Raw genomic sequence first — 52717 nt, 5'->3', positions numbered from 1 at the left:
AAATTTTTAATTTTTTTTAATATTTATTTATTTCTGAGACAGAGAGAGACAGAGCATGAGTGGGGGAGGGGCAGAGAGAGAGGAGACACAGAATCTGAAGCAGGCTCCAGGCTCTGAGCTGTCAGCACAGAGCCCAACGCAGGGCCCAAACTCACAAACCTTGAGATCACGACCTGAACCGAAGTCGGTCACTCAACCGACTGAGCCACTCAGGTGCCCCATATTAAAAAAAAATTTAAATAAAAAAAAAAATCTTATTTAAAACTGGGCAGAGGATCTACATAGACATTTTTCCAAAGAAGACACAGAGATGGCCAAGAGGTACATGAAAAGATGCTCAACATCACTCATCATCAGGAAAATGCAAATCAAAACCATAATTAAATATCAGTTCACACCTGTTAGAATAACTATTATCAAAAATAAAATAAACAAGTGTCGGTGAGGATGTGAGAAAAAGGGAAACCTCATGCACTTTTGGAAGGAATGTAAATTGGTGCAGCCACTACGGAAACGGTATGGAGGGTCCTTAAAAAAATTTTTTTTTTAATTTTTTTTTCAACGTTTATTTATTTTTGGGACAGAGAGAGACAGAGCACGAATGGGGGAGGGGCAGAGAGAGAGGGAGACACAGAATCGGAAACAGGCTCCAGGCTCTGAGCTGTCAGCCCAGAGCCCGACGCGGGGCTCGAACTCCCTGACCGAGAGATCGTGACCTGGCTGAAGTCGGACGCTTAACCGACTGCGCCACCCAGGCGCCCCAAAAAAGTTTTAAATATAACTACCATATGACCCAGTAATTCCACTTCTGGGTATTTATCCAAAGAAAATGAAAACACTAGTTCAAAAAGATATATGCATTACCATGTTCGTTGCAGCATTATTTTCAATAGCCAAGATATGGAAACAATCTCAGTGCTCATTGATGAATAAATGGATAAAGAAAATGTGGTATACCCTATCAAAATACTAACAGCATTTTACACAGAACTAGAGCAAATAATCCTAAAATTTGTGTGGAACCACAAAGAACCTGAATAGCCAAAGCAATCTTGAAAAAGAAGAATAAAACCAAAAGTATCACAATCCCAGATATCAAGATATACTACAAAGCTGTAGTAATTAGAACAGTATGGTACTGGCACAAAGATAAACACATAGATCAACAGAAATGAATAGAAAGCCCAGAAATACACCCACATTTATATGGTCAATTAACCTTCAACAAAGAAGAATATGCAATGGGAAAAAGTCTCTTCAACAAATAGTGTTGCAAAAACTAGATGGCTACATGTAAAAGAATGAAACTGGACCACTTTTTTTGCACCATACACAAAAATAAACTCAAAATGAATTGAAGACCTAAATGTGAGACCTGAAACCTTAAAAAGAGAGGAGGGAGGGAGGGAGGGAGGGAGGGAGACAGAGAGAGAGAGAGAAGAGAGCACAGGCAGTAATTTCTCTGACATTGGCCATAGCAACATTTTTCTAGATAGATCTCCTGAGGCAAGGGAAACAAAAGCAAAAATAAACTATTGGGACTACATAAAAACAAAAAGCTTCTGCACAGCAAAGGAAACAACCAACAAAACTAAAAGCCTAGTGAACAGAAGACACTTGCAAATGACATATCCAATAAAGGGTTAGTATCCAAAATATAACTTATATAAAACTCAACACCCAAAAAATAATCCAATTTAAAAATAAAAAGATATGGGGGTACCTGGATGGCTCAGTTGGTTAAGCGTCCAACTCTTGATTTCGGTTCAGGTCATGATCTCACAGTTTCATGAGTTCAAGCCCTGCATGGGCTCTGTTCTGACAGCATGGAGCCTGCTTGAGATTCTGCCTCTTTCTCTGCCTCTCCCCCACTCACATTCTCTCTCAAAATAAAAAAAAAAAAAATTCAGCCATGAACAGACATTTCTCCAAAGAAGACATACAGATGGACAACAGATACATAAAAAGATGATCAACGTCACTCATCATCAGGAAAATGCAAATCAAAACCACAGTGAGATATTACCCCACACCTATCAGAATGGCTAAAATCAAGAAGACAAGAAACAACAAGTGTTGGCGAGGATGTGGAAAAACTGGAACCCTCATGCACTGTTGGTGGGAATGCAAACTGGTCCAGCCACTGTGGAATATAGAGGTTCCTCAAAATATTAAAAATGAATCACCATACAACCTAGTAATTCCACTACTGGGTATTTACCCAAAGAAAACAAAAACACTAATTAGAAAAGGCATTTGCACCCCTATGTTGATTGCAGCATTATTTACAACAGCCAAATTACAGAAGCAGCCCAAATGTCCATTGATAGAAGAAGATATGGTGCGTATGTATGTGTGTGTGTGTGTGTGTGTGTGCGTGCGTAATGGAATATTACTCAGCCATAAAAAATAATTAATCTTGCCATTTGCAACAACTTGGATGGATGTAGACAGTATAAACCTAAGTGAAGTAAGTCAGAGAAAGACAAATACCATACGATTTCACATATGTGGAATTTAAGAAACCAAACGGAAAAGAGACAAACCAAAGACAGACCACAGAGAGAACAATAGTATATATCTCTCTTGAATATAGAGAACAAACTGATGGTTACCAGAGGGGAAGAGGGTAGGTGAAATGGGTGAAGGGGATTAAGAGAACACTTACTGTGATGAGCACTGATATATGGAATTGTTGGATCACTACATTGTACATCTGAAACTAATATACCACTGTATGTTAACCATATTGGGATTAAAATAAAAAGAGATGAGATTAAAAGAAGAAAGGAATACATGGTATACACACACAATGTAATATCATTCAGCCATTTGAAACAACATGGGTGGATCGTGAAGGCGTTATAGTAAGTGAAATAAGTCAGGGAAAGACAAATACGGTATGATCTCACTTATATGTGGAATTAAAAACAACAATAAAAACCAAGCTCTTTGATACAGAGAACAGACTGGTGGCTGCAGGGGTGAAGAACGGGAAAAATGGGTAAAGGGGGTTCAAAGGTAAAAAGTTCCAGTTATAAAAGAATTATAATTTATTATAAAAAAAATCCCAGTTATAAAATAATTGTCATGGTGATATACACCAAGAGGACTATAGTTAATAATACCATATTTGTATATTTGAAAGTTGCTAAGAGAGTAGATCTTAAAAATTCTTATCACAAGAAGAAAAAATTGTGACTATGTGGGGTGAGAGATGTTAACTAGATTTATTTTTGTGATCATTTCACAATATACGCAAATATTGAATCATAATGTTGTGCACCTGAAACTAATGTTACATGTTCATTATGCCCTCAATTTTAAAAATAAATAAATAGAAAGTAAATGAGAATACAGATACCCTGGCTCCCTGGATTTTTCCATTAATTAATAAAATCTCCTATGAGAACCAAAAAAAAAAAAAAAAATCTGTATGTTGATACACTATCATCTAACCCTTGACCCCACTCCTGCTTTGTCAATTGGCTTGATAATGCCCCTTTACAATAAAAGCACCACTTCAGGGGCACCTGGGTGGTCCAGTTGGTCAAGCGCCCGATTTCAGCTCAGGTCATGATCTTGCAGCTCATGAGTTTGAGCCCCACATGGGTCTCTGTGCTGACAGCTCGGAGCCTGGAGCCTGCTTCAGATTCTGTGTCTCCCTCTCTCTCTGCCCCGCCCCACCTCAAAAATAAATAAACGCTAAAAAATTTTTTTTAAAGCGCAAGTTCAGAATCCAGTCAGTTGTCTTCACTCTCCCTCACTGTGAAACGGTTCTCAGTCCTTCCTTGATTTTCATGACCTTGACACCTCTGCAGGCTACAAGCCAGTTATTTTGTAATTTGGTTTTGTCTGAAAAAACCTCACAGCTAGTTTCAGGCAACGGCCCTTTGGCAGGAGTAATCACAGAAGCAATGCTGTGCTCATGGAACATTCCAGCAGGCAGCACCCCACTTGTCTGTCCACCACAGATGATGTCCATTCCCTCTGACCACTTCACCCCAGTGGCATCTTCAGGGCTTCCCCACTGTGAAGCTTTCTTTCGTCCTTTGTAATTATTAAATATTTTGTAAGGAGGTACTTTGAGACTATGGAACACTGCATTCCCCATCAAATTTCCAAGTAATCTGTTTGTTTATATTAGTACGGATGCCTATTTTATTCAATTCATTGTAAGGCTTTACTGTCATTATTTTGGTGTCAGAATGCCTCAGATTTGGCTAGTGGGAGTCTCTTCAAACTGGCTTCTGTGTCTTTTTTACATTCCCTCATTATTCTTGAAGCATATTCTTGCTTTCTGGTTCAACTAGATGTTTCATTTCATCTATTTTTCCTGCCTCAGACCTGAAGCCAACCTCTCCCCACCCCCAGCCCCCAAGGCATTCTGATTTCTTCTGTGGAGAATGGTGTTTAAAAGCCAAGATCTGGGCTGTAGGTGTGCTTACTGCCCTGGGGTGCCACTATCAGGCCTCCCAGGACAGAACTGGGGGTTACTGCATGTGTGTGCAGTAATAACACACAAGGGTACACGTGAGCAAAGAGACCTTCCGGGCCCCCTCTACACACAGGCTTGACAGCCCATGCCAAGCCACTGTCACCATCCCCGTTCCCACACATTGCCACCCTCTGCTGATGTGGGCTTCACGCCCCTCCACCCCTCTTACCCAGCTTGGGCTTTCCAGGTACTGACCTCCCATCACCCTGCTTGCACTGACAATGACCGGTCTCACGTCCTGCCCGCCCCCCTTCATGCGTTCCTTTCTTGCCCTGCTCCAGGCATGCAGTCCCTGCTTCCCCCACCCATGTGGAGCTGGGCTGAGTCCTGCCACAGTTTAGGACTAAGAGGGAAGGAAAGGGGAAGAGGAAGGCTGTTTGAAGTTCTAGATACATGCATACATATATACTGCCATATTGCTGTTACCAAATTTATTTACTTACCAAAATTACAGAAAGAATCTCTCAGCTTGTCAGACTCTGACCCCACATCCTGAAGTCGATTCTCCACCACTGAGCTTCCCAGTGGGTCTCCCACACAGCCATTCCTCCAAAGCCACTGCACGCCACTCCTCGCTTGAGGCAGACCCTCCTTACCTCCTCCTGTTTCCCTCCTCCTCTGGGAAGCCTTGTCTGCCATTCCCATTCCAGTCTTCCCTCTCCTTGCTCCTGCAAGAGAGACAGACCACAGCATTAGGGCTCAGAGTGGAGAGCTCCAGGAGGGCACAAACCCCATTTCATTCACTTTTCATCCCCACCAGCCATTAGGGACATGCACATAATAGGACCCAGTGGGTATAGACGGAGAATAAATAAGCGATGGCTGCAACATTTCAGGAAAGAGGCAGGAGACATCATGAGTCACCATCCCATCTCTGCAGGCAGCTTAGCAAGCGGGACTGCAGCCAGCAGCCAGTTACATTCAAAGTTTGCTAGATGTGGTGCTGAGAGGTTCCTTTATTCAAGAATTATTAAGTATGTGTCTAGACAGAAACTGTCTGTTTGCTGTCTTCTGGCCCCTTACCTATCCCAGTGCAATCTCCACCTGGGGGCCAGTGGGGACAGGAACAGGCCATGGGGGTGTCTCCATCTCTCTGACCTCAAGTTACTGTGTGGGGTTTACACCTGCAGTTTTTTCTGCTCAATAAATGTAAGCAGTGAGGGAAAGAGATACGTTTCAAGAAGGCTTTCATGAGGCTGGTGGTGGCGGGATGTGTTGCTCCTTCAACTCAAGTTTCATAGGTAGTAAAAACAGTGAAGTAATTGTTTATCCTAGAACTTCACTGTCGGGGGTTATCAGCAACCAACCAGATGACCTACTTTTTTGATTCTTGAACTTCAAGCTTTGAAACTTCTGCATCATCTAGGAGCACCTTACTTCAACACTGACAGCAACAACTCCATGTACAATGTTTTAATGGGGCAAAGGGACTCACTTTTTTTCAATTGGTAATGCTGTTAGATGGCACACCACTTGTATTTTGAGAACTAGATAAATGTACATTCTAGAAAATTTATAAAATGAAAAAATACAAAGAAGCTAGGCTCACCACCCAGGTGTGGCTAGGGCTTTATCGCACATCATTCACTGATGACCCTTTTACTTCCTAGTTGAGCCATACTGGACCTGTACATTCAGGGTTAATTAAAGCGATTAAGTACAATATTTGTATACCCATGTTCATGGTAGCATGATGCACAGTAGCGAAATCATGGAAGTAGCCTAACTAACTTAATATCACTGAGCCTAGCCTTTAATATCACCTAGACTAATTTAGTATCACTGAGCTGTGCAATTAAAAATTGTTAAGATGGTAGTTTTTACGTGTACTCTACCACAATAAAAATAATTGGGAGGAGAGAGGAGCTAAGATGGCAGAGTAGTAAGAGGATGCTAGGCTTGCCTCTTCCCTGAACACAGCCGGATAAATACCAAATCATTCTGAACAGCCAAAAATTGATCTGGGGACTGACAGAACACATTGCACAACTAGAGGGAGAGAAGAAGCCACACCATAGAAAGCAGGAGGTACGGAGATGTGATTTGGGGGAGAAAAGGATCACAGGTGCTACAGAAGGCCTTGGCCATGGAGAGGTGGGGGAGGGAAGGGAAGGGGCAGAGGCAGGGGGAAGGGGAGGAGGAGGAAGAGGGAGAGGGAGAGGAAAAACACTTCTCCAAAGCCATTGACCAGGAAACTGAAAGGGACTGTTTTTTTGTGAATTTTTACAACCAATGGGGCTCAAAGACTGGACTTTTAGAGGTCCATGTGATGCTCGGCGTGGAGCCCTGAGGGCATTACAGTGCTCCTGTGGAGAAAGAGGGCAGAAGCTCGGGAGCACAAGGTATGATCTAAGGATCCCTTGGGATGCACAAGAGAGATGGTTCCCCCTTCTTGGAGCACATCTGGGCAAGGTGGCATTGCCTCTCCAGGGACAAAAGAGCTGGCAGGCACCATTACCATCCCCTGCTCCTCAGCATAGGTGTAGAGACACCTGCTGAGAGTAGCTAACCTGAACACTGGCTCTTTGTTGCACTTTACTCCAAAACCAGTACTCCTGCACTTTGGTGCAACTGCCCTTCTGAGACAAACCTGCATCAGTCCTAACACAGTAAAACCCTCCCCCAGTGGACCATCGTGGATCTCTGCCATACCAGGTCCCTAAAGCTTCGAGTTTTAAAACTCAGCCAGCCTTCCTGGGATAGAACACAGGTGTGCTGAGCTTCCAGGTGGGCAGACAGCCCAGACACAGTCAGGGTGAAGGCAGGGATCTGAGGGATGCCCAGGACACAGGAGAAGAGATAGTCTGCTCTTCTGGGAGGGCTTCCCAGACAGCAGCAGGTGCAAACTTCCCTCTCCAGGATGAGGGAGAGGGATTGCACCATTTCTCTCCCCTGCCCCTCAGTGTAAACTAATTTCAGTAAGCAGCACAATGCCAACAGTGGCAGCCTAAATTGCTTACACCAAGTCCTGCCCCATGTTCTGCAGGTGCTGCTTTTTGGCTCACACTTGTCTAAGAACCAGAGCAGCAGGCCCTTCCCCAGAAGACCAGCACAGAACCACCGAACACACAAAGTCTACTGACCACAGAGTGCTGCAAAGTTTCAGCTCTAGTGGAAATAGCATCAGGTCTCTTTTAACATGCAGACCAAAGCACACCAAGTTAAAACTTGCCACACTCCAGAAAAGGTCCAAAAACTCCCCACTGCAGGCAAGGAGAAACTCTACATGGACTCACCTGAGGGAAGGAACAGCCAAAACATAGCAGCAGAGTGCATGCAGCACACATCAGAGACACACCCTGAAGCACAAGGCCATGGACAGTATATGACCTCTTATTTATAAAGCCACTACTCTCAGGAGCAGGAATTATAACAGGCTTTCCTAACACAAAGAAGAAGGCCAAGATGGAGGAACTCATCCCAAAAGAAAGAGCAAGAAAAGGTCATAACCAGGGATCTACTCGAAACAAATATAAGTAATATGCTTGATCCAGAATTTAAAAAAATAAGCATGAGGATACTAGCTGGTCTCAGGAAAAGCATAGAAGACACCAGGAAGTCCCTTACCACAGAGATAAAAGACCTAAAAACTAGTCAGGCCAAAATCAAAAAATGCTATAACCAAGATGCAAAACCAACTGTATATACTCACAAGAAGGATGGAAGAAGCAAAGGAATGAATAAGTGCTATAGACAGTAAAATTATGGGAAATAATAAAACTGAAAACAAGAGGGAAAGAAAAATATTGGATCACAAATGTAGACTTAGGGAACTCAGTGGCTCCATAAAGTGTAGTAACATTCATACCATAGGAGTCCCAGAAGAGAAAGGAAAAGAGGCAGGTTTATTTGATGAAATTATAGTTGAAATATTCCCTAATCTAGGGAAGAAAATAGATGTCCAAATCCAGAAGGTACAGAGAACTCCCATCAAAATCAGGCTAACACCAAGATACATCATAGTTAAATTTTCAAAATATAGAGAGAAAGAAAAACCATCAGCAAGACAAAAAAAGTCCCTATCATACAAGGGAAGACAAGTAAGATTAGCAGCAGATCTCTCCAAAGATATTTGACAGGCCAGAAGGGAGTGACATGATATATTCAGCATGCTGAATGGGAAGAATATGCAGCCAAGAATACTCTATCAAGCAAGACTGTCATTCAGAATAGAAGGAGAGATAAAGAGTTTCCCAAACAAAAACTAAAGGAGTCTGTGACCACTAAACCAGCCCTGCAGGAAATATTAAAGGGGACTCTTTGAATGGGAAAGAAAGACCAAAAGCAACAGAGACTAGAAAGAAACAGAGAAAATCTCCAGAAACAATGATAAAACAAGTAATACAATGGCACTACATTCATATCTATCAATAATCACTCTGAACGTAAATGGACAAAATGCTCCAATCAAAAGACATAGGGTATCATAATGGATTAAAAAAAAATCCCTGTATATGCTACCTACAAGAGACTCATTTTAGACCTAAAGACACCTGCAGATTGAAAGTGAGGGGATGGAAAAACATTTATCATGCTAATGGATGTCAAAAGAAAGCTGGAATAGCAATACTTGTATCAGACAAACCAGATTTTAAACCAAAGACTGTAACAAGACATGAAGAAGGGCACCGTATCATAATAAAGGGATCTATCCAACAAGAAGACTTATGCCCCCAACTTGAGAACACCCAAATATGTAAAAACAATTAATAATAAACATAAAGAAACTCATTAATAATACAATAATAGTAGGGGACTTTAACACCCCACTTACATCAATGGACAGACCATCTAAGCAGAAAAGAAAACAATGTATTTGAATGACACACAGGACCAGATGGGCCTCACAGGTATATTCAGAACATTCCATCCTAAAACAGCAGAGTACACATTCCTTTCAAGTGTGCACATGGAACATTCTCCAGAATAGATCACACACTGGGTCACAAATCAGCCCTCAAAAAAGTACAAAAAGACTGAGATCATACCATGCATACTGAAAGAACAAATATTGTTAAAATGTCTATCCCACCCAAAGCAACCCACACATTTAATGTAATCTCTATAAAAATACCACCAGCATTTTTCACAGAGCTACAACAAACAATCCTAAAATTTGTATGGAACCATACAAAAGCTCAAATAGCCAAAGCAATCTTAAAAAAGAAAGGCAAAGCTGGAGGCATCAGAATTCTTGACTTCAAGTTATCAAGACAGTATGGTATTGGCACAAAAACAGATACATAGATCAATGGAACAGAATAGAAAGCCCAGAAATGGACCCACAACCATACAGTCAACTAATCTTTTACAAAGCAGGAAAGAATATCCAATTGGAAAAAAAAAAAAGTCTCTTCAACAAATGGTGTTGGGAAAACTGGACAGCAACATGCAGAAGAATGAAACTGTACCACTTTCTTACACCATACACAAGAGTAAATTCAAAATGGATGAAAGACCTAAATGTGAGACAGGAAACTATCAAAATCCTAGAGGAGAACATAGGCAATAATCTCTTTGACATTGGCCATAGCAACCTCTTACTAGGTATGTCTCCTGAGGCAAGGGAAACAAAAGCAAAAATGAACTATTGGGACTTCATAGAGATAAAAAGCTTCTGCACAAGAGCTTTTTATCTCCATGAAGTAAACATTAACAAAACTAAAAGGCAGCCTACAGACTGGGAGAAGATATTTGCAAACGACCTATCTGATAAAGGGTTAGTATCCAAAATCTATAAAGAGCTTATCAAACTCAATGCCCAAAAAACAACCCAGTTAAAAAATGGGCAAAGACATGAATAGATATTTTTCCAAAGAAGACATCCAGATGGCTAACAGACATATGAAAAGACGTTCAACATCGCTCACAATTAGGGAAATACAAATCAAAACCACCATGAGATACCACCTCACACCTGTCAGAATGGCTAACATTAACAACTCAGGCAACAACAGATGTTGGCAAGGATGCAGAGAAAGGGGAACCCTCTTGCACTGCTGGTGGGAATGCAAACTGGTGCAGCCGCCCTGGAGAACAGTATGGAGGTTCCTCAAAAGGTTAAAAATAGAACTACCCTACAACCCAGCAACTGCACTACTAGGTACTGACCTAAAGGATACAAAAATACAGATTCGAAGGGGTACATGCACCCCAATGAACACAATATACATATGTGTGTGTATGTATACACACACACACACACACACACACACACACATATACACACGCAATGGAATATTACTCAGCCATCAAAAAGAATGAAATCGTGCCCTTTGCAATAACGTGGAGCTAGAGAGTATTATGCTAAGCAAAATAAGTCAGTCAGAGAAAGACAAATACCACATGATTTCACTTATATGTGGAATTTAAGAAACAAAACAGATGAACATGGGGGGAAGAAAAGAGAAAGAGGCAAATCATAAAACAGACTTTAACAATAGAGAACAAACTGGGGGCTGATGGAGGGAGGTTGGTGGGGGATGGGCTGGATGGGGGGGATTAAAAAGGACACTTACTGGGATGAGCACTGGGTGCTGTATGTAAGTGATGAATCACTGAATTCTGCTCCTGAAATCAATAATTAACTGATGTTAACTGGAATTTAAATTAAAACTTCAATAAGAAAAGTTAACTGACTTAACTGACGTGTCTGTCGAGGCTCTGTTTAGAATGCCTGTGTGCAACCATTCTTTTGAGCACACCTGTCCTGTTTCCCTATGGCCTGATGACACTTGAGGACCAAGAGTATGTGGAGCAATAAATCCTTTGGGGGGCGCCTGGGTGGTCAGTTGGTTAAGCGTCCGACTTCGGCTCAGGTCATGATCTCGCGGTCTGTGAGTTTGAGCCCCGCATCAGGCTCTGTGCTGACAACTCAGAGCCTGGAGCCTGTTTCAGATTCTGTGTCTCCCTCTCTCTCTGACCCTCCCCCGTTCGTGTTCTGTCTCTCTCTGTCTCAAAAATAAATAAACGTTAAAAAAAAATTTAATAAATCCTTTAGGAGTCTGTTTTTGAATGGACCTTATAGGCCACATGACAGTTTTTTGAACATATCCCAATTACACTAATTTCTTGGCAATGTATCAGGCTGGTCCTTACTTGCAAGAAACAAAAATGACTAGCTGATGTAAGCATGGTTTGGAGTGTTTCCAGTGGGAAAGGGGGCAAGCAATAACTTGAATATGTTGCTTTCTAACTGGATACGAACTTCAGTACCCAAAGGAGGAGCACAGAATGAACACCACCCCTTCCAGCAAAGACAGAACCTTTGCACCACTTATATTCTAAAGGCTGTAAAAGCAGGGACTCTTGCTCTGCGCCTCAGCACAAGCTCAGCGGGGTCCACAATTGCATATAAGCACCTACCTTGGAAGAGTGGTCACGGTATCACAGGAAAGGTGCCCCAGCTGCCCCGAGGTTCTCTCCTGCCACACAGGGCAATGCCCATATGGAGGTTCTCTCCGAAGGGGGCTGCGTGTGTGAACTTCCTCTGAACCTGAAATGAGGTGAGGCCCCGACGCGAAAGCAGGCAGGCCTGGGCTGTGTACCGGCCCTCGTTTGCGTCCTCAGACACGACTGAGTCCCGAGCTCTGCACCCCTCTGCACACTTTTTCAAGTATGTCCTGAGCTGGGGACAAAACAGGATCCATCCTTTTCGAACACGGGAACATTTGCTGATGTCGGGATTCCAGGCAGGGATTCTGCAGTCACATCTGCAACAGCTTCAACAGGCTGCTGTGATTTGTTAGACTTCCAGATTGCCCCGGCTTTGGAAGGATCTCTTTCTCTCTTTCCTTCTCTTTCTGTGACCTTCTCTCCTATAGTTTCCTACCCTCCCCGGGGGGACAACATCCTCAGAGGGCATGAAAGCCAACACAGGTTGACTCACTTGCCTGGTTTCCTTCATCCGGAGAAATCATACCGATTTAAAGCAACAGGCCATGTTATTCTTACACCAGGAACAGTGTTCAGGTGTGACTTAACCCCTCCCTCAGGCTCCTTCCAGCAGGGGAATCAATCAGTGAGCTCATGCAGCAGCACCTTGGCAGCCTCAGCTTCTCCCCATTTCTCCTTTAGTTCATTTGTTACAAGGCGAAAACATCGTTTTTTAAAGGCCTGTCATCATTATGACATAGCTTATGCTAGGAAACAAGGCAATAGTTCCAATTTAAATCTGGCTCTACCACGCACTGTCCCATACGACCTAAGAAAAGTCACTTAATCCTCTGGGCCACTTTGCTCATTTGTACAAAGAAAAGCCTGATGTGCCTCTTGCACAGGATTGACAACACTCAGATGGGCACAGACTGCAGGTGCTATACCAATGCAGAATATATACTCTCAGGAACCATAGTCTATTGAAATACCAAAAAAAAAAAAAAAAAAAAAAGAAAAAAATCACACCCATTCCTCACCGGAATTCCAGAAAGTTGCCTTTAAAGTAGTCTCCCTAATCACCATACAGTGTAAGTAATAAAAATGCTCTCCCTACCACCCAGAAAGACAAGCTTAGGAAGGTAGGTTTCTTAGCCAGTCAACAGGGAATAGGTATTCAATTCTAGCTCAGGTTATGATGCAGGCAGTGGTGAGGTGTGTCCACCTGGGCATGCTCCCTCTGCCACCATTATTTAAGTTGTCGGGAACGACGGGACGACCGCAGGGAGAGATACTTGGATGGCCGTATGTGCCGGTCCACAACTCCTCTAGTCGCCACTGTCAGTAACTGCATCACACATTTGGCATGGCACCGCAGCATACGATAAAGATGTTTTCAGTCTGTACACTTTAATTACACTTTACTACATGTTGGAAAGTACAGCCCTTGCTCCACTCTCCCTGTCGGGCATACAAATGGCGGTAATGGAAACAAGAAAAAAGAAGTTAGTCAAATTGAATTAATGGCTACTTCTAGGAAGCAACTTCTATCAACTTAAAAACATAAGCATTCCACGTGAAAAGTTTTGCTATTCAAACTATCAAGCTAATAACCAATGCTATTCTTTGTACAGCCATTAAAAACTTTTTCACAATTCCATTCATAAATTAAATGTACAAATTTAGTTCATCCTAAAGTAATATTTATCACAGACCAAAGCCTTTGATAGGAGTCTGGAAGATCTATAGAATTGATGAGCTTGTGGGTGTGTGAGACATGCTGTGTTTGGGTTAGATCTCAAACACTGCTGTGATTTAAACACTAAGACAAGCTTAGTTGTAAATATACAACTAAGATGTAGTTGTATATTTAAATTAAAACGATTTGGATTTTAAGCTAGCTGAATACTTAGATTCCAACTGAATTTGCAACAGATAAAAGAAAGCTATTTGATCTATTTACTTTCTTTTCATTTCAGGCTATTAGCACTTGGCAAAGAGTCAAATGTTAGAAGATAAATCTCCAGGAGCCTCCAGTGACGAGGGATGGGGTCACTAGAACTCTTTTGGTGCAACGTTACTGACTTTGATTTTAGAAACCTAGAATATGTAATATAGTAGTGAAGACCATGCTAATCTAAACTTATGAAGTCAGAGGAACTTAACTTACTCTTTTTAGATTTTGGACTTGCAGTAACTGCACATCTTGAAATGAGGCGGATATAGAAAACCTTGATGGAAGACATTCTTAACGGCTCAAATGGGAAACTCACAAGCAATGTGTTCAATAGCTGAAGGACTTCATCTTGTTTCATTTGGTCTCAAGCTGCCTTTGTATTTTTGTTACCATCTTTCTACTACCAGATACATCATCTAAATTGACGTATCTTTGAGGGGCAGACACATGTATATAGCATAGACTCAGGGAAACTGGGTCCAAAAACACTTCATTGTTGAGGAAGAAAGAGTTGCACTATTACACCCATAGTGAAATATTTATAAAATACTGGATTGTTGCTGATAATCTTAGAGGATGCCCACAAATAGAGCTTTAATAGTGAGAAAACACTATTAGAATATAACATTACCAAATGAAGGGTAGCTGCTTAATTTTTTAAATAAATATTAAATTTTAAAAAGAAAACAAATCACTCTGACACTCTCTTCCTGCACATGGCTTATCATCACAGCCAGAGGGACCTGACTATTGAGGGTGCAGGTGTAAAGAAGGGAACCTATCGAGACTTTTATGCTAACCTAAGTAGTCTGAGTTATGTGATGCAACCAAATGACTGGGATTGAGGTAGACTTTATGTTGGAAAGCAAAAACACTGTTACGGGGTGGAGGGGCAGTTGGCTGGCTCAGTTTGGTAGAACATGTACCTCTTGAACTCAGGATTGTGAGTTCAAGACCCATGTTGGACATGGAGCCTACTTTAAAAAAAAAAAAAAAAGACTGTTATGGTTACCCTCGAGAATATACCGTGTTCCAAACTCTTTGAATCTGCCTGTCTAGTCTTTTTTGTGTAGACATTGGCAACCCTGTGGGAAAGCAAGTTATAGACATTAACTTGTCTTTATGCAGGTTACTACAAGTAAGCAGCTTGCTGATTAAGTGCCTAGGAAATGGCAAAGACCCATTCTCTATTTCCAGTGGATGGAAAATAAAATGTATGATTATATTGAGACTGTTTCTTATGAAACACAGAAGAAAACACTTACCACCCCCCACCATTTTGTAAATGGAAAAACAGGCATATGGGGCAAGAACTTGGCATACGTTCTCAGAACGAATAAGGTTAAATAGTTCTTTTTCAGAACTTCTTAAGTATTGAGAAATTAGATAGGAGATATTGCTTAAATTATACTAAATCCCTCAGACATTATGGTGAGTATTTTGATCCTGGAAGCAAAATAGATTTCATTTGGACAACAGTGTGCAGTCCTAAACATATATTTAAGGATTCATTTCTAAAGTGGGACCCAAATAGATTAGAACTTATACACATGGTAATGTCCTTAGACCATTTATTACCGAATAGATCTCATACTGAATTTACCAAGTTTTTCATTTTAGTTTTTAAAATACTGAATCAACATGTTTAACATTTCAGTAGTAAGGAATCTATTTTTGGTACCTCAATCGTACCTTTAGTCACCAAATCAGTTAACACAAAATATTATGTAGACCCCAAGCATCAGCAATGTCAATAGCTAGAATATGGCTAGAAAATTGTACAGTACCGGGTGTTGATATATGTGTGTTCTGCTTACTTCTAAGTACCTTACCGGATGAAAACGGTCACTACCATCACCTGCAAATAAAAACGAAGTGAACAGTGAAACAGACTGTGACTAGGAAGCAGGGGCACCTAGAACCAGTGTCATACAACATCCAGTTCGTATGTTATTGATTTTCTAAGTTAGAGAAGCACAGTAGAACTGAATGTGGCTAAAAGGCCCTCATGGATGTATTTGGGGTCATGTGACCAGAGTGGAACAGCAAGTCACAGACAGAGGCTGAGTGTGGGTCTCCTTGTGCATTTCAAAAATTCCTGCCTCAGTTACTGTGCCTCCTTTTGTCTAAGTTATCTCCCTGACCTACACACGCACTCTATTTAGTTATTTGAAAGCACACATAAAATCTAGACTAGTTTTTTAAAATAACCCCAAATTACCTTCCCCACAAAGTGCATGATTTCACAAGTCCTGTCCCACGGAAGCGCCAACTGTAGAGGCACCTTCTGTCCTTTTCAGGGCCAAAGACACTTTCCTTGTAATGAGAAGACCTTAAATGAAATCTACATGAAAACACTTTCCAGCACTCACTGGGCTATGGTCTATGTGATCGTATTAACGTGTGTGTGGTGTTGAGAGCATGCGCTTTTCTGTTTATTCTCCACTGCTCTTCTCACCGTGAGTATTTCATAGACAGCGCAGGGTTTTCCATGCCTTTGGTCTTCTGACAGCTGCTTGGTAGGGGGCTGGGGAAGCAAAAGGAGTCAACCTATCTGTAAACCCTGGAAAAACTTTTTTTTAATGGATTTTACAACTCAACTAACAATATTATTTTGAGATATATCTATGTATCTGTACAGAAAAGTTGTCTTAAGAAAAACTATTGAACCGTTAAAACTTTATTATTCATTGCTATCAGTCATTCAATTTTCTCTAGCTTACTTCTACTTCTAGGTAAATGGTAACTTATTTAACATTACATTAAACTTTCCACATCATGGATTTGTAAGCTGTAAGAAACCAATTTCTGAAAAAAATATATGCATTTATGACAACTAATTCTGAATCTGTACTTGTAGAACCACACAATCTTAGTTTGTAGTCAATATGTCTATATGGTTGCTGAAGTTTGGTTTATAATTTAAATCTTAATAAAATTCTAAATTTTTATTGGAAAAGCTTGCCTTCTGAAAAGGACTCCATATATTTTTTCTTTAAAAATAAACATATAGCTCATGAGTTTGAGTGGGACACAGAAAAGTGGTCAGAAGAGCACCTCTTTAAAGGCTATGAAAAGCTCATCTGAGCGACTACTTACCATCTTAGAAATATTTCCCCTCAAAATGTGTCGACAGATCAAATGCATGAATGACTGGTATTAGTGTTTGTTCTCGATATGACTATATGGTGGACAGACACAACAGATTTTGTTTGACCTTAATCTATTTTATGAGGTCTTTCTATTAGGATGCACTATATATCTTGATACACAAAGAACTAAGTACATGTATGGAGAGAGTAGATGCAGTATTAGAGACAGTATTGCATCATCGTTAAGTGACAGGTCACCTGGAGTAAATTAACATCAAGTAGGGTGACCAACTTGTCCCTACTTGCCTGGATGTTCCCAGTTTGGGCACTGGAAAGTCCAGAGAAATACTTCAAGTCCTCAGCACACTGGGACAGCTGGTCATTCCACTTCTAACCCCATTTCTCCATCTATGAAATAAGAGGCACCGTATCTCGTCCATCAAGGGCATGAAGCTCTCCAAGCCCCCTACCTTGGGCAACAAAAGGGCCCGCTTTATGCATCAGGTGCCATCTATGTAAAATGGAACAGTATCACCTATCTAAGCAAATGTTAAAGTGCAGATGGCCCTTTAGCAGACAGCACAGCGATCGCTCAGTGTGACATGACGTTGTCACTAGTACTATTGTTCAAGTATTCAGCCCATTTCCTAGCAACAGTAAACAGCTGATAAATGTCTAGAAACACTGCTTAAAAGCTGAAGCAAAAACTAGGTTAGAGTTTGAGGCTGAGTTTTTCTTCTTTTTTTCTTAGGGTTATTTGTTGCTTCACTTAGTGAGCTCTTAAGAAATCTAGAACTGGGGGCGCCTGGGTGGCTCAGTTAAGAGTTCAACTTCAGCTCAGGTTATGATCTTGTGGTTCCTGAGTTCAAGCCCTGCTCCCTCTTTCCCTCCCTTTCTGCCTCCCCACCACCACCACCCGCACCCCACCCCCAAGGCCCACTTGTGCTCAAGTGCTCTCTCAGATAAATAAACTTTAAAAAGAATGTTTTTAAAGAAATCTAGAACTGCACGGTACTCATCAGATTAAAGGGGCAGCTGGATGAGGCTGGAAGAGGCGGGCAGCTGTCCTCCCACACGCACCTGGGAACTCGGCAGAAGGAGCTTGGTGTGCCAGGCTGCCTCAGAGAACACTCTTGTCCTGGAGGCTCCACCAGGGCTGCTGCCTTTGAAAGCGAGGGAAGGTCGGTCAAGTATCGACTACTGCACAGCAGAGAATTTCCAGGGCTCTTACTTCAAAACTTATGAAGAAACGAGGGCAGAGAGTTCTAAGAACTGTCCATGTGGACTTTTATGAGGGAGATGAAACCAACCTGAGTTTGAGGGAAGGGATAACATGAACCCAACCCAACACCAAGGAGGCCAGGTGGCCAAAGGTCTCTTATGAGCAACAGCCCTTTCCTGATAACTATGTGGGTCATTTTCTGAAAGAGCTCCGGAAAAACATCTATGCCCAGAGATACGAGTCCAGTGCGGTAACACAGCAGCTGTGCAGGGTCTCCGTTTTGGTGGTTATCTGTGGTGTGTGCATGAAGGTCTTCTGGCTCCCGACTGGCTTCATCGCCGACTGCAGTTCGGTCTCACTGATGGAGGTGAAGGGCGGAAGAGTCAGCACACAGGTGGCTGACCCGAAGAGCTCCCTGGAACCACCTGCGCTATGCAGGTCTCCACGCCACTGGGCCAGCTCCCCTTCTTGGACTAAGGCACCAATGCTGCTGTTGTATCCAGCACTGTCCTTGAACATGGCCACCTTTGCTTCTGTCTGGCCTGTCTGCCCCAACCCTGCACACTTCCATCATGGTGATGTCTGCCATCCAGATTCTGGCCCACGTTACAGAAGCGGCAAAAGGCACATCTTTCCCATGACCGTGCTATTGGGAGTCACCGTGCCATTTGCACTTGCAGCCTTGGGAGACCTGCCATCTGTTAGCGCCGTGGGAGCACCCTCCGGCCTCCTGCTGGCCTCCACCTCGTGCCTCCGCCCTGTACCATTCACCTGCAGCTTTTTAAAGAAGACATTCACAGGGTCCCTGGGTGGCTCAGTCGGTTGTGTCTCACTCTTGATTTTGGTTCAGGTCATGATCCCAGTCTGCAAGACTGAGCCCCAAGTTGGGCTCTGAGCTGATAGCATAGCGCTTGCTTGGGATTCTCTCTCTCCCTTTCTCTCTGCCCCTCCCCTGCTCATTTGTTCTCTCTCAAAATAAATAACTTAAAAAAAAAAGAAAGAAAGAAAGAAAAGAAAACATTCATGACCCTTAACATGAGGCTGAAATCCAAGAGGACTTATCCAGATCTCTCAACCATATTAGAAACCTCCATTCCATTAGCAAGGCAGTGACCCACTCTGGAAGCAGCATGCTGGTGTGGGTGGAGGACAGATCAAAGAAAAGCGTTCACACAGAGACTTGGCATCAAAGGCTGACCGACAGCTACAACACAATTAGAAATCAGAATTCCTCTGTCACAGTGGTTCTCATCAGGGCAGATTCAATGACATCTTTGGTTGTTATGACGGGGTGGGGGCGGGGGGGGGGGTGGCAGTGCCGTGACTGGAGCAGCTGAGGCCACGGGTGCCAGCCCAACACCGCACCGAACAGGGCAGTCACCCCCAACAAAGAATTACTACCCAAGAGGCTAACAGAAACCCTGACTTACATCACTTAACAAAGGTGGGCCAGGTGCTCCCCCCACCGCTGCACACAGTAAACGGCTGCTGTCGGCACCTCCAGACTGGCCTCCACCACACGGACAGTCCCCAGCACAGCCTCAGGACAGGCGAGTTCGACGCTACTTGACATCCCATTTGACGGTAGAGGCCAACATCACAGACACGTCAAGAGGATTTAGCCACATGTACCGTGGAGGCACTGGTAACTAGCTCTTCGGGGTTATCCTGACCTACTTTCACAGCGACAAGCAGTGTTTTTTAGCAAACAAATGTGGTATGTATTTCTACATTTAGATGATTACTAAGTCACAGTGACACATCTGTTAAAAGAATTAAACAGTTCTGTTTGCAGTGGTATAACAAATTTTAATTCAAAATAGACACTCTGAAACAATAGGTTAAAAAAAAAATAAACTTCAACAAGCTCTTTTTGGATTTACAACAGAGTACACCAACAATCACAGACCAGTTTCACAATTGCCTCAAAAATGCACATTATAGCAATTACATGCAAGAATTCTACTTTTTAAAATCCATAGAGTAACATTGTCTTATTTCCCAGAGACCGTCATATCCTCTGAGTACGTCGGACAGGTGCCTCTGCTGGGTACCACCAGGAATATGATTTAAGGTCAAAACTGGCTGGTCTCCATTGCTGGCTCTGGTGCTTTTAGTTATTGTGTGTGTGGAAAAAAACCCTGGAGGTTTAACTGTCCAAAGGACAGTAATACAGTGGAGTTCTTCAGCAATCCCCACCCCATTAACCCAGACAACTGGGCTAGAGGAAAGCCCATCTCCCCAGAACAAGTACGTTTACCTCTAGAAAACTGTCAAAGATGTAATACAGCAACACGGATACAGCTCTTGCTCTACTCATTGCTTCGTTCTCTGAAAACCTATGTCTACACTCTAGTTAGCTTCCACACTCAGGGGTAAAAATTTTATTCCTGAGTCACATGGTCCTTTCCTTTCACTGGTTTATGAAGAGTTGGATTGGGAGGAGAGTCTGAGTGTGTGTTCGGCATTTACTCTAAAGGCACTAAAAATGTATTGTCTTACTTTTGAACGGGGAAATGACTTACCACCATATCAAAAAGGGGAGAAGTCCACACTAAAAAGGATTTCCGCACCTACAAAACTGCTTTATTTGAAAATAACTCTTAACGAGCTAAATAGCAAGCTTCAGGTTCAGTATATTTTTAACAAAGGAAAACATTTGGTTTTCTATGAGTTGTAATAAAAGACAGCAGCTAGGACAAACTTGAAAAAACGTAAATCAGAATCACAATCTAGAAAGCAAGTACCTTGAGAAGAAGAAACCAGCGCAAGTGAACGCAGTGCATCCTGAGGGAAGCACACACATCACAGGGGTGTGTACTCACTTCTGTCAGCCTCGGCGCTTACCGTTTGCTGCTACACGTGAAGCTAACTGAGGGAGATCAATGCAGTTAATCAAGTATTCTGAAACAAGCTGAAATTTCCTTACATGAAAACACAAACATACAGGTTTCAGTTTTCATCCTACGATACTGACACTACTAGGAAACAAGACGTGCATGAAAGAGCCAAGGATTTAATTTACATGACAGGGAAGAACTAAAAATAATTGTTACAAAATCAAACTGCAGGAAACAATAAATCCGAAACAACTATTCACTTCTTTTATATAGAAGTCTTTCTGAGCACCTGAAATAAATCTAAAGAGCAGCATAAAGACCACTGAAATTGATTAGTTCAACATACAGTGAAGAAAATAACATTTTTTTAAATCTCAATTGAAAAAACTACTAAATATCTAGTACTTCAGATTTCCTATTTTTTTTTTTTTTACAAGTTTTGTGGCTCAAACTCAAAGTTCAACCTGTGTTTAACGTTTTTAAGTTCAGACATATCAAAGCCTAAAAGCACAGAAGGCTTGTGATTTTTTATTGCTTTCATGCAAATGTATCTTCTTTTTCCAAAAAATGAAGCCACATCAATCTTCCACACCCACAAGAGTGAGGAAAGAAGTTCTATTTCCTTTTTACTAGGATATGGTCTCTTGTGGAAATAATCTCTAAGAAATTGCTTTTTTTCCTCGTAAGAACGGTCTTCATATTTTTTAGGATTTAATGCTAAAATCTGAAGGGCATCCTCACTAATGAGCGGTCCCTCTGTCCTGATTTCATTCCTTTGTCTTTTAAAAGGCACCGCACTCGTCACCTTTTCGGGAGCCGGGGCTGCGTCGGTGTTTATGACGAGGGGCCGCTCCTCCACGTCCCTCTGGTCTTCTGTCCCAAAGTGGCCATCGGGCAGCTTCCTCTTCACAGAAAAACTGGAGTCGTGGATCACCTCCCCATTCACCAAGAGCAGCTCGCTGTTCTCAATAAAACTAGGCTGGATCTGGAGGTCTGAGCTGCTGTCCTTTGGGGCACTCCTGCAGCGCAGCAGGTGGATGGCGATGGCTGCCAGGGTCATGTTGCCCGTGTAGACCCCACAGCAGTGGATGCACTTGAAGGCCGGAGACTTCAGGATGGTGTGGACCGTTGGCGTGATGTGGTGCCTCTCCTTCAAATGCAGCTCGTATGCCTCCGTCGTCACAAAGGTGCCAAAGCAGAAGGGGCAAGTCAGAGCCTGTTTGCTGGGGCTCCCGGAGGCGCCCTCCGTCTGGGGCCTCACCTTTATATACACAGGCACCAGTGACTTGGAGTGTATCCCCGCCAGTATCGCCAAGTAGACTTCCCGCTCCCCAAGCTCCTCCTTTGGCAATATGGTAATGAAGTCAAGATGGGGAAACAGCAGGTTGCCATTAGCATCGATATCCAATTGAAAACCTTTGTTACTATAATCCACAGGTAACTTCTTCTTCCCTCGGTGCACAGTCCTACTGTGCTCCGAAAGACCTTTAATGTCATGAAAAGTGCACGGACAGAACAAGCACCCCAGGCCGTGCATGAGCAAGTGATGGATAAGCTCCTCCTCGGACACTAAGCACTTACAAGAGAGACAGCGAACGGTTTTCTCTCTCATCCACTTTAAAAACGGCGCACACGCTGCCAGCTTTTCAGGCTCCAATTTTTCAGCAGATTTGGACTCACTATGCTTATGAGCCACTTCCATATGAACCTGGTAGACATTGGAAGGGAAGAGCTCATTACAGACCGGACAGGTTTTCCACTGCTTCGCCTGTTTGAGCGCCTGACTGGCCTCTGCCACAGATGGAGACGCCTGAACAAACATATTCTGAGTGGCATTCACCACCACTGGAGGAGAGGGCATGCTGGCCATGGAACTGGCCATCTGTGCAGCTGTGCCCGACTGCAGGAGCTGGATGGGCACCTGGGGTGGGGGGACAGTTGCAACACCTCCTGGAGGCACAGGCAAAGTGACAGATACGGGGGCAAGTGTGTACGTGGGAATCCCATTCACCTGTTTCCCTGTAGGTATCAGCTGTCTGAGAATAGAGCCTGACGTGAGGAAAGTGGTGTTCTGAGAAGCGCCAGGTCTAACTGGCTGACCTGCAGGCAGGATGTTGGTGCTCACAGGCTGATTCAGTTGCAGGACTCCAGGCCTCACTGGCTGGCCCACAGGCAGCACTCCTGACATGACAGGCTGGCTGAGCTGCAGAACACCGGAATTAATACCCTGGTTCACAGGGAGAACACCCGACGAGACCGTCTGGTTGGGAGAAAGGAGCCCCGGTGGGACGACCTGGCCTGCAGGCAGAACCCTCAGCGGGACCGTCTGGCCCGCAGACAGAACCCGCGAGGGGGCCGTCAGCCCAGCGGGGAGAACCCCCGATGGGGCCGTCTGGCCAATGGGGAGAACCCCTGACTGGACCATCTGGCCCGCAGGAAGCACCCCAGAAGTTGCCGTCTGTCCCGAAGGGATGACCCCGGCAGGGGTCATCTGGCCTGCAGGCAGGACCCCTGACGGGACTGTCCGACTCACAGAAATCACCCCTGGTGAGACGGCCTGAAGAACCCCGGGAGTGACGGACGGACTGACAGGAAGAACTCCAGGCCCAGCAGGTCTGTTTACTGAAAGAACTCCAGGCCCAACTGGTCTGTTTATGGGCCCGACCGGCTGGCTAAGGGATACGGCCCCTGGGCGGATGGTCTGGTTTAAGGGGAGGACACCAGTTGCAACAGACTTATTGATAGGTCCGACTGGCTGACTCAAGGGCAACACAGGAGGATTTGCAGACTGATTAAGCGGGACTCCATGAGAAAGAAAGACAGGCTGCGGGGCTGAGGGCGGCAGAGGGAGGTTGCTCTGGCCCACCGGCAGAGGACTGGAGACCAGGGTCACGTGGGACTGGGCAACAGCAGGCGGAGAGTGGGTGAGGCTTCCAGAAGTGCCCGAGGCCACAGTCACTGGCTGGACTGCGCCCTGCACTGGCTGCACGACGGTCTGGCTTTGGCTGTTCTGTGGCAAGGCAAGACGAAAGCAGGGAGATGTGGCTGCGATGCCCGGAGCTCCGCCGTTTGGGGGCACGGCCAAGGGTGCCACTGGCTTTGGAGCAATGTGCATCTGCTTCAAAAGGCCGGGCTTCTTAATATGTTCTGAGATCACAGATCTGAGTTTATTTTCCAAATCCCTGTGTATATCTGAAGTCAAAATATGGTACATTAAAGCATCCTGGCTGCTGGCATTGGCGTTGCACTTTTTACAATAGTACTTGTCAGACGGTGGCATCTTCTCAGTAGAAAGACTTTCGTCGGTTTTCGGTTGCTCACCCGTTTCCTCAGTTCGCAGGCCAAAGTAGGAGTTAATTAAGTAGTGAAAATGGGCTACCAACACATGCTTCTTCATACTGTAGTACAAAGTGTTTGAAAAGTTACATTTTAAACATGTAAAACTTATCACATCACTCCTAGAAGACTTAGGTTCGCCTAAAATATTCACTGTGTAGTTCTGGACTTTCCGGACAGGTGCATGAAACATTCTGAAGTGCCTTCCCACAACTTTGGGTTGAGAGGAAAATACACAGTTTGGGCAAGGGATCACCAGCTCTTGATCAATTTCGTCTTCATGGTAGCGATGTAAATGATTTTTGAATGAAGTAAGCACTTTTGTAGAGTATTTACAGAGGCTACAACAGTATGGCTTTGTTCGATATCTCTGTTAAAAAAAAAAAAAAAGAAAGTCAAACATACTTCAATAAAAATACCAGATCCTACACCTTCTACAGTTCACAAGTATAGGATTCTTTTTCTTTTAATGTGCCAGATAATGTAACATTATCATCCCTCAGGGAATGGTGTTTTTCTGAGCCAGGGCAAGCTTTTTCTTAGAGGGCCAGAGAGTAAACACTGCCTCTATGCCAACTACTTGGTGCAGCCATCGTAACACAAAAGCGCCTGTAGATAATATGCAAGTCAATGAGCGTGGCTTTGTGCCAACAAAACTATACAGACACTAGTTCAAATTTCAAAGAATTTTCATATCACAAAACAGTATTCATTTTTCGCCTCAAACGTCTAAAAGTGTAGCAGCAATTCCTAGCTGCAGACGGTGCTCACAGGACCTGGCCCATAGCACGTCACTCCGACCCCTTCCAGGCCATATACTAAAACCTGAATCTCCTCACTCCAGTACAAGAAACTCTGTTCTCTGCTACAGAAAGTTAGTTTCTCCCTTTCACATCCCATTTCCCCTAGTTCCAATGTTGTTTGTACTTCAAATTCTAAAACCTCTAGAATTTACTGCAAATAACCTAACATGCAAATTGTTAAACCGTCATTACTGTTATTTCCCTCACTCCTAGAGAAGGTAGGAGCCAAATGGACGGTGCTTACAACACGCAAGTGTCCAATACGCTATGTGACAAGTTGTAAGGAAAGAGGCTGTTCCTCAAGAGCTACAACAATCCTGAACGAGTTCCAGGCCAGAATGCAGACCAACCACGCAGAACTTCTCTTCGGGGCAAACATTGGGGAATCCAATAGGCTTGGGGCATAAGAACAGGCATCTGTATAAGAGCAAGACAACGGAGCAATGCAATGTTCTAACACCCAAAAATTTGCTGGGTTTGTGAAGGTCTGACAGCCATGAAGTCTTTGGTCTCGCAAGTCTCCAGACCCTAGAGGTGCTGAACCACAGAACACCTGGCCCTAGTGTCACTGAGGAGGAAGGTAAAACCTGGACCTTCGTGCTGGGTCCCAGCATCGGCTGTAGGGGAGATGGGCTGTGTCGTAGATCTCTCTAAGACACGGATTCTTGCTGCCACAGTGGATCACCCCACCCTTCCTAAGCTTGTGTTCTCATGCCCCCACACACATTCTGTAGCTTCTGTCACCCTCTCTCTCCTATTTGTACAGGTTTCCCTCTTGTCACAAGTCAGAGAAGTCACCCAAACATGTTCAGCAATGTGGAACTGCCTTCTCAGCAATTAGCAATATCCCAGGTTCTGCCATTCTGATAGCACGCAGAATAAACCTAAGGCAACAGCCAACCCCGGACCAAAAACTAAAAAAACAACAACCCGTATTTCACAGATTCATATTTTATTATCTCAGAAATCTGGATACACCTTACAACTAACAGTTCAACAGTACAACAAAGTTTAAGCATTGCTTTAGGTTTTTTTTATTAGTGGTTCGTTAAAAAATGGTGTGTCTCAGAACATAGTCAATAATTTTGTAATAACATTGTGTGGTAACTGACTACACTTATCGTGGGGAGCACTGAGAAATGTACACAGTTGTTGAACCACTGTGTACATCTGAAACTAACATTATACATCAACTATACTTGACTAGTACAATTTTTTTAGCATTTTTAATTTTTATCTTTTATATATGTGTGTGTGTGTGTGTGTGTGTGTGTGTGTGTGTGTGTGTATATATATGTATTTTATTTTAGAGAGAGAACACGCATATGTGCAAGCAGGGGGAGGGGCAGAAGGAGAGAAAGAGAGAATCTCAAGCAGGAGCCACGCTCAGCTTGGAGCCTCACACAGGCTCGATCCCACAACCCCGCGATAATGACCTGAGCCAAAATAAAGAGTTGGACCCTCCACTGACAGCCACCCAGGTGGCCCTAGAATTTTTTATTTTTAAGTAACCTCCACACCCAATGTGGTGCTCAAACTTACAACCACGAGATCAAGAGCCTCATGGTCTACCAACTGAGGCAGCCAGGAGCCCCAATAATACATTTTTTAAATGGTGTGTTTTATACTTAATGAAATAGCGTAGTGAAAAACCAGTTAATGAAAATTACACTCAATGAAAGAGCCAAAAGAAATTACTAACAACTGCATGTTACTATACATTAATGTTGAACAGATCTTTGGATTAGGGAAAGATTTCTTAAATATGAAAACAAAAACATAATCCATAAAAAAAAAAAAAAACTGATAAACTGGACTCCATCAAAGTAAGAAAGCTTCTGCTCCGTGAAAGACACTGTTGGGGTGCCTAGGTGGCTCAGTCAGTTAAGTGTCCGACTTTGGCTCAGGTCATGATCTCTCGGTTTGTGAGTTCAAGCCCTGAGTCGGGCTCTGTGCTGACAGCTCAGAGCCTGGAGCCTACTTCAGATTCTGTGTCTCCCTCTCTCTCTGCCTCTCAAAAGTGGAAGGGAGGGAAGGAGGGAGGGAGGAAGGAAGGAAATGAAAGAAGACAAGCCACTGGCTAGGAGACAATATTTGCAAACCTCACACCTAATAAAGGATGTATATCCAGAATACATGTTGTAGACATGTTCAAGTCCCAATAAGAAAAAAATAACCCAAATTTTAGAAAATGGGTAAAAGACTTTTACACTACCGGAGGGCATCCAGCTGCCAAATATACACATGAAAAGATGCTCAACATCATTAGTCACTAGGTAAATGCAAATTAAAACCTGAAAAGGTACCACTACAACCCTATTAGAATGGAAAATAAGTGGATAAAACCATTAAGCACCATAAATGAGACAGAATTGAGGCTAGCTTGTGTGCACAGTAACCAGGCCCCCCCCACCCCCCCTTAACAGAGGGAAAGCAAAATGGTATAGCCACTTTGGAAAACAGTGTGGCATCTGTCATGAAGATAAATATGTACTTCTTTATCATATACAATCCAGCAATCTCAAGCCTAGGCACTTATCCAAGAGAAATGAAAGTCTACGTTCCCATAACAGCCCCCTGCGGAAGCTCTGGGGTGAATATCACTGGGGAACATGGGGAGTGGAGACCTGGGCCCTACTGGCAACAGAGGAAGAAAAATGACCAAGGACAGATGCAGAGGATCTAGGTGCTGGCAGAAACCCCTGCCCTGGACAGTTCACCGTCTCCCTGTCAGGCTGCTTCCTCAGGTCTTGCACTGAGCTCCGTCACCTGACAGGACCTCAGCACGTCTCTCTCCCCAAAACCCGAATGTTTAACAAATCTCTTTTTTCTGAGCCCCTGAAGACCTCACTGTAGCACAAGCCACAGAATCAATCCAGCATGACTGCACATTTCTGCCACCTTAGGAACAAACAGGAATAAGGCCCTGAGCTAGCAGACAGCACAGCCTCTGCCACACCAGGCTTCGGTGGCTTTTCTGAACATGGTTGTCTAGTCAACAAATCCAAACACCACTATTTCATACTGATTTAACACGTTATGCCCAGGCTCTATTCACCCCAACAAAAACAAACACACCTTGAGGAAAAAACCTCACTTGTACCTCTTTGTATTAGGCACTCAGAAAGTTTTACCTACTTTGTAGCAGGTTTCAAAAAGTGTTTCTTGATGAAAAGCATATAATTATATATTACAGTGCATGTTGCGTTATAGGATCTTCTGAGAATTTGGAAGACAGAAATCAGTGAGACCTAAGAAAGGATTCATGAAGTCAAGGTCTTCAAAGCAAGGCATATCTGAACAGCCATATGCTGTTCCAAGCAGGAGAATTACCAAGTCAAAGGGGTTTCAAGGCATCTTGTGTCTGACGGTAGAGAGGGAAGTGTTGGGTCAAGGAGGGCAGGAGACCAACAGGTGTGACACAAGACAGGCAGAAAAGTGGAACTGAGAACGGTTGACAACAGGAATGTTGATACAGAAAATTGTGACAGAACAACGATTGACTAGTGATAGGAGAAGTTTATTTAAAGTCAAAAGTCCTGGGGAGCCCGGGTGGCTCAGTCAGTTAAGCGTCCGACTTCAGCTCAGGTCACGATCTCGCGGTCTGTGGGTTGGAGCCCCGCACTGGGCTCTGTGCTGGGACAGGCTGAGCATGACAGTGAGGAAGATGCTAATGCTATGGATGGCGGGATAGTAGGAAAGGCTTTCCAGAAAACACTTCAATGAGGAGAATTCAGCTTGAATCTGCTTGGGTTTGGTCTCAAATTATTATAAATTGTATTCCTCAACTAAAAGATCTGTATTTTTAAATTGTAAGCTTTCAACTTTAAATTTCTGAAACCAGGATGTACTTTCATCACACATAATGTCATGGCATTTCTTTTTACTCAGAATGGTTAGAAACCAAGGCCCTTCTTATATGAGTAGCATCTTATGATCAAGGACAAATAACAGTTTCACTACATCACTTTTTCAACTTTATGTACAGAAACCTCTCAAAGCATCAATGATTCTATATTATAAAGCATTTCACTTTCTCCTGCTCCTTCCCTGAGTGTTTACATTTACACCTCTCCCCCTCACTCATCAGCAATCCAAACACATGTGATGTTCCTCAAAAGTAAACTGAAACTTACCCCCAGCTTCTGAGGAAACATAAAAATCAAATACAAAAATACATACCACTTTCTTTCCAGAAGGTTCCCAGAGAGAAATATCTCCCCATGATGTGTTAAAAAAGTACTTCTCTCCTGGATCAAAGCCTTTAAGGTCCTTTTAAAAAGGGAGAAAAAGAGAGACCATTAAGCAATTTCAGAGGATAAATAACCTGAAGGGATTACTTAGCACCTAAGAAATCCTCGTGGGAAAGTGAAATGAAAATGTAGCCCATGAGCAAACTGCAGCCATAAAGCACAAGAACAGAGGAAAAGGCTGAAATAATCCAATTAAATATTAAAGTCTTAAACATCTTTTGAAAAAAAATATTTTCTTTTTTTAATTTACATCCAAGTTAGTTAGCACATAGTGCAGCAATGATTTCAGTAGATTCCTTAATGCCCCTCCCCCATTTAGCCCATCGCCCCTCCCACAACCCCTCCAGTACCCTGTTCGTTCTCCGTATTAAAGAGTCTCTTATGTTTTGTCCCCTTCCGTTTTTAGTTTCCCTTCCCTTGTGTTCATCTGTTCAGTGTCTTAAAGTCCTCATATGAGTGAAGTCATATATTTGTTTTTTTCTGACTAATTTCGCTTAGCATAATACCCTCTAATTCCATCCACGTAGTTGCAAATGGCAAGATCCCATTCTTTTTGATTGCCGAGTAATACTCCATTGTGTATATATACCACATCTCTTTTATCCATTCATCCAGGGACGGACATTTGGGCTCTTTCCATACTTTGGCTATTGGTGATAGTGCTGCTGTAAACATTGGCATGCACGTGCCCCTTCGAAACAGCATACCTGTGTCCCTTGGATAAATACCTAGTAGTGCAATTGCTGGGTCACAGGGTGAAAATTTTTTTTAACATTTATTTTTGAGAGAGACAGAGAATGAGCAGGGAAGAGGCAGAGAGAGAGGAGACACAGAATCTGAAGCTGTCAGCACAGAGCTCCGAGCTGTCAGCACAGAGACTGAGGTGGGGCTCGAACTCACAAACTGCAAGATTATGACTTCAGCCCAAGTTGGACGCTTAATCGACTGAGCCACCCAAACACCCCTAAAAATTAAAGTTTTAAATTGTAGTTAAAAACTATAATTTTATAAGAAATAAACAGATGAGATTTCCCACTAATGATTTTTATTTTTTAAGTTTATTTTGAGACAGCGCAAGCACGGGTGGGGCAGAGGGAGATGGGGAAGGAGGATCTCGAACTCATGAACCCTGAGATTATGACCTGAGCCGAAGTTGGACACTTAACCGACTGAGCCACCCAGGCGTCCCCCTGCCCCCATAATTTTCAAAAAAGAGAAGCTCCATAAGCAAACACGGTCTTCTGTCAGGGGTGAGCACTTGGGAGGCTCCTGGGAGAGTATCAAGTAGGAGCTCCAAGTGTGTGCCTGACCAAGGACACCAGAGTCAGTATGGGGAGGAAAGTGTGGACAAGGGTGCGGCCAACACAACAGAAGGGGGTGAGGACACCGAGGGAGGGATGGGGATAGTGAGAACTGGACAACCAGATGCAACAGTGTTCACGCTGAACCCTGCGCGTCAGATAAACCACGTGCAAAACGTATCTGGAGGAAAACTGGAGAAGTCAGAATGTGGACTAGGTATCAGATGAGAAAGACAAGCGTTAACAACACCGAAAGATGCGGGTAACTGAAAAAGCATGACCAGTGAGAGAGTAAGAGCTCACTGTGGTAAAGACTCTGCTCACACAAGTGTTTGCACAAAGAAAGAGAAGGCTAAACAATAAGAGGTCAGTGGCGGTAATCTCTGAATGGCAGAAATGTGGCATTTAAAATTTTATTTCTAAAGAAAGGATTACCTCCATTTTCTAACTTTCCCAATTTACACTGCTGTTTTTACAATGATTAAAGATTATTTGTAATACAAAAAAGAATTAGTTAAGCCAGATAATAATATAATAGCTGTCTTCAAATGTACCTATGCTAATACACTGCTTACCAAGTCAATTCAGAACTAGAGAAAAGTGCAAATTTGTACAAAGATTTAAATTGGAAATAATGTATTCTGAGGTGATAACATATGCACAAGTAAAACGTAAGACAACAATAACACAAAGGCTAGAATGGGAAATGAGAGCATAGTATTGATGTTTTTTTCTTTTAATCTTTATTTATTAAGTAATCTCTATACCCCATGTGGGACTAGAACTCACAACCCTGAGATCGAGTCACATTTTCTACCAACTGTGCCAGCCAGACACCCTCTGTAAGGTTCTTATATGTGGAGCAGTATTATATCAGAAGGTAAACAGGGGCGCGTGGGGGGCTCAGTTGGTTAGGCATCGGACTCTTGATTTCAGCTCAGGTCATGATCTCACAGTTCGTGAGTTCAAGCCTTGCATCAGGCTCCATGCTAACGGTGCGGAGCCTGCTTGGGATTCTCTGTCTCCCTCCCTCTCTGCCCCTCCCCTGCTTGTGCTCATGCTCGCATGCTCTCACTCTCTCTCAAAAACAAATAAATAAACTTAAAAAAAAGGTAAACAAAAACAGCTAATAAGCCAATAATGGGAGATAAAATGGAATCATAAAAACTGTTCAATCCAAAACAAAGCAGAAGAAGAATAAAAAAGGAAGCACAGAAAAGACAGTAAAAAGAAACAGTGACATGGGCAATTTAAACCCAACCATATCAATAACCACATTAAAGAACAAGAGCTGGAAACTTTTTCTAAAGTAAAAGCCAGATAACAAATATTCAGGGCTCTGCCGGCCATGCAGGCTCTCACACAATTACTCAGTGCCACCATCACACACAAAGGCAGCCATGAACACTAACAAGCATGGCTACGTTCCAAGACAGTTTATTTACAAAATAGACAGCAAGCCAGATTTGGCCCATGAAGCATAGTTTGCCTACCCCCGGTCTAAATACTTAAATTAAGAGGCACAGAGTATCAGACTGGGTAAATAAAAACAAGATCCAATTAAATGCTATCTACACTAATTTCATTTTAAAAGTTTTTTTTAATGTTTATTTTTGAGAGAGAACAAGTGGGGGAGGGGCAGAGAGGGACAGAGACAGAGAATCTCCAGCTGACTTCGCACTGTCAGCAACAAGCCAACTTGGGGCTCAAACTCAAACTCACAAACCAGGACATTATGACCTGAGCCAAAATCAAGAGTCGTACACTTAACTGACTGAGCCACCCAGGCGCCCCCAAAATTTCACTGTCTGTCACAAAGACAGACAGGTTAAAGGTAAAAAGATGGAAAGAGAGGTGTCATGCTATCACTAATCAGAAGAAAGCTGGAGGAATCACATTACTATCAAACAAAGCAGATTTCAGGGGGAGAAAATATTAACATGGATAGAAGGTCACTTTGTAACAACAGGACAATTCATCAGCAGAACAAAGCAATCCTAAACGTGTATGTACTCAGAGAAAAGTACAGGAGACAAAAACTGATTAAATTGAAAAGAGAAATAATCAAATCCAAATATACAGTCGGAGACGTCAACACCCCCTCTTCTCTCAATGAGAGAATATAACAAATCCACAAAAATCAGGAAGGATAAGGATACACAGGACTGAACACAACCAACCACCTGACCACCTGACCAAACGCTAATAGAGCTCTCCAGCCAGTAACAGCAAATCCACATGAAACACTTACCAAGACAGAGCTTGGGCAGAGCCCTAAGTCTCAATAAATTTAAAAGAATTAGAATAATTATAAAGTATATTCTCTAACCAAAGCAAAATTTAACAGAAATCTGTAACAAAAAATAATCCAGAAAATCCCCAAATTCTAGATATTAAACACCCTTTTAATTCATGGATCAAAGAAGAAATCATGAACAAAATTAGACAGCATTTCAAAACTAAATGAAAGTAGAAACACAGTAAATCAAATGTGAAGGATACTTCTGCAATGCTCTCAAGGGACATTTATGGTGTTAAGTACTAAGAAAACAAAGGCCTAAAAAACAAGATCACTACAGCTCCTACAGATAAGAAATAATATGAACAACTTTATGTCGATAAATAGGACAACTTAAGTTGAAATGGATAAATTCCTTAAAAAAAGACCACCAAAGCTGGTTCAAAAAAAAAAAAAAAAAAAAAAAAGAGAAAGAGAAAGAGATGATAACTTGATACCTAGTCAAGAAATTGAATTCAAAGTTAAAAACCTTCCCACAAATAAAACTCCAACTCCCGATGGCTTCGTTGGGAATTCTAAACATTTACAGAAAAAATATTATCAATTCTACACTAAGTTCTTAAAGAGGAAGAAACAATTCCCAGTTCATTCCACAAGGCCAGCATTACCCTGACACCAAAACCAGACAAAATATATTACAAAATTAAAACAACAGACCATGTCACTCATGAACATAGATGGAAAAATCCTTAAGAAAAATTCTGCAAATCCATCCAACATATAAAAAGAACCAAGCGAGGCTCCTGGGTGGCTCAGGTCACAATCTCGCAGTTCGTGAGTTCTAGCCCCACATCGGACTCCCTGCAGACAGTGCCGAGCCTGCTTAGGATTCCTCCCCCCCGCCAAAATAAATAAATAAATTTAAAAAATGGCGCTAACAATCACACTGCATGGTAACATAATGAACATTCTTACTGCTATTTTAAGCTTCATTTCAATTTTTTTTTAATTCAATACCACCAAATGTTAAGGATACAACTGAAACCCTCACACGCTATTTTTTTTAATGTTTATTTATTTTTGAGACAGAGGGAGACAGAGCGCGAGTGGGGTTGGAGCAGAGAGAGAGGGAGACACAGAACCTGAAGCAGGCTCCAGGCTCTGAGCTGTCAGACCAGAGCCCAATGCAGGGCTCAAACGCACGAACCGTGAGATCATGACCTGAGCCGAAGTCGGACACTTAACCAACTGAGCCACCCAGGTGCCCCCCTCACACACTATTATTAACAGGAGTGTGGAATCACACTACATAAAGGTCTGGCCGTTTCCTATAAAACTAAACAAATAACCCCATAAACAGATGTCCACAAAAATACGTTTATAAGAACATTCATAAGAACCTTATTCACAATAACTAAAAACTAACGAGAGCCTAGGTGTCGAACGTCAGAAGAAAGGGTCAATAAACTAATCCATGTAGGCAATGGAATACTGCAACCACACAGAACAATCTCTCACAGGAGCACATATAATTTCATTTACATAAAACTGTAGAATAGGCAAATCTAATCTATAGTACAAAATTTCAGAACAGTGGTAGTCAGTGGAGTGGGGCAGGGACTGACTGAAACAGGGCCAGAGGAAACTTTCTGGAGTGAAGGAATTGTCCTACATCTTGATGGAGACTCATATTTCATGAAGATATGCATGTCACAAATCATCATCTGAAGACACGTTAGTGCATTTCACAGCATATGAATTCCCCACCCCCCAAATGCTGTAACAAACACTAAACTCTAGTGACATGTAAGCTGAGTGTTAAGGGTAAAATGTACTATTGCTGCAACATTCTTTGGAATGCATCAAAAAATAAGAATGATGGGCTAAAGACAAACACATAATTGTTTAATATATGGAGTTATTCCTATATACATACAATATAATTGTTTTACAGATGATGATTTTTATATATGCACACACACACACACACACACACATATATATATATTAATTTTGTAGAATTTAGGTAGATGAGCTTTCACTGTACAGTCCTTTCAACATCTCTGTAGGTTTAAATTTTTCTTAAGAAAACACTGGAAAAGAAAGAAACAGCAATGTTTTGTCACAGGAGATAAGGGAGGAGAGTTTATTATTTTTTTAAATATAATTTATTGTCAAGTTGGCTTCCATCCAATACCCAGTGCTCATCCCAACAAGTGCCCTCCTCAATGCCCATCACCCACTTTCCCCTCTCCCCCACCCTGCACCAACCCTCAGTTTGTTCTCTGCATTTAAGAGTCTCTTATGGTTTGCCTCCCTCCCTCGGTAACTCTTTTCTTGCCCCTTCCCTTCCCCTCCCCCATGGTCTTCTGTTAAGTTTCTCAAGATCCACATATGAATGAAAACATATGGTATCTGTCTTTCTCTGACTATTTCACTTAGCATAATACCCTCCAGTTCCATCCACATTGCCGCAAATGGCAGGATTTCATTCTTTCTCATTGCCGAGCAGTATTCCTTGTATATATAAACCACATCTTCTTTATCCATTCATCAGTTGATGGACATTTAGGCTCTTTCCATAATTTGGCTACTGTTGAAAGCACTGCTCTAAACATTGGGGTACATGTGCCCCTATGCATCAGCACCCCTATATTCCTTGGGTAAATTCCTAGTAGTGCTATTGCTGGGTCAGAGGGTAGTTCTATTTTTAATTTTTTGAGGAACCTCCACACTGTTTTCCAGAGCGGCTACACCAGTTTGCATTCCCACCAACAGTGCAAGAGGGTTCCCGTTTCTCCACATCCTCACCAGCATCTGTTGTTTCTTGAGTTGCTAATTTTAGCCACTCTGACCCGAGTGAGGTGGTATCTCAGTGTGGCTTTGATTTGTATTTATGGGAGGAGAGTTTAAAGGAAGTGTTCTCCGATGCCAGGTGTGTGTGGGGGGGGGGGGGGGGGGCTAGTAAGAAAGAAAAAACAATTATTAGGAAATAAATAGATACTAACAATATTCCAATATATTTTTATAGATAAGATATAGAAACAACAGGTTAATAAGCTCTTAAACATCTACTTATACATATATAGGTCTCTTAAAGATAGGGGTGGGCTCACAACATGACAATCTGTAACACTGGTTTAAATGTCAATTTAATCCAAGACTTGACCCACAGAAATGGCTACTCTGAACACAACAGCACAAACTTGATGCAGTGAAGAACCAAGAATAAGTACCTAAACAAACAGAAAGACATTCAATGTTCATGGGTAGGCATACTGTCAAGATGTCAATACTACCCAAAGTGATCTACAACACAATCCTTATCGAAATTCCAAGTCTCTTTTGCATAAATGGAAACCCAATCTTCAAATTCATATGGAACTGCAAGGGAACCCAAATAGCCAAAACAATATAGGACGGAAGGAAGGAAGGAAGGAAGGAAGGCAGGAATTGGAAGGCTCATACCTCCTGATTTCAAAACTTACCATAAAGCTACAGTAATGAACAGTATATGGGCACCTAGCTGGTTCAGTCTGTGGAGCATGATTCATGACCTCATGTAGCACCAGCATGAGGACAGACATATAGACCAATGGAACAGAACTGAAAGCCCAGAAATAAAACCCTAACATCCATGGCCAAATGATTTTTGACAAAGATGCCAAGTCCATTCAATGAGGGAAAAACAGTCTCTTCAATAAATGGTGCCAGGATAATGAATTTCCACAGGCATAAGAATGAAGTTGGACTCCTACTTCACACCACATACAAAAATTAATTCACAATGAATCAATGATCTAAACAGAAAGAAATACAACAATAAACCTCTTAGAAGAAAACATATAAAAGAATCTTCATGACTGGATTTGGCAATGGATTCTCTGATACTACATAAAAAGCACCAGCAACAATAAAAAAAGAAAAAAAAAGAAAGAAACTGAACTTTATCAAAATTTAAAACTTTTGTGCATTGGAAGATACTATCAAGAAAGTAAAAAGAAACCTACAGAATGGGAGAAAGTACCTGCAGATCATATCTAATAAGAGTTTAACAACCAGGATAAAGAACTGCAATTCAACAAGAGAAAGACAAATAATCCAATTGAAAGCTGGGCAAAGGATTTAAACAGAAATCTCTAAAGAAGATCTACAAATGACTAGTGTCCGATTTCAGTTCAGGTCATGATCTCGCGGTTCGTGAGTTCAAGCCCCACATCAGGCTCACTGCTGTCAGCCTGTCTGTGTAGAGACCACTTCGGATCCTCTGTCCCCACCTCTCTGCCCCTCCCCTACTTGTGCTCTCCCAAAAATAATTTTTTTTTTAAAAAGAAGATATACAAATGGCCAAAAAGCACATGAAAGATGCTCACCCTTGTTAGCCACTAGGATGGTAAGGGAGGGAGAGAGAGAAAGGAACAGAAAAAGAGAGAAAGAGGACAAGGACGTGGATAAACTGGAAATCTCATACGCAGCTGGTAGGAATGTAAAAGGGTACAGCCTCTGCGGGAACAGTTTGGCAATTCCTCAAAAAGCTCAACATAAAATTATCACATGATCTAATAATTCTACTCCTAGGTATATACCCAAAAAACTGAAAACAGGGGCTCAAATAGATACTTGTAAGCCAAAGTTCACTGCAACATCATTCACAACAGCTAACACATGGGACCAACCCAATGTCTACCAAGAGATGAACTGCTAAACAAAAAAGGTGTATTCACACAATGGATATGATTTAGCCATAAAAAGGAACAACATTTTGATACATGCTACAACATGGACTATGCTTAAAAACATTTACCTAAGTGAGATAAACCAGGCACAAAGGGACCAGTATTACAATTCCGCTTACATGACACATCTATAACAGGCAAACCCATGGAGATAGGGTAGATGAGAGGTCACCAGGGGCCGGGCTGGGGAGGACGGAGAGTTACTGTTTCATAATTAAAGTTTCTGTTTGAGGTGATGAAAATTTTGGAAACACAGTGGACCGTGAAACAACACAGGTTTGAACCATACAGGTCCACTTATACACACACTTTTTTCAATGAATATGTACATAGTACTGTAAATTTATTTTCTCTTATGATTTTTTTAACATTTTCTTTTCTCTAGCTTACTTTATTACAAGAACACAGTACATAATACATTCAACATACAACTGTTGGTGTTGACTTTTGATTCTGGTCAACAGTGGACTATTAGTAGTTAAGTCTGGGGGGAGTCAAAAGTTATGCCCAGATTTGGGGCGCCTGGGTGGCGCAGTCGGTTGAGTGTCCGACTTCAGCCAGGTCACGATCTCGCGGTCCGTGAGTTCGAGCCCCGCGTCAGGCTCTGGGCTGATGGCTCGGAGCCTGGAGCCTGTTTCCGATTCTGTGTCTCCCTCCCTCTCTGCCCCTCCCCCGTTCATGCTCTGTCTCCCTCTGTCCCAAAAATAAATAAATGTTGGAAAAAAAAAATTAAAAAAAAAAAAAAAGTTATGCCCAGATTTGACCACGCAGAGGAAGGGAACTCAGTGCCCCCAACCCCCACAAAGTTCAGGAGTCAACCGCAGATACTGTGGATAGTTGCAAAAACAGTGTAAATGTTATTAATACTAATGAAGTGTGTATGTAAAAATGGGAAAAATGGCAAATTCTACGTTATATATGTTTTGCCATAATAAAAAACAACTTTAAATATCCTTGGAAGATTTAGGAGAAAAAAGAGGGCAAAATATTTCATTACTTACTTTACATGGATTATATGCTGAAATATTTTGAATATATTAGGTTAAGTAAACTAAATTATTAAATATAAAAAAAAAAATCTGAGGTCTTAGAAAATACCAGTGAGAGCCAACTCCAAGGGCACAGGACTAGTGCAGCTGTATGGGGGCCCTGTGCTCAGAAAGGCCAGTGCTGGGGTTTAATGCTCTGTTGTCACCATCTTGAAATTGATAATTATTTTATCTTTGAATTTGTTTTGTAAAACCAAGTCTGATAGGACAATGGGGCACATGGTCCTACCTCCAATTTTCCTGGGGAAGAGTCTGTGCCTGCTCTCCACTCCTCACCCTGCAGTCATTCCCACTCTCATCCACACCACCTGGGGCAGTGACCAAGCTGTTAGGAAGTCCACATTCCATCATCACCTCCAGTGGGAGCCTGGCACAGACTCAGGCAGGGGAGGGCTCAGGTGGGGACCTTGACCCCTGCCTGGATCCAGGTACCACAAGCACCCCAGCACAGAGGCTGCAACCCCTTGGGAGTTACTCACGTGCTGTGGGTTGGGACAACAGGCCTATGGGCCAGCGCAAACCCACTTTTTTATTTTGTACAGTGCCCTGTAAGTTACATCGCCAGCCCCTACTTTAACCAATCAAATGTTAACTTTCAAAAAAAATCAAGAGACTCCAATGAGTAGCAGGATTTAGATCTACTTTTAGAAAAGAAGATGAGGTTCTTGGAAAAGTCTATCTTCACTAAAGTTCATTTTTCTCATACAGGCTTTCAACAAGACTTTGTTGCCTAAAATCCGAAGTCCTAACTCTTGGGAAAGTACAGTCCCAGACACTCTGGAAATCAGAGAAGGTAGCATGACATCTCACTGAACTTGAAATGCTGGGTAAGGAAGAAGGAAGAATCATGACAGGTGTCCGCTCCTTAGCTCCTCCAGTTTCCAATGCAGACTCTGCAAGCCTCACAGTCTTCCGCTAGATTCCCTTTGGCTCAAACTGGTCAGTGTTGGTTTCTATTGCTTGAAACCCAGATTCTAAATACTATGGGGGATTAAGAATAAATGCATCTGACATGGAAAAGAATTATTAATATGAAATTCAGTGAAAGACAAAAACAAAGCTAGTATACTATCATATATAGGTTGATCACTCTCACTTAAATCTAGAAAAATACACAATGTTAACAACGGATATTTTGGGGTAATGGCTTACAAATGAGTCTTCTTTTCTTATCTATGTTTGTGCATATGTTTTCTAATTTTTCTAAACTGAACTTTACATTCCCTGAATTTTAAACAATTTTATAAAATATAGGACCAGCTACAAATAAAAAAACAAAAAAACTTCTCCCTCAAAAGAATTAGCAACATTTAACCCAACAGTTAATCTAAATGAATACTTGTAAACCATTCAGATCTCTCAATTTCACCTTATAAAGTATGTACATATCTGTATCCACATAATCAAGAAAGTAAACAAGTCTTGAACAAATTCAGATGACTAAACACATTCTTAGGCTGACGAAGGAAGCAAAAGTTAGTGTACTGTTCTACACAATGTCAAAAACAAAGGACACCAGGATGAAAATTTTAGTTGTTACTGGTGTTTTATCTAAGAATAAAACAAAACCAATTTTGGAACAGAATTCCATTTATAAACTGAATTCACATTCAAGGTCACGAAAGAGACATGACAGCCAAAGGCCTGACCCTAGACTAGGTCCATCATGGACAAGGAGGACGTGCTATAAAGGATCAGAGGATATAAAAATACCAGTTTGCTTCAGTTGATAACCATCCTGTGGTAACGTCAGACTATCCTTATTCTTAGAAAACACACATTTGAAGTACTACACACACACACACACACACACACACACACACACACACACACGAGCAAATGTTAAAGCAAACTGTGAATGACTGGTTAATTTGGTTTAAGTGTAATGTGTTCTTGAATTCACTCTGCTGGTTGGATGGGGGTTAATCAACTGGGTTGTGGTTCTAAATTCCATGTTCCTGGAATACCCTTTCTAATTCTCCCCACTCAGTAATCCTACCCATTCTTTAAAAATAAAGAAAACATTTCAAATCTCATCTCCATAAAGGCCACACTAGCCTCCCCAGCTAGAAGTGATCTTTCTGCCTATTTCTCACTATTACTGTTAACTATGTCTTTTGACTCCTACTAAACTGCCATCTCTCTAACAAGGGTGAGGATCCTGGTATCTTAATTCTCTATATTCCTTCACTGTAATAAGGACGCTGAGGTCCAAAGATTAACTGATTTGCCCAAAGTCACATAACTAGCTAAGAGCCAAGATTAAAATAAAAAGCATCTCTTTATATCCCCCCAATGATCCAAAAACATTCTTAGTCTATTTACTGAAAGATGCTACTACCCTTCAGGGCCATTTTTTGAGCACCAACCACATGCCAGGCACCACTGTAGGAGGTTCCCACATGTTATCATTTGAAATATCCTGTGTCTATATGTACACACTTGTGTTCTTAGCTTATATATTCTCCACAAATATTAAATACACATACTTAGTGCGATAAAGTGATTTACAAGAAAGTTGTAAGAAATGATTAATAAGGTTATTCAGATGACCTAATATGTATTTCTCAGATAAATTTGGTCTTCATTCACAGTTCCTGAAAACGCTTGCAAGCTGTAAAGGTGCAATGGTATTTTGTTATTAATGACGGTGACTGGTAGAACCATCCCCCATCCCCCACCCCCTCCACCCCCTGCCAAAAAGTGCAGCTGGTTTCCAGGATGACCACCCCAGCTTCTGGGGAGGTGAGAGGGGCTGGAAGTTGGACAAAGACTTAATCAATCGTGACTATAAAAATTTTATTCAGGGAGCTTCCACACGTGGGAAACCAGAACACTTCTGTTATATGAGGGTGGGGGAACCCCCCTTACACACACACATTGTAATTGGGTATGCAAACTTTATTATTGTTTTTTTTAATTTTAGAGAAAGAGAGAGGGAGAGAATGGGGGAGAGGCAGAGGGAGAATTTTAAACAGGCTCCATGCTCAGTGCAGAGCCTGATGCAGGGCTCAATCCCACGACCCTGGGATCATGACCTGACCTGAGATGAAATGAACAGTTGGACATTCAACCAATGAGCCACCCAGGCACCCTGGAATTGGGTCTAGGAACTTTAAAAGACTTCTCTATTACTAATGGCCTATGTCTACTATCAGCCTTCTCAATCTTATCTCCAAATAATCACCTTGCTTTCTTCCTCATGCATAAAACATGACTTATAAACACAGATGCAAAGAACTCTTGAGAATCCTCTTACTTTAAGACTGCCGCTGAGCAGTAGCATCTCCCCAAGAGCTTCGACTTCAGTATCTCCCCCATCCTTATATTTGCAGATGGACTTTCCATCATAGTCTGTTATTAAAAGTATTGCTCTACATGGGTTTTTACTTTCATTCATTCGTTCAAAAAATATTTGTTAAAAATATATATATAGATATATGTGTGTGTGTGTGTGTGTGTGTGTGTCTGTGTGCACACACCAGATCACAATTCTGATCACAGTTATTACAGTGGATTACGAAACAAGGAGGTCCTTGTCTTCTTCCATTTAAGTGGGGGAGACAGATAATAAATAACATCAGGTACTATGGGAGGTTTGAAGCAAAACAGAGCAGGTAACACAACAGAGAGTAGAGGGGAAGGCAGCATTTGAGAACAAAGATCTCTCTGCGACAGTAATGTCTGAACAGAGAATTACCTGGAATCCTTCAGAAATTAGTATTTGTCTACTTGAGAGCAACAACCAGTTCTGGCCATAACGAGGATCCTGGTAATTAGTTTTACACCAACTTTTAATAAATAAAATCAATCTGGCTGAAAGTCTGAGATTTAACCCTTCTCAGGCCAATACTGTGACTCAAACTGTTCACGAGTTTAAAAACCAAAAAAACAAAGAGGACACGGTCTTATTTTGTTAGTTATGAATAAAACATGCATACAATTACCAATGGCTTCAAGGATACACACCAGACCTTAACGACATTTATTTCTTTACTACATATGCCAGCCATATATTCTCAAGTTATAAGAAAGGAAAAAATTATACGAGAACACAACTTATCAGAGTATGTGACTGTGACTTTAATTTTTAAACTTTTGTTAAGACTGCACATATCAAATTCACAAATCAGTAAACCCCTATCACATTATGTACAAATTCCCATCTGGTGATTACTCCAACAATAGCGGGAAATCAAGTTAGGGTCTTCTTTTGCTAAAATAACAAATAATTCAATACACTCCCTTCAAGGATCAAAAACCAATATATTTGATAACTAATGATGATAAAAAGGCCCACCTGAAAGTAACTTTAAAAACTTGAACAGCTTAAAGTAGCTCACTTTAAGTCAGAAGACATAAAGAAGAACTAATGATGCTCTCACACAGTCATTTGAATTATTAGCAATTTCCATCTTGAAGAACCTTATCCATTCTTCAAAAACTCCCCGTTCAAATCTTGCCTCCATAAGCCAACCTCGCGCCTCTAGCATCACTGTCCTCTCTCCATCTGCCTCATGCACTCTTACCTTCAGCAACTCCTTGCAGCTGTCAAGCCCAATATCCACAAGAATGCCTTTCACCTTTCTTCGTACCTTCCTGATGTTGTCAAGATTTTCCACAGGAATTTGAAACATTTTTGAATCTTTCCTTAAAAAGAAAGAAAACAAAACTGAGTACCTGTATCTATATCTTTAACAGAGTTCGTAAAACACTAAGAACAGAGTAATTTTCAACAAATTATGCTAGGACAACTACATATCCATATGCCAAAAAATGAAGTTCGACTCTTTCTTACCACCATACACAAAAATCAACTCAAAAATGTATCATACACCTCTGTGTTAAGAGCTTAAACCTTAAATCTCAAAAGAAAACAGGCATAAATCTTCGTGACCTTGGATTTGGCATCGGATCCTTAGATACGACACCAAAAACCACTAACAACTAAAGAAAGAGTTGGACTTCATCAAAATAAAATACTTTTACACCTCAAAGAAAACCATCAAAAAAGTAAAAAGAGAATCCACAAAAATGGGAGGAAACATTTGCAAATCGTATTTCTGAGAAGGAACTTCTATCCAGAACATATTAAGAAAATACCTCATAATTCAATAACTAAAAGACAAAGAACCCAACTTAAAAATGGACAAAAGATCTGAATATTTCTCCAAAGATAATATGCAAATAGCCATTAAGCACAGGAAAAGACGCTAAACAACATCAGCTGTGGAAATGAAACTCAAAACCACAATGAAATATGTAACTTTACACCTACTAAAATGGCTATAATTTTAAACAAAAGAAAAAAGAAAACAAAGACAACAGCGCTCGACAGGATGTGGAGCTACTGGACCTCTCATACCTGGAGGGAATCGTGTAAAATGATGCAACCAGTTTGGAAAATAGTCTGGCAGTTCCTCAAAAGATTGAATATATAAGTATCACATGAACCACTAATTCCACTTAAGAGAAATGAACAACACACATCCAAACAAAAACCTGTTCACAAATGTTCACAGCAGCATTATTCATAATAGCCAAAAAGTGGAAACAACCCACATGTCCATCAACTGATGAGTGGATCAATAAAATGTGGTATATCCATACACTGAAATATTTGGTCATAAAAAGAAATAAAATCCTGACACGTGCTATGATGTGGATTAGCCCTGAGGAACACTGTGCTAAGTAAAAGAAGCCAGACATGCAGGACCACATATTCTAAGATTCCATTCTTATCAAGCATCCAGAACAAATTTATAGAGACAGAAAGTAGCATATTAGTTGTCTAGGGCTGAAGAGGAACTCTACGGTGATGGCTAAGGAGCAACACCAATGTTCTAAAAATCAAATGTAACGATGTATGCACAACTCTGTGAATATACTGGAGGACGGTGAATTATTCACTTTAAACAGGTGAATTGTACAGTATGTAAATTACATTTCCATAAAGCTGTTTTTTTCATGTTTGTTTTTTTATTTTTAAGAGAGAGAATGAGAGGGGCGGGGCGGGGGGCACTGATGCATGTCACAAGAGGATCTGATGCATGTCACAAGAGGATCTGAAGCAGGCTCTGTGCTAACAGCAGAGACCAAAACACGGGGCTTGAACTCACAAGTTGACGCTTAACCAACTGAGCCACCCAGGCACCCCTCCATAAAGCTATTTTTAAAATATCTGAAAAGGCATAAAATTAAACTAAACCCTGTGGTACTTGACCAGAATAGGAGGTACAGGTGTGACCTTATTGTTTTTAATATATACTTAAATAAAAAATAAGTACAACCGTAAATGTGTGTGTATATATTCCATAGCTTTGTCACTAAGATGGCCTAGAAGCAGCTGCACACTCCAGTAGCAGTGAGCACTCCTAAGGCCCAAATCTTACTTTCTAAATAGAACTTTCCATTAAAAAAAGAACCAGGACTCCTTAGAGAAATGGCTGATTCTAGGGCTGGATCATGGAAAAGACAAGATGAGCTGAGATTGTCCTGTACCAGAAAATAAGGAAGTTGCTCAAAGAATGAAGAGACATGTCAAAAGGACTCAAAAGAAGCCAGGTTAAAGAAGTTCCCACAACCCAAATATGGGACAATTTGGGCATCCAATAGATTACAACCTGTGCTAACGAATTTTCCAAAGACAACGTGACAATATCTCCCATCCCACGTGCCGTTTTAAAACATGATCTCGACAGGCCTCCTCAAAGGTGGGGCACAGATGCCCTTGGACCTGGGCAGAACTTTTGTGGCTGCCTCAACCAACGAAGTATGGCAGAAGCAATGCCACGTGACTTACCAGACTAGAGCACCAAAATGCCACACACTTCTGCCTGTCTAGGAACCTTCACTCTTGAAATCCAGACACCACATCGTGAGGAAACCTAACTGGCCCACGTGGAGAGACTACATGGAAATGCTCCAACATCAACCACCAGACACGTGAACGAAGACACTTCTAGACACCTGCCTATCATGTCACCTCGGCCTTAGAGTCTTCCAGGATGAGGAATCAAACAAGTCATCTCCCCTGCTCCTGCCTGAACTCTGGACTCAAAGAATTAGAGTTTCAGAAAATGTTTTATTCTATGAAGTTTTGAGGTGCTTTGGTATATAGCAACAGTGACTAAAATATAATCCACCAGAACATAAATTTAAGTCCATGGTGATTTAAACAAATACACTGAAACTCTGATCAGGAATGGGATATGTACATGATTTCCAAGCGGCTCCCTAAACATTACTTAATAATAACCAAGAGTAATTCACAGAAGTCTGGTAGACTTCTTAGCCCAAATTAAGAGACCCTGTACAAAATAGCCTATATTTATCCAGTGCCCAGACCATACAAGGTAGCACTACTCATAACAGCCAAAAGATGGAAACAATTTAAGTGTCCACAGAATGGTAAATGGATAAACAAAACGTGGTACACCCATACAACACAATGCTACTTGGCATTAAAAACCAGGCACTGATGCATGTCACAACAGGAATGAATCTCAAAAACATGCTAAATGAAAGAAGGCAGACGCAAAAGTCCTCACTGTCTGACTCCATTTACGTGAAATATTTACAAGACAACTCTAGAGATAGAAGGTAGGTAGCTGCCAGCTGGGAGTGGGAACAGGTTATTGGAGTGTGCCAGAAATGTTGTATCATTAGACTGTGGTGATAGTCATACAACTCTATATGAATTATACACTTATAAAAAAAGATCATGAAGAAAAAAAAGCTACAGAGAGGGAAGGAGGCAAACGTAAGAGACTCTTAAATACTGAGAACTGAGAGGATGGGGGGAGGGGGGGTGATGGGCATCGAGGAGGGCACCTGTTGGGATGAGCACTGGGTGTTGTATAGAAACCAACTTGACAATAAATTATATAAAAAATAAAAATTAAAAAAATCATGAAGAAAAACTAAAGACCATTTCCCACTGAAACAGTTCCCACTGAAAGATACTAAAAATAAGTAAATACAATGGGCCAGTCTAACTGGATTCTTTTACTAGAAATGTTATTGGAGCTGGCAAGACTTTGTGGGATCTGAGGGTTCCATGGTAATCATGTATTTATTTCCTGACTCAGCTGTACTCTGGATACGCAGGATGCTTCTCTTGTGCTAAACGCATTGGGGGTAATGTGGCATCTTGTTTGGCAACTTACTTTCAAATATTTCAGGGGGAAAAGTTCTTTGTATTATACTTGCAACTTTGTATAAATCTGCAACTATTTCAAAAAGCTTTTTGGTGGCGCCTGGGTAGCTCAGTCAGTTAAGCATCAGACTCTTGATTTTGGTTCAGGTCATGATCTCACACAGTTTATAGATCAAGCCCTGCGTCCAGCTCTGCACTCACAGTGCAGAGCCTGCTTGGGATTCTCTCTCCCTCTCTGTCGCTCAAAAATAAATAAATAAACAAACCTAAAAAAAAATAATTAAAAAAAAGCTTTTTTTTTTTTTTTAATGTATAAGCTATCAAAGCTAAAAAAGTCAAATTCAAGTTAAAGAACACCAGGTAAAATAATGAATGCCAATTTTTTATCAAAATAACTTTTATTTTTTTTTTCAACGTTTATTTATTTTTGGGACAGAGAGAGACAGAGCATGAATAGGGGAGGGGCAGAGAGAGAGGGAGACACAGAATCGGAAACAGGCTCCAGGCTCTGAGCCATCAGCCCAGAGCCCAACGCGGGGCTCGAACTCACGGACCGCGAGATCGTGACCTGGCTGAAGTCGGACGCTCAACCGACTGCGCCACCCAGGCGCCCCTCAAAATAACTTTTAAAGATTGATAATATCTATTGATAGTGAAAGTAAGTACATAAATCATAATTTCTACATGTTTAGAGGGTAATTTGGCCATATCTCAAGATTTAAAAAAAATTTTTTTAACATTTTATTCAGCTATTATATTGATTTATTTGAGAGAGAGAGAGAGAGAGCAAGCAGGGGAGGGGCAGAGAGGGAGACACAGAATCCAAAGCAGGTTCCAGGCTCTGAGGTGTCAGCACAGAGCCCGATGCGGGGCTCGAACCCACTGACGGGGACCTAAGCCGAAGTCAGACGCTCAACCAACTGAGCTACCCAGGCGCCCATATAGCCAAAGATTTTAAATGACAATTTCTATGAGTCAGCAATTCCACTTTCACACCCCTCTTGTAACCCCTCCTCCCCCAGCATAAACCTGGTGCCCCTCCAAGTTCACACTTCTTGCACGCACCAGGTTGCAATTATCTATTTATACATCCATTTCTCCTACTAGACTGAACTTCTCAGAGTAGGAATCATGTTTTATTTGCATGTCTGGGGCCTATCACTGAGTGTAATATACAGCAAGTGTTCACAGTAAATGAACAAGAAATTAAATAAAACAGGCTAAGAATCATAAGACATGCAGACAAAGGTTCAAAAAGGTTATGGAGGATTAGAGCTGGAGCCCAAGACAGTCTAAGTGAACAGACCAGCATCAAAAACCGACTGAGGTAAAGGAAAAGTCAATGTATTTGGCAAAAGGTAAGTAAAACCAAAAAGGCAGCCTAGAATCAAATGAGCGGGTTTGGGGGGAAGAGGGGTTAACATGTAAGAGGGAGAGTCTCAGGGTGGGTACAAAGGAAACGCAAAGTTCCTCAGAAGCTATCCTGAAATGAGTTTTCCAAACCCCATTATCTAGGTCAGAAGTGTATCTCAGGCTCCAAAGGAGAGACTGAAGTCATGCAGTACTTTATAACTGAAGGATATTAAGTCACAGGAAATAAAGTAAAACACTAAAATTATTGGAAATGAAATGCACCGAATTGGGTTCTAGCTTTCAGAAGCCTCACCTCACAGAGGAGCTGTCAGGAGCCTCGTGATGGTGTCCCTAAAAACTAAACCCAAGGTCACTGTCCAGCCCACACTGGCTCCTATGGCCAGAGCAAGGCTCCACTGAACAGTCATTAGATGCTTTCCACTCAACTCCACCAGACTTGCCTTTGTTTCTCCCCTAGAGTTCCATCACCCTCTCTGCCTTTGGGGCTCTTCTTGCCCAGAGCCAGCTGCTGGTTAGAAGTGTCCAAGATTAAAGCCACCACCCACATGTACCTGGAACAAGGGAGCTAACTTTGTCACTTGCAAAGAAGTATGGCATAGTAAGCACTGGTCTTACAGGGTTTTCACAAGCACCGCGTACAGGTATTGGTGGCCTTTCAGCAGCACTAGCTTAGGGACTGGACTACTGACTGTCACAGGCTGCTTCCTGGAGGCTGCTGCGGACTGCTAGCTGGCCCTATAGCTACTTGTTCAAGGCTTGGGAGTAGGGCCAGGAACCGTCAGTCTTCTTCCTTGAATCTGGAGAATAGGCACTTTTTATTTTCAGACAGAGGTGCCCCCATTCCCACACCATTGCTAAGGCGGTCCCCCCCCCAAAACAAGTACATTGAATCCTTCTCTGCCACGAAACAGGAGACTAACGCAGCTGCACTCCTCTATCAGTCTCAGTTCACTGATCACCAAAAATCCCACTGATGTGCACAATAGTATTTCCCAAAGGGGCATGTGTAGGGTTTCCTTTGTAGTTTTTTTAGCATTTGATCATTTAAGAACATTCCATTCTGGAAAAAATAACACTTCAAAAAATAGCCGTTCAGGTAATAGATGAAACTCTTCAAGCCAGAGAACCCTTGTTCTTGTGAAATCTACGTTCCAAAAGGGTTTCACATGAGAGGCAACACTACACACTAGTCTCACCGGCAAAGACTCTGGAACTGGGGGGCACCTGGTGGCTGAGTCAGGGAAGCCTCCGGCTGGATTTCAGCTCAGGTCACGATCTCACCGTCCATGGGTCTGAGCCCCGCTCGGGCTCTGCGCTGACGGTGTACAGCCCGCGTGGGATTCGCTTGCTCTCCCTCCCTCTGCCCCTCCCCTGCTCACTTGTTCTCCCAAAATAAACAAACATTTAAAAACACACGTATATTCTTTAACCGCACTTCCTGGGTTCAAATCAACTCCACAATTTATAAGCTGTAAAAAATCTGGCAAATTACTTAATCCCAGGGCCTCAGGTGACCGTAAAACAGGAGCGCACAACCTCGGAAGCAGTTGGTGAGGATGAGCGAGTGAATACAAGAAAGGCACAAGCCCTGGGCTTGCTATCATCTAACTTCAAAATCCTAACGAAACGTCCCGGCCACTGGAATGATACAGGACTTGCTTTTCAAGCAACTTAAGAAACACGTAATGCCCGTGCCCTACGTGAGAGCACAATTCGAAGGCCCCCGGCCGCCTCCTCACCGGGACACACTGCCTGGCACAGGGCGGCAGCCAGCGGAGGGCAGGGCAGAAATGCGGCCGCGCACACGCGCACCAGGAGCACGCGCGCATCGAGAGCACACGCGCAGCAGGAGCACACGCGCACAAAGCTCACAGGTGCCCCGGGGCCGCTCCAGGTGACAGCCTGGCCACACGTCGGCCTCCGTCTCCCGCAACCAATCAGCGTCCAGCCACCCCCCCTCGGTCACACAAGTCAACGGGTCCCCCACTCCTGGCCGTCTCGCAAGCGGCACCCCTTCCCCTTCCCCGTACAGATCCGTGGCGCCACGCGTGAAGACAAGCGGCTCAGCGGTCCCAGCTCCAACCGAATTATCAAAGTTCGTTCACAAAACCGCCAGTCACGCCTCCATCACCTACCTCGGACCAGAGCGGAGCCTGCTCTCGTCACCTCCACTTTTACTCGCGGTCCCCCCCACCCCCAGCCGTGCGCAGCCCCCAGCAGACCTGTGTGGCCCACCGGCCCAGCTCCCGCCGCGGGCGCCTCGTGGCGCCAGGGCCCGGGGCCGCTCGTCCGATTCCATCAGAACCAGCGTTAACCGCATTCTGGCAAGCCTTCCACTCAAACGCAGAGAAAACACTTCAAATAGTTAACTATCATCGGGCAACTGCGCACTACTCGAACTGGCAGGTAGCATTTTTGACCTCCCAAAGCCCAACGTTCGCAGGAAACTCGCCAACACCATCTCTGCCGGCGCAGGCAGCGGAGGCACACGGAAAGTTACAATTTTAATGTCAACATCTGCATATCCATCGTCGCCAATCACGTCAACAGCTCCGGAGTGGCTGTCGCGGTCCGGGGCTGCTCCAACGGTCCCTCTCCGCCGGAGGACAAGCGCCCCCGGGCAAACCTCGGGGCGGCCGTGCCCGCCCGGTCGACGTTAGCGGCCGCCCCCGGCTGCTCCGAGAACAGGCTCCGGGGCGAAGCTCGGGGGGCTCGGCGCGGCGGGAGGCGCGCCCCGCGGAGACCGCCCTCACCTCGCCCCGGCTCGCGCGTCCCTCGGCTCCGCTCCGCCCGGCCCGCCCCTCACGCCCCCGCCCCCGCCCCCGCCGCCCGCGCCCGCCCCCCGCCGACCACCCCCGACCCCCACGTGACGCGGAGGGATGACGGGCGCCGTCCGGGCCGCGAACCCCGCGCCCAGAGGACGTCGCGGGATTCGTGAGGCGGCCGCGGGCCGCGGGCTGTGGGCGGGGCGGGGCGGGGCCGCGGTCTCGGCCGCCGTCGGGACTTCGCGGGCCTGGGCCGGGCAGGGCCGGGGGCGTCGCCGCGGGGCTGGGCCGGGGTCGTACCTACCGCTGGGCGCCAGGAGCGCCGCCGCGTCCCCCGCCGCCTCTCGCCGCGCCGCCGCGGCCCGCCGGGGCCCCGCGCCCGCGCCCGCCTCCGCCCCGAGCGGCGGGACCCCCGCCTCGGCGCGCGCCCACCCCCGCGCGACCCCGTCCCCTCCTCCCAGCACGGCCAGAAAGAGAAAATGGCGCTCGATTTGCCTCCGGAAGTGACGCGTGCCCTCATTTGCATGCCAATACAGCCAGCCAATGGGAGGAGAGTGTGCCTGGGACCCCTGGACACTGCCCCACAGGACCCTTGGGGCCCCTGCCTAAAGCTGGACTGGAGGCTCAGGAGTGAGAGTGGGGGTCCCCTGTTGGAGCCCCCGCCCCTCCCCCCCTTCCTGCCACAGTGGGCTGGCCTGCCAGCCTCTCACTAGCATCTCTGCAAACTCTCGAGAGAGTTTGAGGAGGTGATGACGTCATTAAAAGAGGGGTGGAGCGAGGGTGGCGTCGACCACGTGACCGGTCACGTGGGCTCACCAGAGCTTTGACTTCATTTGCATGGAATGGGGGTGGAGCTAGTGGCGGTAGCAGGAATGGGTGACCCCGCCCACATCTCAGAGCCAATAGGAAACCGGGCGTGAGGACAATCTTGCCCTGCCATTGGAGAACAGAACTTGGGCTATCAGAACTTCGACAAGTGTGCCCTTGAAATTGACACATCTTGGTGAACTGGCTGGATGGGGTCTCTTGAACTCATCATTCTTTTCTGAGAAAACTGTCACACTTTTTCTTGAGAATTCTGATTTTTAAGTTAGAGTCACACTATATGTTGTGTAGGGAAGAGGTTAATTGCATACATTTGTAAAAACTCTTAACTGCCCTAAAAGTTCACTTTTGCCCAGATTTTAATTGTGAAGCAATACTATTATATTTCTCAAAACGAGGTAACACGTGAAGTAGGAGCTTTCAAAATAGCTTTGGGTATTCATCCGTTGAGTCAAACTTGCATAGGGGAAGAGAAGGACCACTCCGCCTTCAGGGATCTTGCACTTTAATGAGAGGCCAGGTGTGTATGCAAACACCTCCTTTTACTTATACGGTCCTTGTCCTATTCCTGCTCCTTAATGACCATTCCACCCCTTTCCCATCTCATTGACCCTCTCTGGGCAACACCTGCCCTTCCTCGACTTCATTTTCCGCAGAAGACCATGTCTCCTTCCAGAACACCAAGACCATCAGACTTTGTCTGCCTCAATCTCCCAGCAGCTACGTGCACACCTATTTCCTCAACAACTATCCCGACCCGGGAGTCAGTTTCACAGGATGTGTCTGCCCCTGTTCACAACCAGTCCGTCACTCCTGGGACCTTGTTTGCCCTGCCCAGCACCTCATGTTCGGCCATTCTCTCCCATAATTTCAGCTTTTTCCCCTTTACCAGTAC

General features: G+C 43.1%; 1 protein-coding gene across 2 annotated transcripts; it reads right to left on the bottom strand.

The window, feature by feature from the left end:
* Positions 1 to 19931: 19931 nt before the first annotated feature.
* ADNP2 (ADNP homeobox 2) lies at positions 19932 to 51387 on the bottom strand. 2 transcript variants are annotated; one of them, XM_047827700.1, is made up of 4 exons: positions 51302 to 51387; positions 43230 to 43350; positions 29305 to 29394; positions 19932 to 24689 (listed from the first exon to the last, which is right to left on the bottom strand). In XM_047827700.1, the coding sequence occupies exons 2-4, from the start codon at positions 43335 to 43337 to the stop codon at positions 21414 to 21416; spliced, it is 3474 nt and encodes a 1157-aa protein (XP_047683656.1). In that variant the 5' UTR covers positions 43338 to 43350; positions 51302 to 51387; the 3' UTR covers positions 19932 to 21413. The 2 variants fall into 2 exon arrangements, with proteins under 2 accessions (XP_047683656.1, XP_047683655.1); XM_047827699.1 differs by lacking the exon at positions 51302 to 51387 and adding an exon at positions 49429 to 50431.
* Between the last annotated feature and the right edge of the window lie 1330 nt (positions 51388 to 52717).

The sequence above is a fragment of the Prionailurus viverrinus genome, chromosome D3 (assembly GCF_022837055.1).
Source record: "Prionailurus viverrinus isolate Anna chromosome D3, UM_Priviv_1.0, whole genome shotgun sequence".
Classification (NCBI taxonomy): domain Eukaryota; kingdom Metazoa; phylum Chordata; class Mammalia; order Carnivora; family Felidae; genus Prionailurus; species Prionailurus viverrinus.
This window is presented reverse-complemented; position numbering and strand designations above follow the sequence as displayed.

What these genes read in the sequence shown, in the direction of transcription:
- ADNP2 (XM_047827700.1), bottom strand. Translation starts at nt 43,337, where the DNA reads ATGTTTCAAATTCCTGTGGAAAATCTTGACAACATCAGGAAGGTACGA. An exon ending in GCTGCAAGGAGTTGCTGAAG is followed by an intron (nt 29,395 to 43,229) that starts GTAAGAGTGCAT and finishes CCTTTTTAAAAG; the next exon opens with GACCTTAAAGGCTTTGATCC. An exon ending in AACCTTCTGGAAAGAAAGTG is followed by an intron (nt 24,690 to 29,304) that starts GTATGTATTTTT and finishes TTTTTTTAACAG; the next exon opens with AGATATCGAACAAAGCCATA.